Source organism: Prionailurus viverrinus, chromosome X (assembly GCF_022837055.1).
Source record: "Prionailurus viverrinus isolate Anna chromosome X, UM_Priviv_1.0, whole genome shotgun sequence".
NCBI classification, from domain to species: Eukaryota; Metazoa; Chordata; class Mammalia; order Carnivora; family Felidae; genus Prionailurus; species Prionailurus viverrinus.
The window spans coordinates 100102868-100174956 of NC_062579.1; the positions used below are offsets into that span (position 1 = coordinate 100102868).

At 41.5% G+C, this 72089-nt stretch overlaps 1 protein-coding gene across 5 annotated transcripts; it reads left to right on the top strand.

Annotated features, from left to right (window-relative positions):
• The first annotated feature begins 1534 nt into the window (after window positions 1–1534).
• OCRL (OCRL inositol polyphosphate-5-phosphatase) lies at window positions 1535–52152 on the top strand. Of its 5 annotated transcripts, XM_047843998.1 has the most exons (24): window positions 1535–1783; window positions 2045–2124; window positions 6986–7065; window positions 9836–9874; window positions 18324–18434; window positions 18864–18953; window positions 19664–19784; window positions 19872–20033; window positions 21292–21393; window positions 22378–22492; window positions 23661–23777; window positions 23882–24069; window positions 26513–26624; window positions 28207–28316; window positions 29918–30053; window positions 34671–34781; window positions 35442–35607; window positions 35872–36107; window positions 43591–43614; window positions 46396–46512; window positions 47412–47496; window positions 48117–48244; window positions 49362–49473; window positions 49694–52152. In XM_047843998.1, exons 1-24 carry the CDS (start codon window positions 1745–1747, stop codon window positions 49813–49815), a joined length of 2703 nt encoding a protein of 900 aa, XP_047699954.1. In that variant the 5' UTR covers window positions 1535–1744; the 3' UTR covers window positions 49816–52152. The 5 variants fall into 5 exon arrangements, with proteins under 5 accessions (XP_047699954.1, XP_047699951.1, XP_047699952.1 ...); XM_047843995.1 differs by lacking the exon at window positions 1535–1783 and having other exon boundaries at window positions 1858–2124; XM_047843996.1 differs by lacking the exon at window positions 1535–1783 and having other exon boundaries at window positions 1858–2124; window positions 9839–9874.
• Window positions 52153–72089: the final 19937 nt, after the last annotated feature.

The window sequence follows — 72089 nt, forward strand, 5'->3', positions numbered from 1 at the left end:
AGAAGTGTAGAACTTCATAGGTTACCCTTGTCAGTTATATGCATCAAAAATATCTTCTCCCAGTATGTGGCTTGTCTTTTAACATGTTTATGTTGTCTTGAAGCACATACATTTTGAAATTTAATGTAGTTAAATGTATCTATTGATTCCTTTATTGTTTGCACTATCTGGTGTCTTAAAGAGCCATTCTCATTCCCTATTCCCAGCTCATAAAGATATTCTCCTATTTTCTTCGGAAAGCTGTAAAATTTTGCTTTTTCACATTTGGATCTTGAATCAACATGGGATTGAAATTTTCCTCTATGGTATGAGGTAGGGATCTAGTTTTATTATTTTCTATAGTGATGATCAGGAGTCCCAGCATCATTTAGTGAATCCATTCTTCTCCCATTGATTTGAAATGCCACATATGTTGCATATCAACTTTCCATATATGTGTGGGTCTGTTTGGGGCTCTGTATTCTGTTCTATGGGTCTGACCAGCTCCACTCCACACTGTTTTAATTACTATAGATTTAAGATCAGTCTTGCTATGGGGTGCCTGGGTGGCGCAGTCGGTTAAGTGTCCGACTTCAGCCAGGTCACGATTTCGCGGTCCGTGAGTTCGAGCCCCGCATCAGGCTCTGGGCTGATGGCTCAGAGCCTGGAGCCTGTTTCCGATTCTGTGTCTCCCTCTCTTTCTGCCCCTCCCCCGTTCATGCTCTGTCTCTCTCTGTCCCAAAAATAAATAAACGTTGAAAAAAAAAATTAAAAAAAAAAAAAGATCAGTCTGGCTATTTAGTCCAGTGTAGATTCTTGAACAAGTAAAAAATACAATTGAAACATTACTCTGAGAAGAATGTTGTTATGATTATCAACAGAGTAAAATGATCAAAGGAGATATCACAAGAGCTAACAAAGTGAATGGTGGTACAGATGGGGAGAAAACAAGGAATCTGAAAGTAACTCCAAAGAAAATATTAATAACCTTTGTTGACGGATTAGATACAGAGAAATTAGGAGAGAGGAAGAAAGCATATGGCTTCGAAGTTTCAAGCCTGAGTGGCAGTGTGAAATGACGAGTTAGTTTTATCATCCGGTATTAACGATGGGGTGTATTAGGCAAGGGGTCTGAGCTAAGGGAAGTGTATTTGGTCGTTGTCTGCTTAGACATGACCTGGAGGGGGTGCAAAGGAAGAGCAAAGGTCTGAGCTTTGAGGATTTGTCCGACGATTTCGGTGGTGGAAGGAAGAAGAGGAAGGGAAGAACATCTGAGAGGTAGAATTAACCAACACGGCGCGTTCTAACTGTAATAAGGATTTTTTTTACTGGATGATGTGGGTCCTATTGGCCCAACACATTTGAGTTTTCCCACAGGTATGGCTGTGTTTTGTTTCTGTGGCAATCTTCAAAATCCACAGAATAATTCTGGTGTCACAGGCAGCATTTAAAACGCACTCCTCCTTGGACCTGGTAGAGACGCCCGCGTCCGTCGGTCTCTCGCTGCAGTTCCTCAGGTTGGCCGCAGGGGGCGAAATCTGCGGCGGCCTGGAAAACTGACGGGGGCGCAAGGCGCCGCTCTCTCTCGGGTCAGGCTCTCGGTTCTCGGCTCGGCTCCCGGCTCCCGGCTCCCGGCTCCCGACTCCCGGCGCCCGGCGCCCGGTGCCCGGTGCTCTGCGCGGAGTTGTTCCTCAAACAGTGCGCAACCAAGGGCGGTGGGATCCGCCCGCAGTCCGCAGCCCCACTGAGCCCGGAGGCCGCCGGGATGGAGCCGCCGCTCCCGGTCGGAGCCCAGCCCCTTGCCGTATCCACCAGAGGGAAGGGGGAGGGGAGGCCGCGCAGGGCGGGAGGGGCGGGGGTCGGAGGGACTGCGGAACGCGGCAGAGGGGTGGGTGGTCGGTCGGACTCAGAGGCAGAGCCGAGCCGAGGAGGGGGGCCGGCGCGGGAGGCGATGCCTTGGGCACCCAGGAGGGCGGGCAGAGGGGCGGGAGCCTCCCTCCACCCCGCACCGCGCCACCCCTCCCCGGCCGCGCTTCTGGAGGAGACCCTTGACTGTCGCCCACATACTGTTGAGGGTATGGAGATGAAGGGTGCTCTCCGGGAGCCCTGCTTCCTGACGCTAGCCCAAAGGAACGGGCAATATGAGTAAGTAACCACCTGATTCCCACGGAGGAGGGGAGCCTGCCATTACCTCCTAACCCCAAACCGCGATAAGCCGCCCACTCTCCGTCCACTGAGGCAGCGTGGGCAACAGGTTCAGGCCCAGGTGTGAAGTGTGAGTGCTGTAGCCATGGGGCTTTGTCCCCAACTCTCAAGCCGCTAGGTCGCTCCTGGCAGTGTGGCTCAGTGGAAGGACTCAACAGGCGGGCGTTGAAGCAGGAAGCCTGGGTTTTTAGTTCCTGCCTCTGCAACTGGCATGTGTTGTGTAACCTTGGGCAAGTCAACAATGATTTCTGGGCCTTGGTGTCCTCATCGGTCAAATGAAAACATTAACTGCCTTACCTTATAGACTTTGAAAGTTGCAACTGGAGGAATAATAAATAAATGCAAAAGCGGTTTGCAAAAAGTAAAAGTGTTGTAGAAGAGCTGCGTTGTTAACCTTACAGAAGTGCCTTTTCTTAACCCATTCAACTGGTTCTTCCTGTCGCCCTACTCCCTTATTTCACTTGCTTGCAGGCATATTCATTAATTCAGTAATGGTTTAGTGTAAGCCAGTAACTGCCTCACTTATTGACTTGACTGTTAGAAAAAGTAACGAAACGTGTAGAAATATAAACAGCATTTGGCACTGTATCAGTGTGTGTTACTTTCCATTCTGCCTTGCATATATAGGAGCTCAGTAAATACTGTTGACTGGTTGAATAAGTTATTTTGATAAGCTATCACTATAGCTGCTGATCTCACTCCCTTTCCACTAATGCCTCATCTTAAAAGTATCCATGGTGACAATTACATACATAGCATAGGCCCTATTGCTCTGTGCCCAATTCACCTCCCTTGGGTCTTCTGTTGGTTTCTTGACATCGGAGTTTAAAAATCGGTGATTTTTAAATCCTGCTTTCTCCCAACATTGGATTCGGCCAATTTTTCTCGGTCCCTGCTTTTAGATCTTACAGACTCAGTCTGGGTCTATGCTGTCGAATTTACACAGAAGAAATTCCCACTGACCTAGCCTGCCCTTTCTTGAGACTCTTGCTGCCACTAACTGGACAACAGCAGGGCCTATGAAGTGGTTCTTCCTTAGGTCCTGCTTGGTCAGTTCTGTTGATGTGGTAAATTGATGTTATTTTCCCCAGATTTCATCAAATACTGAAAGACCACTTGAATAGTAAATTCAACAGAAAAGTGAATTGAAAAGTGGAATACCACTGCCACTTCCAAAGGCTAGAATGGGGTGGAGAGATGTGACCCTTGAATAAATCAGTAAATTTTTTACATCTTGGTTTCCTCTTCTGTAAAAACAATGTTTTGAGGATTAAATAAAATAGCTACATTGTTGAGATGACCACAGCCTCAGATATGGTTCCTTGGTTTGATAGGGTTGGAACTCTAGTTAGCTAATAGGGGAGTGAGCAGCTGGCCTTGAGATGAATGCCTCATTCTATCTTGCCTCATGTGGTAGGAGAACTGGTAAACTCGGAGTGATAGCTCTATTTGTGTCCTCTCCACAAAGAAATGAAAGTTTTATGTTCCATATCTGTTTGAGTTAAGGGGGTATAGCAACAACTGAGACTTAATTGGCTTGGTGTGTGCCAGGTACTCTTCTGAGCACTTTGTATGAATTAGTTCATTTAACCCTCATGTCAGGGTTACTGTGAAATTGTGATATTATCACCATCACCCCCATTTTCTAGATACAGAAATTGAGGCACAGAGAGATTAAGTCACTTGTTCATAGTTAGGAAGTAGCATACCTGAGATTTGAACACATGTAACATTTCAGAATGACACCGTTTGAGAAGTTTCTTTTGAAATCATTTATTGGAGATACCGACTATTGTCATACCATCTATAATCCTCACATTCTTGTCTCATGGGTACCTTCTCTGACTTGGGCTCTTCTCACAACTTTTTTCCTTTGGTCTTTTTATTCTAGAACTTGAAGTCTGTTTTAGTATTTAGTACTGTAGTTCCTGCTGTCAACCTGCTGTCAATAGGAGAAATTTAGTTGAGAGAGTAAAATTACAATTGAAAATAAGGGTTTTTTTCAAGGAGACTGGATTATGATGCAACCTGTTTCATCTTTAACCTTCCTTGAACAAATCAAAGTATTTCCTAGGATAATGCTGAGTCTGCATTCAAAATTTGTTACTGTTTTCTGTTTGACAACACTCAAGTTCTAATTTCCATTGTTTTGTCATACACCTATTATTTTTCATCTTTCTGTTCTGAAAGTAATGATTACATTTAGGAAGAATTTTTTAAAAAAAATTTTAAGTAGGCTCCATGCCCAATATGGAGCTTGAACTCATGACCCTGAGACCAAGAGTCGTATGCTCTACTGACTGAGCCAGCCATGAACTCCAGAAGAATTTTTATACTTATTCTTAACCCTGTTCTTGCTACAATTTATTTAGTGACTAACACATGGTAGATATTGTGGAATTGACTTAAATTCCAAGTTGATCTTTGTTTTGTGATGGATTTTTTGGGGGGAGGTTGCATTTTTAAATTGAGATATAATTGACATATATTAGTTTCAAGTGCACAACACAATGATTCAATATTTGTATATATTGTGAAATGACCACAGTAAGGCTCCTTAACATCCATCACCATACATAGTTACAGATTTTTTTCTTATGATGAGAACTTTTGAGATCTACTCTCTTAGCACCTTTCAAATATACAGTACAGTATTATTGATTGTAGTCACCATGCTATACATTACATCCCCATGACTTATTTATTTTATAACTGGAAGTTTGAGCCTTTTGACCCCCTCCATCCATTTCACCTACCCCCCACCTCTAACCACCACCTATCCTCTGTATCTATGATTTTGGTTTTTTGGTTTTGTTTTGTTTTTAGATTCTACATATAAGTGAGATCATATGATATTTGTCTTTTTCTACCTTATTTCACTTAGAATAATGCCCTCAAGGTCCATCTATGTTGTCCCTTTTGTGAGGGCTTTTAACAGTACAACCTAGTTCAAGCTTTAACTGCTAATATCAAACACTGTCTTTTTAGTCATTTCTTGGAGATTGTATTGGTTTGTGTTCATTTTCCCCAAAGTAAGCTCTTCCTCCTTCACTCTTGCTTTTTATCTAGTTTCTGATCTCCATCTGGGTTTATAGGACTCTGCTTGACTCATGAATTTTGCACATTGAAAGGAGCCTGCCCCATATTCCTCTAGTCACCTTAAAATATGAACCCCTACAGATTAGGCATGCAGAATCAGAGCAGAAAGACAGCATTAATACTTTTATTTCCCTTAGTTCTATCTGAGCAATTCCTTTCCCCATGTGATCTCCTTTAAAGTTAATACATTTGGGGCACCTGGGTGGCGCAGTCGGTTAAGCGTCCGACTTCAGCCAGGTCACGATCTCGCGGTCCGGGAGTTCGAGCCCCGCGTCAGGCTCTGGGCTGATGGCTCAGAGCCTGGAGCCTGTTTCCGATTCTGTGTCTCCCTCTCTGTCTGCCCCTCCCCCGTTCATGCTCTGTCTCTCTCTGTCGCAAAAATAAATAAACGTTGAAAAAAAAAATAAAGTTAATACATTTGAAAAAAATTCAAAAAGCTAAAACAAGCCCCTGAGAAGACATCAAACTAGAAATAAAGCCCTTCAGAACAATGACATTTTTTAATGTCAGGTTGAACAAATTATATTTAGAAATTTATCTCTGTTTATAGCTTAGTGAAACTGGTTCATTGATTCAACCAATATTTATTGAGCATCTCTTAGGCAGGAGGCAAACTGAATATGATAGGGTCTTTGTTTTCAAGGAGCTCAAATCAATGAAGGAAATAAATATAACTGCAATGAAGGGTGTAAATGCTCTAGTAGAGGGGCAAACAAAGGGGACCAAACAAAGGGGACTGCTTCTGCTTGGGGGAATTAGGAAAAGCTGCAAAGAGGAGGTGATATTTGAGCTGGGTCTCGGAAAGAATAGAAGAGTGTTCCTGGCAAAAAGAACCACCTGAAGACTGCTTGATTTGGGGAAGCTAGGAGATGTTCAGAATGGTCGTTTTACCAGTAGGTCATACCTTGATCCTGGGCCACTAAGGATAAGCAGTAAATGAAAATTAATATTTCAGGAGTACCTAGGAATTTAGAAGTCCTTCATTTCATACTGGGAGGCCAAATCAGTTATATTTACCTAGAAATACCAGCATGAAGTTGGAAACCATAGTAAAACACAAGGAATATAAGGCACTGGTTGTGATATCTGCTGCCTTGGTCACAGGTTATGTTAACTGATCCAGCTGGCTGGGCACCTCTTCTTACTTCTCCATGAACCTGAATAGTCGTTTGAAGAGATAGAGCCATTCTTTGGTAAAAGCCAGAGGAATATAATCTGAAAGCTAATTTATGAAATTTCTAATTCACTTATTCAGCAAACTTGAGTGACTGCTATGTGCCAAGCACTGTGATAGTTGCTAGAAATACTATGGTGAAAATGCAATCATAAGTCTGCCTTCATGGCATTCACACCTAGCTATTCTTTGCTCTAGTATACATACTCTGAAGGTGTATGCACTATAATCCTTGCTTTTGAGATTGTAAGCTGTTTTTAGGACATAGACTATTATATATTCTTTATGGCATAGGACAGTGTGGGTATTCAGATACTGATCGTCACTAACATTCTCTTAGATCTCGAGTGATATCTCACTGTCATGATGCTCAGATCCAGGAAATATATGAGATATAGTAAGTAACATGAGATATAGTAAGTCTAATAAATATGGACCAGATTTGTTTAACAACACAGCAGTATATTTTGTTGTTAAATGTTTGGGTTTTTCAGTAGCCATTCGTTGATGCCTTCTTCTGTTTCCTAGGTTAATAATCCAGTTGCGTGAGAAGGAACAGCATGTTCAAGATATCATTCCTATAAATAGCCACTTTAGATGCGTTCAAGGTACTAGCTTTAATTGCCTAGCTAGTTTTACAGTGTTTTTCCTTAGTCGTTCTTGCATTGTCTAATACCATACATATTTAAATATGTCACTGCACATAAAATGAAATGTATTAGTCTTTGCATAAAGTGATAACATTACTAAGCTACCATTGAGAACATGGTAAATACTTTGTCTATGAGTGCTGAAGGGCTATACTGAAATATGTATAGACTCACCTGCTTCCCTGGCTGGGTGTTAGAGATGTATGTAGTCTCTTACCTATGTAGGTAGTCTTTTATTCTTATGGACTTCTATGTGGATTTAAATGACATTCTTGGTTTAACAAACACACTGCTCATTGTAAAGTATCAAGGTCACTGGATTCACACACATTCAGTACTTTCTCCCCACACTGTTTGAAGTTAAAACATTTGGCAACATGCCTTACCAGATTTTAATACCTTACACTCAATTGTGCTGATTCTCAGACCTTGATGTTGGTGAATCATACTCCAGAGAGGACATATTTGGCTTCGTGCCCTCAAATTTGGGGACAGAGAACAGAAAATCTGTTGTTTCATCTGCTACAATGAGACTCAAAATTTGGGAGCTTTGTGTGGGAAGTGTTGCTTCTGTCGTCTCACATTGCTCTAGAAGGAAAATTGATTACTAGAGAACAAACGCATTATGTTTCCAGTAGGTTCATTGGCTTTGTCAGAAAGAAACATTCTGTATCAGCTGTAGCTTCTTGAAAAACTTGAATCTTACCTTGCATGGATTCTTTTTTAAACTACATTGAACTTTTTTTTATCACAGAAGTAATATGTATACTGTAGAAAGTTTGGAAAGAACAGAAAATAAGTACATTCCCATCCTTCAGGAACAAACACATAACATTTTCCCTTTTTTTTTTTTTTTTACACATGTAACTTTCAGGGTGGGCAGAACTCACACTATATGTAGTTTTTTGTCTGTTCTGCATGCCATCATATTATGAGTGCTTTTCCATGCTATAAATAGGTAGTGTACTATTCCATTTTATGAATAGCCTATAATGTAAGTATTCCCGTGTTTGACATTTGAGTTATTTTTTGCTAGTTTAAATAGTAATGTGATGAATATCTCTGTACATAAATCTTCTTGCACATCTCATATTAGGATTTATTCCTGTAAGTAGAAATACTAAGTGGGTATGACTTTTTAAGACAACATTGTATTGAGAATTAAAAACAACAGTCTCCACATTGTGTAGAAGAGTGAAATAGCCGTTTAGCCTGACCTGTGTGAGAGTTACATGTTGAACAAGGCACTTGCCTGCCATAGTAAGTTGCTGTGGTCACTTTACTTTTCATGGGGTAGTACCCTTTATTACATACCTAGCCCTTTAAGGAGGAGAAAAACTAAAGAACACAACTTTAGGTTTTCGCATCCTATTAGCCCTCTACCTTTTTGTACTACTTCTACAGTCTCTTTAACTCTCTTTCTCTTAGTATTGTTTTTAATAAGAAATATAAGGTAGATTGTTAGGTTGGAATCTAAGAAAATATGTGTGTGCACACATAGTCGTTCCCCATAACAAATCTAGAATGGCTACCTCCTTGAGTTTTCACATCCTTTGTTTCCCAGCCTGTGCATCCATTTTGATAAGTCTATAAATACTTGGGTTTTAAGGAATTAAAGTTACTGAAGAACAGTGGGGAACTTAAAGTACTATGTCCTGATTCACTATTGTCTGTTGATTCATCATGCTAGTAAGGATATTGAGGCTATTTTTTTAATATTAGACTACTTAGTTCCTTACCATAGCTTCTGTAGTAACTGAATAATGCAGCCAAATATACAATCTGGGCTTCTGAAGGAGCTAGAAAAGGCTGAGGCTACTCCATCTGGCCAAGGTAGATCCAGACTAATCCTAAGGAGTCAGTACCCAGAGTTCAACTAGCCAGGAGGGTCTTACAGGTGCTGTTGGCCAAATCCAGGGAAGTCCAAGAGGAAGAGATGGGTTGGATCTAGACACTGGAGCTAAGGAAAGAAGTTCAGGACAGCCGGGGGAGGGGAGAAAACCGAGCTCTGAACTACAGAGACTGTGCTTTGCCCTGTTTTATACTTCCTTGTTGGGTGTGGTAGACCCCACCCAGGTATTAAATTGTAGCCTGAAGGTAAAGAACTGAAGGTATTCTCTGATCCTAAACATGGCAAAGGCTGAAGAAAGGAGATTGCTGGAAGTTTTCGGAGACTAGGTCCAAGTTAAGAAAATAATTCACTTCTGGGCCTTTGGGGTCACTTTCTTGACTTTTTATAAGAATTATCTAGGGACACCTGCCTGGCATAGTTGGTAGAGCATGTGACTCTTGATCTCAGTGTTTTAAATTGAAGCCCCATGTTGGGTGTAGAGATTACTTAAAAATAAAATCTTAAAAAAAAAGAATAAATGACACAGATTATATTAAAGTCAGTATGTTTTGGTTGAGGGGAATTAAACTCCCCTTCACTTGAATTAACATGTTCTTATATTGCCTACTATTGTCATTGCTTGATTTGCTTTGAGTTGTTCCATTCAGTTATTTGTTTAGTTTTCTTTTAGTTGAATTGCCATAATCTTTAGAACCTAGTGCTACCAAAATCCATTTTTAAAAATGCTAAACAAAAAAACAAAGGATTTGTAAAATGTATTGTAAGACCTAGGAGTGGTGATTGAGAGAAGCAGTTATTTACTTAGGCATGTACTTCTTTTAGTTGTAATGAATGGTTTTCCCTTCCCTAATCTTGTTCTTTCTTCTTTTCCCTCAGAAGCAGAAGAAACTCTTTTGATTGATATAGCTTCAAACAGTGAGTATCTTTCTGAGTGGAGTTCATTTTTGTTCAACAAATATTTAATTGAATACCCACTATATTCAAGACACCTTTTTTGGCACATTTTTATTTTACTGTCTTATTCTGTATTCTTCATTTTCTATTTTTTTTAATGTTTATTTATTTGGGGGGGCACACATGAGCCTGAGTGGGGGAGGGGCAGAGAGAGAGAATATCCCAAGCAGGCTCTGCTGTGTCAGCACAGAGCCCACCGAGGGGCTCGATCTCACAAAGTGTGACATCTTGACCTGAGCCGAAATCAAGAGTTGGAAGCTTAACTGACTGAGCCACCCAGGTGCCTCTATTCTTCATTTTCTTAAGGCAGCCATGTGAATTAGCATTGTCCTCCCAAAAACATTTAGGCTAAGCATAAGAAAAAGCAGGTGGCTGGCAAGAATCTTTAAAAAGTTGAAAATATGATCTGCTTGTCTAATGCTGAACTTCTTTGAGCCATCAGTATTTTTGCCATCAGTTAAATCATTACTGTGGAATTAAAAATTCCAGAAAGAGCCAGAAAATGTTTAAAGCACATAAGATTTATGAGTGGTTTTGTTTTTATTTTAACTGCTATTATATTTTTAAAAATTTTCTGACTTGCTTTTTAGTTTTGGATATTAAATCATAATTTTTTCCTTTATTTTATCATTTTGGGAGGCTATAGAGTCACTCTCGTACCAGATACCTTGCTTTTCCCAAGCTACCCTTTTTTCCTTAAAATAATTTTGGTCTTTTATTTAACCTCCATCCCCTCAAGGCATCCCTTTATCAGGAAGAACATGATCTTCCTTCTCACTGTTTCAGTTCTCTCATTTTTATCTGTTTGAAGCAAATCATCTTGACTTTCTGTGCAAGCTTTTCTCTGTTTATCATCTAATTGTACTGTGTTATGGGGAGGAGAAAATGGGCACTTGAATGCTACCTTGACTAGTCTGTGGTTGCTATGGAAAAGAGTTTGTGATCACATAAATGTAAATCAAAGTGGTTGCCTTATCTCCTGGTTGAGTCCTTGGATAGTGGGGCTTAGCCCTTACCTTGGGGCTATGGGTTATACATAACTTTGTTTAGAAACAGTCTCTGTACTTGCCACCATTAATTTGTATTGAACAGTTTAGATAGGCTTTTTCTGGTTTGGGTTTTATTATTCTTTTCATTGGTCATGGATTTTAGAAGTCTTAACGGTTGATTCTGAAAGGCTAAATAAACCCAGCTGCTAACTTCTGCAGGTATCCAAGAGAGCAAATAACTTTCTATCTCTGTCTTACTGTGCTTAGAAAGGAGAAGGCAGAAACAACACTAAAAAAGCAAAATTTGAGCAAAGGCATTTCAGCAGTGACTGGCATTGCTGCTGAAATAAGATGTTGAAATGTCCTGTTCTTGCTGTAGAAATAGATATTTGATCTAAGGCTGAAAAAGTTAAACTGAGCTGTGCTTTTTCTCTCATAAACATTTATGGCATTAGTTGTTTTGGCCTTGCCTACATAGAAATTAGCCATGTGTTGTTCTGTCCAGAGTTCCAGTTACTGGATCACAGCAAGGTAATAGTTCAGTAACCACTTGAATAAAATCCTTTGTTACGTCTGCCGATTTAGTAATATTTGCAGTGAAATAAGATTTTATCATGATTCTTGGGCTTCATACATAAACCTTTAAAGCACACAGTATGTTGCTTGAGGGAGGCCCTGGGTTTGTTTGTAGTCCTGATTTTAACATAAATATGTGTTTTCCCATTATCTGCATGTTGGTATTAAACATTTTAAAATAATTTTTTTCTGATTGTAGAGGAAATAGACATATCTTCATTATAAACAATTTGAAGAATTTAGAAAAGTTTAAAGTACCAAATTAAAATTATGCTTCTGCAACCTAGAGATCAGCACTGTAGTTAATATTGTATCTCCTTCCAGTTTTCTATTTCTACTTTTGTATGATTGGAATCTTTAAACAAAATTTTTTTTAATGTTTATTTATTTTTGAGAGAGAGAGAGACAGAGCATGAGCGGGAGAGGTACAGAGAGGAAGGGAGACACAGAATCCGAAGCAGGCTCCAGGCTCTTAGCTGTCAGCACAGAGCCCGACGTAGGGCTTGAACCCACAGACTGAGATAATGACCTGAGCCAAAGTCGGACGCCCAACCGACTGAGCCACCCAGATGCCCCAATACGATTGGAATCTTTATATGTAGCTTTTATCCTGCATTTTCATTTAATATTTTATTGTAACTTTTTTTCCATGTTATTTAAAATTATTTAAAAACATGATTTTTAAAGACTAATATTTCACCATAGGTATGTGCCAAATTTTATTGAATTAACTCCTTTACAAAATTAAGACACTATCAAGGAACATGGTCTATCATTCTACTTCTTTAGGTCCTCTTTATATTTCTCAGTAACGTTTTATGTTTTCTTCATATATATCATACATTTGTAGGTTAAGGATTTTATGGTACATTTTATTTGTTTGAGTGCTGTTGTCAGTGGAATCTTTTTCTAATTGCTTATTTCTATTATATAGAGAAGTTATTGAGTTTTAGATATTTATTTTTTTATCTAGCCACTTTATAGAAATATATTTTAAATTTTGGGGGTTCTGTTTATTTTGTTTTTTGGTTTTGATAGACGGCCGTGGTCATCTACAAATAATAATTTTGTTTCCTTTTTAGTAGCTACAACTATTAGTTTTGCTTTGTGTCTCATTATACCAATGAGAATTTTAAGACCAATATTAAATAATGATGATAATCCTTGTTTGGCTCCTATTTTCAGTAAGAAAGCCTCAGGTGGTGCTTCATTGTTGAGGACATTATTGCCTGTGGATTTGATAGGGTTTTTTTAAAAAACCATATTAAGAAACTCCATTTCAAGTTTGTGTGGTTTTTAAGATCATGAGTGTATATTGAATTTTATCAGATGTCTTTACACTATTTGTAGTGTAAAGGAATATTGTTATTCCTTATTTGTCCCATCGATGGACTGTATTATATTAATTTCCTAATAATAAATCTTCCCTTATTCATTATTCAACAAATATTTGTTGAGTGCCTTCTGTTTGCCAAGCACTGTTCTAAGTGCTGCAGAATCAGTAGAGAACAACATAGCTAAGATTGCTGCTCCTGCTTTTGTTCTTGCTTCTGTGCTGTTTGGTACTAGTGTCACACAGATACCTATAATCCATCGTATAAAAATATGAATACCTTTTATGTGTCAGGCACTGTGCTGGTCTAAGGATATATCAGAAAGCAGTATAGTCATGGTACTTCATTTAATAGTGCAGGAAACAGACTTTAAACTGATAAGGTATAGATACTTACATAATTGCAGTTTTGATCAATGCTATCAAGGAGAAATACAAAGAGTTTATAAAACGGCTGACTAAATTAGGTGGCATGGTCAGGGAAGGCCTATTTAATAAGTACCATTTAAATTGAGACCAGAGGGGCTAAGTAAGACGGGTAAAAATGGGGGAGAGAAAAGTATGCCAGGTAGAAGGAACCACATGTGTAAAGGTCTCAAATTGGGTAAGTAGCTTGACACCTTTGAAATAAAAGAAGGCCAGGGTGGTTGGAACAAGGCTTAGGCATCAAGTTAGGATGGGGTAAGGCCAGATCCAGTAGTATCTTGTAAGTCATGGTGAGGAATCTGGATTTTTATATTAAAAAAAAAATGGGAAGAATATGAAGGATTTTATCCCAGGGTGTCAATCATTTGCATGGAAATCAGTTAGGAAGCTGTTTCCAGAGTTTAAGCTAGAGACTATGAGTATGGTGGCAGTATAAATGGAGAGAAGTAGACGGATTTGATAAATGTTTTCAGAGGTTAACTCAGCAGAGGTTGGTTTGGGCATGGGGGTAAGTTAGAGAAGTGTCAGAGATGAATCTTGGGTTACTAGCATGAATGTGGATGATGGTACCATTTGCCAAAATAAGAACATTGTGGGAGGAATGAGTTTTCCTTTGAGGGGGTCATGAGTTCAGTTTTAGCTATATTTAGTTTGAAATTTCTTTGAGACATTTGAGTGTAGATTATAAATTGACAGTTGAATGTATGCATCTGAAGCTCTAAAGAAAGGTCTGGGCCACTAGCACACAGATGTATTTGAAACCCTGAGAGATGATATGATTGAAAATAGAGCTGTGCTCTCAGATACGTTAGTTTCTAGCTACATGTGCCTATTTAAATTAATTAGAAATAAAATTAGAAGTTCAGTTCCTCAAAGTAGTCACATTTCAAGTACTCAGTAGCCACATGTGATTATTGGTTACCATATTGGACAATGCTGATACAGAGTGAGAAAAAGGTTTAGGACTGAACGTTAAGGAATTCTGCTTTTTTAAAGGTTAGATAGAGGAGGAGATACCTCAAAGGGCACTAAAAAATTAGTGATCAAAGACAGAGGCAAACTAGATGAGGATGGTATCATAGAATCCTTTGGAAAAGAGTATTCAAGGAGTGGTCAACTATTGATTTCTACTGATAGGTCTGATAAGATGACTGAAGAGGATCCATTGGATTTAGCAATTTGGAGGTTCTTGGTGACCTTAACAAAGCTATTTCAGAGGGGTGGTGGGAGCCAAAGTCATATTGGAATGGATTAAAGAGAGAAATGGGAGGTAAGTAGTGACTGTGTGTTTTTAATAAAGCTTTACTCTGGAGGGGAATGTAGAGATGGACTGGAGTTGGAGGGAAATACAGGGTCCAGGAAGGTTATTGTTTTTCAAATGGGGAGAATTTAGAACACAATTTGTTTCTTTTAATTTTTTAAAGTTCATTTATTTTATCTTGAGAGAGACAGCACGAGTTGGGGAGGGGCAGAGAGAAAGGGAGAGAGAGAATCCCAAGCAGGCTCCGCAGTGTTGGCACAGAGCCTGACATGGAGCTCAGACTCACGAAACTGTGAGATCATGACCTGAGCCGAAACCAAGAATCAGGTACTTAACAGACCGAGTCACCAGGCACAATTTAATTTAATGCTAATGGGAAGGAGCCTGTGAAAGGGGGAGATGAAAGATATTGGGGGGAGGTGTCTAGCGAATGATTGTGAGTGTAAAATTCCTGAGAGAACTAGAGGGGTTATAATTCAAAGAGAAGGTGGTCTTTGATAGGAGGGCTCTTCTTATATCAGAAGGGAAAGGAGAAGATGGGTACAAATACAGGTAGCTTTCCATGTGGTGCCTTCCATTTCCTCTGAAGCATGAGGTGAAGCAATCAGCTTGGAATGAGAGGGTTTGAGAAGAGGGGGATCCACAGATAAATGAGGAGGTGCGAAGTAGGTTTTCCAGATAGTAGTGGGAGACTAGTTGACTATTGAAACTTAACATTACTTCCTATCATAGAGGGCCAGATTGAAGTTAGCAATCAATTTGTAATGTGTGTGTGTGTGTGTGTGTGTGTGTGTGTGTGTGTGTGTGTGTTTACTCCCTCTGGAGTAAGGCAGTTGGATTTCTGAGGGTTGAAAGTTAATCAGGTAGGGGCTGTGGAGGAACAGAGTGGTAAGGCAGTTCTGGGCTTTTGCAACAGAGTTTTTTGGTTTTTTTTTTTTAGTGTTTATTTATTTTTGAGACAGAGAGAGACAGAGCATGAACGGGGGAGGGGCAGAGAGAGAGGGAGACACAGAATTGGAAGCAGGCTCCAGGCTCTGAGCCATCAGCCCAGAGCCCGACGCGGGGCTCGAACTCACGGACCGCGAGATCGTGACCTGAGCTGAAGTCAGACGCTTAACCGACTGAGCCACCCAGGCGCCCCTGCAACAGAGTTTAATGATGACATCTGTTTGATAAAATGGGAAGTGAATGTAGGAGTGTGTGAATGGACACTGAGTAGAAGGCTGGAGGTTCCCATTTGAGCAAGTAAGCTGGAAATAGCAGGTCAGAGTTGGGTATTTTAATTAGAGATTTATGAGGTGATAGTGTTTCTATGATGAAAAATTTCAGGGTATAACTGAGGGAGTCCCCATAGGGACTGAGGGAGTAGGTGGCTGAGATGGTGGGGCAAGGTCATTGCATGAGCAAGTTGAAGATGTTTGCTGTGTTTTCTGTGTTAATTTGGAAGGGACTCAAATTTAAGCCAAGAGTTTGAGTGGAGAGGAAGTCATATGAGTCAGGTATTGAATCCTGGATTCAGAAGTTTTGGGAAGGATGGCACATGATCTCATGGGGGAGGGAAGGGAAGAAGCTGGTATAGCCCAGTGGGTGAACCTCGAAGGAGAAAGGATTTGTCCTGAGGGAGGAGAAGAGGGAATGGTCTACAGTTGGCGTTAGGACAAAAAAGGACACCAGTCTTAAATTCCATAGGGTGTGAGAGACCATAAACAACATCCAGGGATAAGCCACTTTGCAGATGACTCTTTGGTTTTTAATCTGGATGCACATGAATCACTTGGGGAGTATTTTAAAAACTACCAGTGCCTGGGCTTCACCCCCTGACATTCTGCTTTATTGGCCTGGGATGGGATGCAAATGTCTGTTTTCTAAAAATGCCTCTGGTAATTCTAATGCATTTTGTTGAGAGTTACTGAGAGACATAGGGAATGTTCAGAGAAGTTTGAGGATATAGGAGTGCCTGCTGGTCACACAAAGAGGCCAGGGGGTTTTGGAAGGAAGAGTAGTAGAAGGTTGGGTCATGGGATAATTTGTCCTCTTTCCCATACAACATGGTGAGAGAACATCCAATGTTATTTTGTAAGCAATTTCTGGAATTTTCTGTTAAATGAGTCAGTGTATTTTTTGTGTTTGCTAAAATATATCTTTCAAGGATTGTGGGAGAGAGAGAAAATGTATTATTGTTTAAGTTTTATCAGATAGAGACTGATCTTTTCATTTCTTTTCTACTTTTAATATAAATTATCTGAGAAAGGGAGGACTACTTGTGCCCTGAAGGTTTTCCCTGTATCTTCAAGGCTGCGATAACTGACAGCCTTTATTCATGCCCTTCATTTTTTTCTTCTCCTTACATTAACACCCTCAGTAATTTTCTTATCTGTGGTCTGCTTGGGTGCCTCCTTTCTCAGTATTTTTACCTCTTTTCTTCTAATCACTAAATCTGTGAAGATAGAAACTTACAGAAATACAAAGGAAAAAGAGTCAGAGGTTCACAAGTGGATTTCCAACATAAGAAACTAGGATTTTCATTTCATTTTCTCATCTCTTTGTCATTTACAAGTATGAAAGAGGTTCAATAGTCATTGATTAAATGCCTTCTGTCTGTGAAGTCTGACATTCATTGTCACCAGTAAAGAAACCAACCATCCTGGTTTGCCTGAGACTTTCCCAGTGTTCGCTTTGAAAGTCCTGAGTCCTGGGGCGCCTGGGTGGCGCAGTCGGTTAAGCGTCCGACTTCAGCCAGGTCACGATCTCGCGGTCCGTGAGTTCGAGCCCCGCGTCGGGCTCTGGGCTGATGGCTCAGAGCCTGGAGCCTGTTTCCGATTCTGTGTCTCCCTCTCTCTCTGCCCCTCCCCCGTTCATGCTCTGTCTCTCTCTGTCCCAAAAATAAATAAAACGTTGAAAAAAAGAAAGTCCTGAGTCCTGAGAAGCCCCTCCATCCCAGACAGTCTGGGAGCTCCTCGGAAGTGTTGTGTTGGATAACTTGTATGTGTAGCCCACTTCTTGCTCTCAAGGAGCTTATGGTTTCCAGGAGCATGAGAAAGCAATATATGTAGTAAGTCAGTTAAATAAGAATATAAACAAGTACATAGGTTTCCTGGATCACCATATCCAGACCATTGATATGGATGAGAACTAGGGCATCAGAAAAAGGGAGACAGTATATTAGACACATAAGAAACTAAAGTCCTAGATAACTTTACTATTAATTATACTGTTTTCCAGTTGGCTGTGCTTGAACCAGGCCACTCCTAGTCATAGGTCATTATATTGCTTTCATATGTTTATTCAAGATATGCATTGTTTACTTGAGGTAATGAGATCTAGATGCTTCTTTCCGGAATAATTCAAACCAATTCCACTACTCTTTTCTTTTTTAATTAGTTTGTAAATTCAATTGTCTAGGTACAATGTGTACCTAGGAGCAAACCATCTTATTTTCTTTATTCCCTTTATGCTTTAGATACTCTTACTATATGATCTGTATTTGAAATGGTAGGAATCTACGGCTGGAAGATGGGAGGAGGGTGGTTGGGGAATTGATCTTTTGTTAGAATTTGGTCCCTACGTTGACAATGGAGACTATGATTTCAATATCACTGTACTGGGCTGCTCATTGACACAGTTCATCGGCCCCTTAGATTTCCCTGTCTGTATTACACCCCCACCACAACAAATCCCCTGATCCTGTAGATATGCTTCCTACATTAGAAGTCTTAGAATATGTGTGATCTGGACCTTCTCTTGTTAAACTAATAAGTTGAGAATCTGACCCCAAGAAAGCACATATTCCATAGCTGTATGTGTATGGATTTCACTTCTTTTTAGGTGGCTGCAAAATTCGGATTCAGGGAGACTGGACCAGGGAGCGCCGCTTTGAAATCCCTGATGAGGAACATTGTTTGAAGTTCCTCTCAGAGGTCCTTGCTGCTCAGGAAGGTAACTCAAGACTCAGCAGTTTTCTTTCTACTTGTTTGAATGGCAGTGACATTCTGGCATGCAGATGCAGAGGCAAGCAGCCGTTAGCAAAGTACCTCACCCCTTGAGTCTTCATAGCTGATTTTTCTTCCTTCAGGAATGAACCAGGGTTAGGCTAGAGAACAGGTGTATTCAGCTATAAGGAAGGACACTGAGCCATTTTCCAGAATCTTCAGTGTCACAGCATGGACAGGTTACTGAAGACAGTAATCCTCCTTCTGTTCCCAGATCATCCCAGAGCTGCCCTTATTCTCTTAGTCTCTTCCTTTACATGCAAGAATGCTTCTGGTCCCTGCATTTGAGGAGTGCTGAATGAATGGCTTTTGGTTATGGTAAAATTCACTCAGTGAAGGGCTCCCCTGTTTCTGACCATGACTCTTATCTCTCTAGCTCAGTCACAGCTTCTTGTTCAAGAGCCAAAGGACTCATCTAGCTGGTACCAGAAATTAGACACTAAGGACAAACCTTCTGCTTTTTCAGGTACTGAAAAGATTCTCTTTTGCCTGGTTGCTATGATCATTGCAGAGTCAATAGATTTTATCTGGACAGATAAGATAGTGTGGATTAATGTCAATCTCAGACACCTTCTCCTATGGAGTGGTTTTATTGAGTTCATGCCCACTGACTGATGTTCATTCCTGATATTTTCTGTGGCATGTTAGCTCCTCAGGAGCCAGCTTAGCAGTGTGGTAAAGATTGGCGTGCTCCAGGGCCAAACTGCTTGGGTTTAAATTCCAATTCTACGACTTGCTAGTTACATATGACCTTGGTCAAGTTACTCAACAATGCTGAGTTTCCATTTCTTTTTCTGTAACATGGGAAGATTTTTAACACTACTGGCCATATGGGGTCTTTGTGATGATCAAAAGAGATAATAATATAATCCCTTACTATCAACCAGGCATTATGCTAAGTCTTCAATAAATGTTAGCTGTTATTATTCAGGTTCCAAATTAATGTAACTTGCTGTTGTTCTAGTTAATATGTCAAGTCCTTCAGGGACAGATGTGTTTCTTCCCCCAGTCTAACTTATCACTCTCCTTGTGATACCTTTCTGTTTGGTAATGCCATTGAGCAAATAGTGATCAAATCAAAACCACTGTGATGAAGGCAAAAAGCTCTGTCTGTCCTGGATAATTTGGATGTTATCTTTATTTTCCCCCTTTGATTCTGGATTCTGTGTACTTCAGGGCTTCTTGGATTTGAGGATAATTTTTCATCTATGAATTTGGACAAGAAAATTAATTCACAAAATCATCCTACAGGGATTCATCGGGAACCCCCACCTCCACCCCCTTCTGTGAATAGAATGTAAGTCCTATGTCATAATGTATTTCTCATTTAGGAACTTTTATATTTTAGGCAGTTTCACTTTTGAATTTCTCATTTATTTCCTAGGCTTCCACGTGACAAAGAAGCTCCTAATAAGGAACAGCCCAAAGTGACCAACACCATGCGGAAGCTCTTTGTACCAAATACCCAGTCTGGGCAGCGAGAAGGTCTCATCAAACATATCCTGGCAAAGCGAGAGAAAGAATATGTCAATATTCAGAATTTCAGGTTAGTCTCTCCTCTACTTACTGAGGTATGGCATAAAATGTCCTTTTGTTACTTAAGGTATTAGTTTAATTAGCTTAAGAATCAAAGCATAATAAAAAGGAATGGTCAGCCAGTTCAAGCCCCTATCTCTATATTAGTCAGTGACATACATATACAAACATATATATATATACAAAACTGTAGCAAATGCTACAGTTTCCCTTGGATTTTCTAACTACTAATGATACCGTATCTACTAATGCTTCTGTCTACTCAGAACCAAATCAAACTCACATGTACTGGAGAATTATCCCTTAGCACATTCCCTAAGCAAATGTGTTTATCTTTCTGGACTGCTGAGTTTTTTCTCACCAATATTAGAAGATTAAAGTCTCCCATTACCACTGGTTTAACTTGCTTACTTTGGTAAGTTAACTAAAGAACATTTCATCCAGTCCTCTTGATTGAGAGGTCTGCCTTGGATTCTTTCTTCTTTTCTCTGTATCATATTTTTCATTTCACCTTTGCTTGTCAATCTCTTCTTCTCTGGACCTAGTGTGAGTGGTATCTGATGTGGCGTGGTGTATATCCCAACCTGCAAAGCAGCAACAGTTTTCTTTGTTGTTTGTGAACAGCACATGCCCTTAATAGTCTAAGATTCCAGTCCCATCTATCCCATTAAGCCTCATTTGTTATAATTCAATTATAACTGTATCCCTACGCCAAAATCTATAGTTCCTCATATTCCCCATGATGCTTATTTTTGTATGTAAACAGTTAAGACAGTTATGAGTGTTTCCTTCTGCTTTCCCCCTTAGTACTATATCTGCCTCAACAGAATTTCCTACACAGATGTCCTTGTAATCCTTTGGGAAGTGAGTTTTTGGATTCAACTATAGCTCCTTATGGAACAGTTATCCACATCAGACGTATTTACAGCATGAAGATACCTTTTTTCCCCATCTACAAGCTCTCCCTTCAAGTATAAGTTTGGATGGAGTTTAATTGAAAGGAAATGTGGTGGAGCAATTAACTTTATGTTTTTTAAGTAGAGACTTGGTTTCCCTTTGTGGATTCACCTAATATAAAATTTAGAGAATGAGCCTACTGCCTTTGTGTTCTACATGCAAGAGGTTTTTCTTATATGTGTATAGCAAAACATTTTGAGAAATTATGTTGGCTTATTGTGAATATACCCTTGTATAAAGAGTGATGAGAGAACTTTCATTGCTTCATACTTGACCTTTGTTTTCAAGTAATTTTTCATATTATGTATTAGATTTTTTGTTGGAACGTGGAACGTGAATGGCCAGTCTCCAGATAGTGAGCTGGAACCTTGGCTGAACTGTGATTCGAATCCTCCTGATATCTACTGCATTGGGTAAAGAACACATCTGGAATTTCCTTTTGGCTATATGTTTGGTATTAGTTTACATGACATTTTGCCCTCCTTTTTCTAATGATTTGGTAAAAACCTACTATAGACTATATGTGAGAATTATCTTGTGGGTCAAATTTGTGAGATAAGAAAGGAATGATACCTGAAATGGTGAAAGGAAACATCTAGTCATCTCAAAATGCAAATAAAACTATATTCTTTTTTTTTTTGAATCTTTATTTATTTTTGAGAGAGAGAGAGAAAGAGCACAAGCAGGGGAGGGGCAGAAAGACAGGAAGACACAGAATCTGAAGCAGGCTCCAGGCTCTGAGCTGTCAGCACAGAGCCCGACATGGGGCTCAAACCCACAAACCGTGAGATAATGACCTGAGCCGAAGTCGAGTGCTTAACCGACTGAGCCACCCAGGTGCCCCCAAATAAAACTATATATATATTTTTTAATGCTTATTTTATTTTTGAGAGAGACAGACAGAATGCAAGTGGGTTAGGGGCAGAGAGAGAGGGAGACACAGAATCCGAAGCAGACTCCAGGCTCTGAGCTGTCAGCACAGAGCCCGATATGGGGCTCAAACCCACGAGCTGTGAGATCATGACCTGAGCCGAAGTCAGACGCTCAACCAACTGAGCCACCCAGGTGCCCCTAAAACTATATTCTTAACAGCAACTGAGACTTGAGGTCATTTCCAACAGTGACTATTCCTAGGATATATAAGCAAAGCTCCACTGTTATCCCTTGTGGAGGTTTTTGTTTGTTTATGTTTTGCATAACCTGTGCATATACTTATAAAGAGTCTTTTGAAACAAAGTTGCTTGTCCTTACTGATCACCTGGGTCAGTGGACCAGTTCTATAAAGTTTCTCTCTTTCCCCATTCCCTTTCCACCTAATGTCTCAGAAAATGGGATGGGAGGTAGTCAGAGATAATTATGGGATATGTATAGATCTCATGTCTTCGTGTTTTTTTCAGATTCCAAGAGCTGGACTTGAGCACAGAAGCCTTTTTCTACTTTGAATCTGTGAAGGAACAAGAGTGGTCCATGGCTGTAGAGAGGGGTTTGCATTCCAAAGCCAAGTATAAGAAAGTAAGCTGCATTTCATTATTAGTATACAACTAAATAGAACTCACTAGAAGTTATTCTGTTATCTATAACTTGTTCCAAAAGAATGGCTTAATTGAATTCTTCTCTGTGTGTAATACTGCAATAGGGCAGAATAGTCCTTTACACCTATTTTCTAAAAATAATTTTTTTCCTAAGCTTTCTGACCCTATATTTTCATTGCTTAGGTAGCTTTTAGGAGAAAAAAAAGAATTTTATTCTCAGAATGATAATTAGCTTATGATAATTACTTACAGAGCAACAGTAAGAGTTTAAGATCAAAATTGTTCACTGACCTGGTCAGAACCAGATACTTTACAGAAAAGCAGTTTGAAGCATGTGGGTGCATAGGGTATGGTGTGGAATCAGGAAGAAGTATTGTGGAATTTAAATGAGTTCTAAACCTTGTAAATCAAAAGTAGAGTTGACTTTAGCAAGGTGGGCTAATTTCTTGGTCTTTGGAAGGCATGTGGTAGAGGCTACCAGAAGAGTTATTTTAATTACATGGTTACCATAGTAACCCCTTTAAAAGGAGTCCTCTGAATATTTTTCATCCACTCCTTCCAACAGTTGATATAGGTAATAAAAATCCTGAAGGTGTTATTCCTCTCACATAGATCCCTGACTAACACATATTTCAGACATATTTCTAGCTCTAGTTTACATACTTAAAAAAAGATTGCTATTTTAGAAATTTTAATTTCTTAAGAAATTGGAAATCAGAAACTAGGAAGGAGAGGCAAAAGAAATAAGCTGGGATAGGGGTTTTAGATTTGATTTTTTAATGCTAACTACTCCTGGTAAGTTTAAAAGTGATTAAAATAGATACATAGGTAGGTAGATAGATAGATACATACATATGTACGTACATACATACATACATACATACATAGATTTGATTAAAATAATGTATCCTAGAGCTGAGTATACTTGATGTCCCCAAAGATTTTTATCTCCAACTGATCAGAGCTGGATTAGAGTTTCCCCAGAGAAATTTTGTTTCCTTTGTATGGGGTCCACTGGGAAATTAGAGGGTTTGGATTCAGATTTGAACATCATTAATATCTTCTTGGTGGAAAATTAGTTGTGGGATTAGATGTGTGGCAAAGAGTGTATTAACATGAACCTTTTTCTAACTCCCTGGAACTCGTAGGTTCAGCTAGTCCGCCTTGTTGGGATGATGCTCCTCATATTTGCCAGAAAGGACCAGTGGCAATATATCCGTGATGTTGCTACAGAAACAGTTGGAACTGGAATCATGGGGAAAATGGTGAGTTACTTTGGAAATGAGCTTGATTATTATTTATGTCCATGTGAAATTCACCTGCCAGTTCTGTCTTTGTACTAATTGTGAATAATTACTCTTGCTAACAGGGAAACAAAGGTGGGGTAGCTGTGAGATTTGTATTTCACAACACTACCTTTTGCATTGTCAATTCTCACCTGGCTGCCCATGTGGAGGACTTTGAGAGAAGGAACCAAGATTATAAGGACATCTGTGCACGAATGAGTTTTGTGGTCCCAAATCAGACACTCCCACAGCTGAACATCATGAAACATGAGTGAGTGGTTAAATCTCCTTTGTCCTTTGAATAGTGGGGCTGAAACGAGATTAAACTGGTAGGAAACTATGGAACTGTGAAGAGTGAATGAATACTATTTAGGGATTGGAGTTGCAAAGAAGAGTGGGTTTTTGAGGAATTCACTGAGGCAGATTCACTGAGGAGATTCACTGAGACAGAGAAATCAGATTTGCTATCAGAGGTTCTATTAGTGGGCATGTAAGAGTAATGCTGGAGGGGTGTGTCAATTGGAGTCAGTTTTTATTATTTAAAAAATTTTTTTAAGTTTATTTTGAGAGAGTGAGTGAGCATGGGTGGGGGAGGGGTAAAGAGAGAGAGAGAGAGAGAGAGAGAGAGAGAGAGAGAGAGAGAAAGAGACACAGTCTCAAACAGGCTCTGCACTGCCAGTGTGGAGCCTGATGTGGAGTTTGAACCCACAAACCGTGAACTCATGACCTGAATGGAAATCATGAGTCAGGTGCTTAACTGACTGAGTCACCAGGCACCCCTTTATTGTTTTTTATTATAAAATAGAAATGTTTATTATGAATGTAATAAAAGATAAAAGTAGAAATCACTTTGCTGTCCCCTAGCCAGTTTCTATCTTCAAAGGAAAGTGCTATTAATAGTTTGGTGTGTATCCTGGAACTGTGCTGTCCAATGTGATAGCTAGTAGCCATAGGTGGCTATTGGACACTTAAAAGTAGCTAGTCCAAATTGAGATGTATTGTAAGCGTAAACTATACACTGGATTTTCAGAGACTTAGTAAGAAAAATGTAAAATATCTCCATTTTTCAATATTGATTACATGTCGAAATGATAATTTGGATATATTGAGTTAAATGAAATATATTGTTAAAGTTATATTCACTTGTTTCTTTTCATTTTTAAATGCAGCTACTAAAAAATTTAAAATTACATCTCTGACATGCATCTTATTTCCTTTGAATAGTGCTGTTCTAGACCTTTCTGTATATACAAACACATGCACTCTCATTATAGAGGACTGTATTGTCTTATTGTGGGTCTCATTCCAAGCCAGTGTGTGTATGTATTATATTAATTTATGCATTATATATATATTGTATTATATCTATATTATTTTTTTAATGGCTGTGAATCATTAAGAATTGGGGCACTGGAGATGTAGACAACAATGGATCAACAGGATAATATGAGAAAAGTTTGTGAAGAATGGGACTTAATAAGAATACAAGCAGAAATCAGTTGAGGGATGGACTGGGTAGTACAAAATGATTAGTCTTCAAGAAATTAATATTGGTAATTGAAATTCTGAAAGGGTGGTGTGATTTGGAATAAGTGATTTGAGATGGGAATTAGGAAAACAAAAGATAATTTAACATATTAGGAGCAGCACAGAGTAGGGTATTTGGGAAAATAGGGAAGAGTAGTGATATTGGCCTGAATCCATAATGTCTCAATAATTAGGATCCTATAGAATTCTTTTTTTTTAATTTTTTTATGTTTATTTTTGAGAGAGAGGGAGAGACAGAGCGTGAGCAGGAGAGGGGCAGAGAGAGAGGAAGACACAGAATCCGAAGCAGGCTCCAGGCTCTGAGCATTCAGCACAGAGCCCGACGCGGGGCTCGAACTCACAAACCGAGAGATCATGACCTGAGCTGAAGTCGGACGCTCAGCTGACTGAGCCACCCAGGTGCCCCGAGGATCCTATAGAATTCTGCTTCATGGTAGTAAAGTCAAGGCCTTGACGTTAATGGTCATGAGGTTGTCCTGAAATGCCTTAAATTTATTTCCTCAGGATTCCAGACATTTCATGTTGCATTTAAGATTGGCAAAGAGACCCATTCAGGACTTGAGATAGCTCACAGGAGAATCCTTTTTAGTGTGGTAATTTCTGGGTCTTCCCTGTGGGGGGACTCTCAGCTCATCTAGGGGCCTGTGGCAAGCCAGTCTCCTTCCTGCCTGAGACTTGGACTGTTCATCTGGGGCAGGAGTAGGCAAATTGGCTATGGTGCATAGCTGGTCAGACTACGCAGACCTTAGTTAAGAGTCTGCAGAATGTCAGGGCTCAGAGAGGCAGAAAATGTTCAGATTCTCTTCCCCTGGAAGAGGGGCAGGAAGCCAGACAAAATTTTGGAGCTAGTCCAGCAAATAAACTACATGCTTCTTTTAGGCAGTTAACTCCTTAGCTTCTGAATTCCACACATATACTGTATTTCCCTCTCTTTGTTCTTCATGTATGGAGTGCCTATCTTCCCACCAATTTGGTAATCCCTAGTCCTTCTCAGGTGTTGGTAGTACTTGCCCCCAGAGGATAAGTTACAGCTTAAACTCCTTGTGTCAGGTAGTGATAAATGAATCCTTATCAACAATCTACTAGTTTTCTTATTTCCGTTCTTCTCTGATTGACTTGTTATGGTAATTCTTGCTACTTCTGTTCCTGTATTTCTTGATCTTCAGTGTTGTCATCTGGTTGGGAGATTTGAACTATAGGCTTTGCATGCCTGATGCCAATGAAGTGAAGAGTCTTATAAACAAGAATGACCTTCAGAGACTCTTGAAGTTTGACCAGGTAAGTAAATTTTCGTTTTATGGGTATGTTCCTAGATGGCAGATAAAATTCTTCGCTTTATGAGATATATGTGTGGGAGGTGTGTCTTACTCTAGGAATAGATGGAAAGGTCTCATTGTCTTGGGAAAACAGTGTGACTAGCGATGCAGCGAATGAACACAGGTTTGTAGTGCTTTTATTGAGCGCTTGCATAGGAGAAGGGGAGATAAAAAGTAAATATAACATTTGTTCATTGTCTTTATCAAGAAGAGATTTTAGAGATTTATATAAAATAAGTTGGATAATGGGTGGGGTTAATTGGAGACCACTTCCTGGAGGAAGTGGGCCTTCAGCTATGTTGATGCAGTTTGGCAGATGGGACAGGGAATGTTGCTCTATGATTACTTGGCAGTCTTAGAAACAGCATAGAAGTAAAAGAGGGAGGCCCTGTGAGGGGATTGGGAAGAACAGAAGTTTGGGATAAATAGCACAGACTGTGGTCTAATGGGAACTGATTGAGAAGTTGGGCCTGGCTGGCTTATAGATGTTAAAACCTGTGGGAAAAGCATTGATTTGGTAACATTTATATAAAACTTGGTATTCAGGAACCTAGTTTTCTGTAAATTTGCCTTGGAACCTGGCACATGACTTGAATTTTTACTTCAGCTTATGGATACTGGTTGCTAAAAGTGAACACTTCTTATAGAGGGAAGAAAATGTTTCGACTTGATTTTAATGTCTTTAAATCCTTATGAAAGCCTTTTTGACCTTTAGACATAGTAAAAATGTAGGAGTTTTGCAGTAGAATGTTTTTTTTTTTTATATATAGTGAGTCTTTTTGGGCTCTTTCTTCATATTGAGGTTGACTGACTAATTTCTTTGCATTTCTTCCTCTGTCATGTTTCCAAAGGGGGTACAGTTGGAATAAATTCTGAGTCTTATGTAATTCTGGTAGAGTATTTGAGTGAGGATAACTTTCAAAACGATCCATAACTATTCACTGAATTTGGCTTTTGGAATTATCCATTCAACATCTGTGTGCTTTTTTAAAAAATTAAAATTGCGCTAGATGATTCCTGTCCAGCTTCAGAGAAAGATTATTCTTATTTCATTTTTCCATTTTACTCAACCACTATTTTTAAAATTAGAAAAAAAAAATTTTTAACATTTATTTATTATTGAGAGACAGAGACAGAGCATGAGCATGGGAGGGTTAGAGAGAGGGAGAGACACAGAATCTGAAGCAGGCTCCAGGCTCTGAGCTGTTAGCACAGAGCCTGATGCAGGGCTGGAACTTCCCAATGACAAGATCATGACCTGAGCCGAAGTCAGACACTTAACTGAGCGACCCAGGTGCCCCACCCAACCACTATTAGCAATAAAAAATTAGTGATCTGCACATAATGAGCATTCTATCTGTGGGTGAGTTTAGATGTCATGGGAATGGCAAGATTTAATTCATAAGGTACAGAAATTTTATTTATGCACCCTGACAGTTGCAAAAGCAATGAAACTTGATAGTTAGAAATCGTTGATCAACCTGATGATCACCTGTATTAAGATGGTGTTACCCTGCTTATGTGATGCTTTTTTCTATCTCTAGCTAAATATTCAGCGCACACAGAAAAAAGCTTTTGCTGACTTCACTGAAGGAGAAATCAAGTTTATCCCCACTTATAAGTATGACTCTAAAACAGACCGATGGGATTCCAGGTAAAGTGACAAGAACCTTGTCACAGAATAGGTTCAGGCCTGGTATTATTTCTGTCCCTACAGATTGGTGAACGGCTAGGAATTTTTAGGTCATGCCAGATGCAGATATAAAGACCTAATGGTTCAGTGCTGTTACAGAAGAGTTTTTAATGCATGTGTACTCACAGGTGAATTTATCTTAAAGTATTACTTTTGTTGAAATTTTATGGGCTGTCTGCAGTGCCTTATTTCTATCATCTCAACAGACTTGCTGAGATTTTTACCTTTCTGACCCCCTCCCATTTCCTTATCTATTGTCCTGTTCTTATTGTTTTATCCAAATTGTTTCTCAACTCTTCAGCTGTGAACACCAGAAATTGAGTCACAAAAGGCTCTTCCAGCACAATGGTTCTCAGTCCTGATCACACATTAGAATCTATTGGGGGACTTTTAAAAATACTGATGCCTGCAAGCTCACTGCTGTCAGTGCAGAGTTGGCTTCAGATCCTCTGTCCCCTGCCCCCTCTGCCCCTCCCCTGCTCACATGCTCTCTGTCCTCTCTGTCTCTCAAAAGTAAATAAAACATTTAAAAAATACTGATGCCTGGGCCTGACCTCTGCAACTGCCAGAGAAAGCTGAGAACCATTGCCCAGGGGGCCCTTTGATTTCCTGATAATCCCCAGTTAAGTACCTCTGTCAGTATGTTCCTGCTAACTATTTGCCTTCTACCTACTGTCTCTTTGTTCCCTATGGTGTACTAGCTGGCTGAGCCCAGAAGCTTGATTAAACTTCTTTAGACTCAGAGAGCACTAGGATGGGGTGGAGAGGGGTCTGCATTCCTGTGCTCTGAGCGAGCTGGTCAGCAAGTGAAAAGTGACACTCAAAGATCTTGTACACCTCACCTTGTTTCTTCCACTCACCTGACTTGAGAGTCAATTGAAGAGCTACTGATAAGAACTTATGTGTGTCACCTTGTGGCTTAGGTGTACAAGGTGTTACTTATTTTAATTGAATGATGACTAGGCTTTTTCCCTACCCTTGGTATTCTATGGGCTGTTATATGTTCAGACTTGCATGCTTAGATGTTAGTTCATCTCTATTTGAAGAAGCTAGTCATGAAAGTCCAGGTTGAAAAGGAGAAATCTCTAGTTATTTCCAGAGATCAAGCCCAGTCTAGGAATATAGCATTGGATTTTTAGATTCTTACCAGTTGTCTATCTGTTGTGAAATGTCATTGCAAAATGTCATAGAGTAAAGTATTCTGAGTATAATCCTGACCTTCTGAGGATATTTTAAGAAGATGCTATTATATTTTCCTCTGGGGCAGTGTTGTTAAAGATGTAATGCTAATTTGGGGAGCACTGTTTATTCATTCATTACATAACTAATCACTGAGCACCTACTTTGCACAAGACACTGTCCTAGGGGTTGGAGATTCAGTGGCAAACAAGCAGACACAGACCCTTTACAGAGTTTGCAGTATAGTAGGGAATATTATAGTTGGGATCATTAGGGAAGGAGAGGCATTTAACAAGACGGCCTAACCCTGGTCTAAACCAGTGTGGTAGGTATTACATTCTTGTGTGGTATGTTCCCTTCATAATTCCTTTCTTTATTTGCAGTGGGAAATGTCGGGTTCCAGCCTGGTGTGATCGGATTCTTTGGAGAGGAACAAATGTTAATCAGCTTCATTACCGGAGTCATATGGAACTAAAAACCAGTGACCACAAGCCTGTTAGCGCCCTCTTCCATATTGGGGTAAACACTTGTTTGTTCATTTATTTGTTTGTAGGTTAAGTATATATTCTTAGAGCATCATTTAGCCTCAAAACAGATCAGTAGTTCAGTGAGCCATAAATGTTACCATAACCAAATAATTATTTGCAACTTTGAGAAATTAGTGCCCCCAACCGTCCTAAATGCTGTCCATATGGTTCTTAATGAGCTTGGCCTTTTAGTGACACAGATGTTTCTCATGCTGCAGAGTGTCTGGGTGGTAACCTTAGCCTCCTAAAGTTGTTATTCATAAAGAAGAGTTAGAAGCTAGGTTTTAAAGAGTGAGTAGATAGATAGATAGTAAGAAGGGAAAGGCCTAAGAGAGAGGTTCCAGGTGGAGGGGCTGGGAACAGCAAGAACAAAGGCATAGACTGATCAGCATACAACCAAATCTGTATATTAGCTTAAAAGGCATATAGTCAGCTGTACTATTAGTGAAACTTTCCTGTTCAGGAGCACATGTTTTAAATTTTTCTTTAACTCTGTTGCATCCTAGGCTGGATTAATGGCCAGTTAATTTTTTTTGTCTCTGTTGTGAGTAGTTTTTGCTTTCACATTGTATTTTCTAGCTGTGTGTATACGTAGGTTATATCTTGGGATCTTGTTGATTTAATTTATTACAGCTAGTACATTAAAAGAAATTTTTTAATCTTTATTTATTTTTGAGAAAGAGAGAGACAGAGTGCGAGCAGGGGAGGGGCAGAGAGAGAGGAAGACACAGAATCCGAAGCAGGCTCCAGGCTCTGGACTGTCAGCACAGAGGTGGATGCAGGGCTTGAACTCACAGACTGTGAGATCATGACCTGAGCCGAAGTCAGATGCCCAACTGACTGAGCCACCCAGACACCCCATGACAGCTAGTACATTTAGATTATTTCTTGTAGATTTCCCAGACATACAGTCATGTAATCTGTCAGAATCTATATAGTTCAGTGCTTGATAGGGTGGGCTTTATAGACTGCTTAGATTTGCATCCTTGTTCAACTACTTCCTGACCATGTAACCATGAAAATTTATGTAACAGCCCTATGCCTCAGTTTCCTCCACTATAAAATGGGGATAACAGTGGTACTACTTATGGGGATTAATGAGTTAAGACATGCAAAGAGCATAATAGGGTAGATTTCTTTCCTCTGTGTATATGTTGATTCTTTTTGCTTCTGAGATAGATTATCCCCAACATGTCTTATCCTTCTGTCTTAAAGGGGAATTTTGGGGGTATTTCCTTTATTTACAAAGTTACTTCTTGGTCTTAGAATAATTTGAAGCAATTGTGACTTGACTTTTATCCATTTTGAAATTTTAAAATAATAATAAATAATAGTTTTTCTCAAATAGTAGCTATGTGTGCTGGGGACTGGGATGGGCAGTTTAGACATATCTCATTTACTCCTCACAACAGTACTATGAGTTAAATATTTCTCATTTAACAGGTGAGCAAATGGAGAACTAATGAGTTAAAATAACTTCCTTAAGAGCATTCAACCAGAAGGAGAGCTAAGATTTTAATCTTGTCTGTTTAACTCCCAAGCCTATTGATGTTCTTTCCACTAACCCCACAATGCCTCTATAGTTACAAAGAACTTACAGACTACATAAACCTTTAGATACTATTTCTAGCCCACCTAATTTCTATTTTGTACTTGTGAGCTGCTCTGTTTTCTTCATTTGAATTCTCTTAATTCATTTTTAAAAGGATGTCTTTCCCCAGACACTAACCTTTTTGGTTTAATCAGCTGTGCTTGGCTTTTTTGTCTGTATTTCTTTTCAGAACCTTGGAATATTTGTAATATTCCACACATATTAATCCAGAGCTCCCAGCAGGATAGTTAAAAATTTTCCATACTACCTGTGTATTTTTGTGTATCTTTAATAAATGTCTACCTTTCTAATTTTTAATACTACTTAAATTATGCAGGAAATCAAAAGTGCTTTCTCTTTAAAATTAAAAAAAAAAAACGTTTTAAGCAAAATTTACAGATAAGGCTGAAGTTCTTCAATCCCTGTTCTACTCCCACCTTTGTCCCAAACCCCCACTTTCCAGCCAGGCCAACTACCATTATGAATGTATATCTTTCTAGACCAGTATAGTCCAATAGGTCTTTCTGTGATGATGGAAATGTTATAGATCTATCCTGTCCAGTACAAAAGCTACTAGCTTCAGGTAGCTATTGATCACTTGAAGTGTGGGTAGTGAGACTAAGAGAGCTGAATTTTCAATTTTATTTAATTTGAAGTAATGTAAATTAAAAAAAAATTAATGTTTATTTTAGAGAGAGAGAGACAGAGTGCAAGCAGGAGAGGGGCAGAGAGAGAGGGAGACACAGAACCAGAAGCAGGCTCCAGGCTGTGAGGTGTTAGCACAGAGCCCCACGCAGGGCTCAAACCCACTAACTGTGAGATCATGACCTGAGCCAAAGGCAGCCACTTAACCAACTGAGCATCCCAGACGCCCCTGAAGTAATGTAAATTTAAATATCCATATGTGGCTACTGGCTATTATCTTGAACAACACACTTCTAGACTTTTGCATATGCTTTTCAGTGTTTACCCATATACAATAGAGTATTGTTTTGTATATTGGTACATATATCATAAATGGTCTCATACCGTATTTGTTGGTCTGCAGCTTGCTTTTTAAAAAAAAAATTCAGTGGTGTGTCTTGGAGAGCTACCCATGTTACTACGTAAATATCTAGCTCATTAATCATCTAACTCATTCTTAATTCCTAATTTTGTTGGTAATTTCCTTTTCTAAAGTGGGTGTATCAGGTGGTGACATTCTTATGGTGGTTTTCCCCTTCATTATCCTTGATATGCCATTAAGGGGTATGATCATGATAACCCACTGAGAAAAGTTTTGAGTTTATTGAGTTAACCACCCCATATTTTGGTCTCTTGGGCATGCTTGGGCATGATTAGAGGCTTTAAGAAACCACATTATATTTTTACCACCATTGTCATCAATGACTGTTAATAAAGGGACCAAGTGCTCAATGGCCAGTTAATTAACTTCAGAAGACTTGCTGTGGGCTAGCTGACATATGGTTTTCACCCCTGTACTTGGTAATGGGATCTGTTGCATTGGTTCTCAGACTTTGGTGGACAGAGAAATTGCCTAGAGATCTTTTTAAAAAATGCAGTAGGCCAAGGCATCTGCATTTTTTAAGACCTACGTGAATTAATCCTGTTGCGTACCTGGTATTTTGGAAAGGATCTTACACTAGAGGTCCAGATACAACAATTGGATACAATTGTGGATACAACTGTGGCAGTGAGCAATTTAGCTGATCTTTTTGTATCTTGATATTCTCAAGGATCAGAAGAATAATCCTTCCTTTGGTAGCCTGGCTGGTTGTTGTGAAAAGATGACACACATAAAATACTTTATGAAATAAGAAGTTGCAAAATTTTATAAAAATATTAAAAATATATAAAATTTCTCTTAACACTATACTATGGACCCTGGTGACACTAGCGATTGCTTGGGCCTCAGTTCTCTAAGAGTTATGGCTTAGACATGTAAAAACCTTCCCAGTCGTTGAGATCTTTGGCTCAGCTTTGATGCTTTTATTTTCCATATTTGATTTACAACCTCTGCTACATGCATCAGTCCTTTTTTTCCCTCAACATGGAATCTGTGAAGTTTTCTTTCTAAAAAGAAGCTGCAACCTCAATAAGTTAAAATGCTATGTTAATTATGTTCATTTTTGGCATTGATTTGTATGAAGTTTAATAGTGAAAAAAACCCGAAGCTATTTCAGGAAGCTGAAAGCGCTGTGTCAGATGGGAAAATTTTTTGATCTATTAGTCAAGATGATTTGTTTGTCATGCTTTTTTTACCCTAATCTAGGGCATTTTCTATTGGCTCTTCTCTAAAATAACCATAGGATCTGTTTACTAATGTACCTTTATCATTATATAATGATATAATGCACTGACATTATGATTCTTGGCATTGCGCATAGCAGCTAATAGAATTAAATGCTTTAATCATTTTTCTGCTGTTTCAGTGCTTTGTGATCATTGTTAGAAACAGTAGTAGGTATGTTTTGACACTTAATTTGTGCAATGCAGGAAATAATTTTTACCATAATTGTCACATTTCCCCCAACACCAAATAACTTAACAATGGAGCAAGAAAATATTCTTCCCAAATATTACTGCCAAGCTTTTTATTTATTTATTTGTTTGTTTATTTATTTATTTATTTATTTATTATTTTTTTTTTACTGCCAAGCTTTTTAGCACAGAGGTTTAACTTTTCCAGGAAGTTAACCAATTAACCTTACCTTTACCATAAAGTGTGTAGTGCTGAAATGCTTAGTTTAATTTATATTTGTTTTAGTGATGTTTAAAAAATTGTTAGACTCTTAGAGATTCAAGCTGAAAGCACACAAGACTAAAATAAGGATCTGTTTTCTTTGAGGTAAAAGTTGTGGATGGAGTGATATTTCAGAAAGTGTTTGAAGATGTTGTTTGCACCACATTTTATTTTAAATGATTGCTGTAACAACGCCTTTTAAATTGTTAGGTAATCTCAAAAGAAGATGAGCTAGGAGCATGTAAGACTGAAAAAGAGGGTTTACTTTCTTTCAGGTGAAGGTTGTAGATGAACGGAGGTATCGGAAAGTATTTGAAGATATTGTACGCATCATGGACAGAATGGAAAATGACTTCCTTCCTTCCTTGGAGCTCAGCAGGAGGGAGGTGAGCAAAAATACATGGCTTCCCCATGCACTGCCCATCGTGGTCAGTGCAGGGGAAAGCATGTTTGTTAGAGAAGGCAACACAACAAAGTGGTGAAAACCATGTGTGTTGAAGTCAAACTGCCTCCATGCTGATTCCAGCACTGTCATTTAGTAGATGTATGACCAGAGGCGCATGTCTAACTCTCTCAGAGCCACACTTTCCTTTTCTGGTTAAAGGGGTGGTTGTGAGGATTACATGAGTTAGTACATGTGAAGCTCTTAAAACTGTGCCCAGCACAAAGTAAGCCCTCAGATGTTAGCTTTTCTTACTTAGTATTTCAGAGCTGCTGGTTAATTCATATCTCAGGAACCAGGATTTGGTCATGGGATGAATGTCCTGACCCAAGGTTGGGTTATCCTCTTAGGATCTCAGGAATAATCAGAGTAGTCCAGAGAAGTAGCAAGAGCTGCCTAATTCCTCTTCTGCTGGTGTGAGTAGAATAACAAATGAGAGGACGTGGCATACAGCCAGCTCAGTCAGTGAAGGCGTACAGACAATAGTTGTACACCTGGTCAATAATAATTACCTTATTCTTTATTCATATTCCCTATGGAATAATCCAACTGACTGACTTCCCCTACTAGTGATGCATGTTTGTGTCTGTCTGTTATTCCCCAGTTTGTGTTTGAGAATGTGAAGTTTCGGCAACTACAAAAGGAGAAGTTCCAGATCAGCAACAATGGACAGGTTCCCTGCCATTTTTCTTTCATCCCTAAACTTAATGACAGCCAGTACTGCAAACCATGGCTTCGGGCTGAACCTTTTGAGGGCTACTTGGAGCCAAGTGAGTTGTCCCTTTACCATTGTCTCTGCTTGCAATGCATCCTCTCCCCCTGGTTTCCACCCCCTCCCTCTGTTTAACTTCATGTTTTCTAACCACATGTCTCTTACCTTTACTGTCATTATATTGGGGAGATCTCTTTTGTGTGTCTAGTCTCTCCTTCATCACCTGATGACTTTTTAGAGGACGCTTCTTCTGTTGGTTTTCATCTCCTTTCACTTTTCCACCATAAGTTTCTGTTACCATGTGTCATTTCTTATATTTCAGATGAGACCGTGGACATTTCCCTTGATGTGTATGTCAGCAAAGACTCTGTGACCATTCTGAACTCAGGGGAAGATAAGATTGAAGATATTCTAGTCCTTCACCTGGATCGAGGCAAAGATTACTTCTTGACCATTAGTGGAAATTACCTCCCAAGTTGCTTTGGTACATCCTTAGAGGCTTTGTGCCGAATGAAAAGACCAATCCGAGAAGTGCCTGTAACCAAACTCATAGACTTGGTAAGAAACATCCTAAGACACAGAACCTCCTCTAGATATAATTTTCACAATACTTAAGTGATGTCCTCATTGTCGCTAGGCTTTCTCTTTTGCTGGGGTTGGGGGAATTGTCAAGTGATAATGTCACTTTAGCACTACTTTCATTAGATTAAGTCTCAAAAAAGAGAGAGTAATCTGTAATTGGCTCTTGTCAGGAATATATAATACTGTGTTCACTGAATTAGATTAAAAACTCCCTTCTTAAAGATCTAATGCTTATTTGTTATGCTCTTCATAATTTAAGTTACTTTTGTATAAATTAGCATGTGTGTGAGGTCCAGTAAGTTGGGGGGGGGGCAGTATTATCATTAAACACATGAGAAAACTGAGGCATGAGACAATAACTTTCCCAAAGTGGAATAAGTTAGCAACGAATCTGTCCCCCAGACTTTCTCATTCCCAGTTTGGTAATTCCTTACTTGTATCATCATATCTAATCCCAAACTTGGCTGCATGTTGCAGCCCAGACCTGTAAATGAACCTCAGAATCCCTGGGGGTCCTTGAACAAGTACAGATTCTTCCCTCCGTTCACCTCTGGCAATGGAAGGACAGTCTCGGTGTGCAGGGCTTAGGAACCTACATTTTATCAGCATCCCACATGATTATAATGTACACTGAAGTTTGCTGCATGTTTAATGGGACTCAAGAAAGGGAAGCAGTAGGATTTCCCTTCCCTGACACCAAACTATAATAGCAGTGTTCTTATATAGGAAATGCTTACTACCTTCCATAATGTAAATTGATGTAGTAACAAGTTCATCCTGTTAAGAACTTTTCTTCTAAATAAAAATATTGCCGGATTTGTGTGCAGACCTCTTTGGGCTGTAAAAGCATGCTTTTGGTCTTTTACCAAGAAAAATGAGGTGATGTGGCAGCCATACTTTATCACTACTATTAGTATTCATGTTGATGTTCTTTAGCCTCACCAGAGCAGTGATGTTATCATCTAGCAAGGAGGGCTAGACCAGCGGGCAGACTGCTGGCCTGTGTGATCTGTTCTGTTGCCATGGAATTGTTTTAGCTATGACTCAGATGGCAGATTAAAACACTTGAGTCCAGTCCCAGCATTCTTTCTTGGAATTATACTTGTTTCCCTAGAGCCCTCATAACTGGGTGTATTACCTCTGTTTGAGAGAGAACCATTTTCTTCAGAAATTTACGTCCTTACATTCTCTTATTTTTTTATGATATTGTTTTTTTCTTTTTACCACCATATTCTGTCTTTCCAATTTCGTATTTTATTGTTTAGGATATATTCTAAATGAAGTTTCCCATTTTTTCCCTGCCCCCTTCCTTCCATCCTAAATATCATTTCCCAGCTTTCTTTTTCCCAACGTTTAATTATGAAAGTGGCAGATGTACAGAAAAATGGGAAGGACAGTACAATGAACCCCCACATGCCTTACATAAAATAGGCATTTTTTTTGTTTTTTGTTTTTTTGTTCTTGTTTTTTTTTTTTGCTGTAACATCTGAAATTAAGTAGTGATATGTCACTTCACTGGTGAACACCTTACTCTGCCTCTCTTTTTTGAAAAATTTTTAAAAATGTTTATTTATTTTTGAGAGAGAGAGAGCATGAGCAGGGGAGGGGCAGAGAGCGAGGGAGACACAGAATCCAATGTAGTCTCCAGGCTCTGAGTCTCCAGGAGCACGAAACATGAGATCATGACCTGAGCTGAAGTCTAAAATTATCTGTACCCCATTTGTAATATCTTCCCACTGTATTTTGATTTGATTTTGACCTTCTGCAATGCTTTCTTGTATTTGTTTATATTTGTTCCAAGACAAACATGATATTTCACATCCTATCAGATGATGCTATTAATAATGATACCCATTATCTTCTATTGTATTATTTACTCTAAAATTTTGGTGAAACCAGAAATGAGTTCAGTGCCTATGTTGAGTTTCCTTGTACTGTTTCAGAAAGATTCTTGTGCCATACCCTCTTCCCACCAAATGTGGAATGAAATACTGGCATAAACCCTTTTCATTCTTCTTGCCCTTCTCAATGATAGTGAATTTGCCACTACTAGAATAGTTGGAATTAGCACAAATGACAGACAGAGGAAAATTTGTTTGTAATTATCTTTATTCTTTTCCAGAATAAAGATAAAATTTTCTAGTTTATTAACTAGCATATAATCATCAATATTTATTCATTACACATTGAATACAAAATATTATGGAGTCTATGTAGGTTCCTGAAATTTAGTGGTGATGAAAGTTTACTTATATATACAATATGGCTAAATTATAAATCAAGGTTAATAGGGAATTTGGTTAGAGATACTCTAAACATTAGCTACTTTTACTGGTTAATGTCCAGTGTATTTGGTAAGTCAATATTTTGGAAAGGCATTTGTAATGAGACTTGTGGAGCTTGTAATTTGTATTAACAATAGATTCCTTTCCTGTGCTGTTTGCTCAAGCCTTATATGTTATAAAAGCTTATTGATTAACCAGCTAATTTCTATAAAAATCAATCTCAGAACCAGCTTATTTTGGCTTTAATGCGTATTTGATTCATGTAACATTAACATAACTAGAAACAAGTTCAGCACATAAGAATAAAATTGACTAGAAAAGTGATTTGGGGTTCATGATACAAGTATTTTGAGTTAAGTCCAAGTATTCAAGAAATATGTATTAACATTATTGGGTGAGCATGTCTCCCAGATGTAAGGGACATCATGGATAAATGCTAGAAGGTAAAAGCAGAGGCACCTAGGTGGCTCAGTCAGTTAAGCATCCAACTCATGATCTCAGCTCAGGTCTTGATCTCAGGGTCATGGGTTCAAGCCCCATGTTGGGCTCCATGCAGAGCATTGAGCCTACTTTTAAAAAAAGGTGAAAGCAAAAAGACCACATATGAAAAATTATAAGATTTCCCTGGGAAGGGGCACCTGGGTGGCTCAATAAGGTAATCATCCAACTCTTGATTTCAGCTTAGGTCATGATCTCACAGTTGGTGAGGTCAAGCCCTGAGTTAGGCTCTGTGCTGACAGTACAGAGCCTGCTTGGGATTCTCTCTCTCTGCCCTTCCTGCATTTGTGCATGTGTATGCTCGCTCTCTCTCTCTCTCTCTCTCTCTCTCTCTCTCTCTCTCTTTCTCTCTCAAAATGATAAATAAACTTAAAAAAAAGAGATATCCCTGGGAAGAGTGAAGATTAAAGAAAAGAGTATGTGAGGCTGGTTAGGTAGGTTGGGAGCAGGGAATAGAAAGTCTTGAAGTCAACAGATGAGTTTATGCTGGAGCAGAGGGCATCTACAACTATCACAAGACTTTTATGGGTAGTATGAGGTTGTAAATTGACATATTTGGAGGAACAGCTTGGTCTTGCTTATAGAGTGGGCTAATGGACAGACCAGGTTTGAACTTGCCAGATATGGTTAAAGGTTTTCTCGTAGATACGGAGACAAAAAATGTTGAAGGATGAATGGACAGACTATATTTTCTTGGGGACATGTTTATTAGAACAATATCAAAGTTGAAATAATAAGAATAATGGTTTGGTGATTAGTTCATCCCCAGTGATCTTTTCATTAGGTGTTTACTTCGTCTTACTGATCAACCACTCATTTCTTATCCTGTTAGGTGTATGGTTTGTGTTTCTCCTTTTTATATTTCATTTTAATTAATCCTTTCTAGAACTTCGATATACATTCAGTTTTCTGCTTTTTATTTTCTTTTCTTTTTTATTGTTAAAGTTTATTTTTGAGAGAACGCATAAGCAAGGGAGGGGCAGAGAGAGGGAGAGCGAGAATCCCAAGTAGGGTCTGTGCTGTCAGTGCAGAGCACGACGTAGGGCTTGAACTCATGAACCATGAGATGATGACCTGAACTGAAATCAAAAGTCGGGCGCTTAATGGACTGAGCCACCCAGGCACCCATTTGCTATTTATTTTTAAATTTGAATCTGCCTCTAAATGACTCTTTAACATTATCTTAGCTACATTTACTACTGGCAAAATTCCTCTAGGGATGAGTGTTGGAGTGAAGAATGATTTGCAGTGCATTTGTAGCATGCCAATGTTGCCCCACTAGGGAATCTGAATTAGGTTTCCTTTTTAAATGTAATCAATGCAGGGGCACCTAGGTGGCTGTCTGACTTCAGCTCAGGTCGTGATCTTACTGCTCATGAGTTTGAGCCCCACGTCGGTCTCTGTGCTGATAGCTCAGAGCCTGGAGCCTGCTTCGGATTTTGTGTCTCTCTCTCCCTCTCTGCCCCTCCCCCACTCATTCTCATTCTCTCTTTCTCTCAATCAAAAATGAATAAACATTAAAACATTTTAAATGTAATCAATGCATAGCCTTTTGTAGAGAGAGGACAGGTCAGTTGAACTAAGTGATTATAAGCAACCTTAGAACTACCTTAGGAGTATGCTGTTTATCAGTGGAGGCTAAGTAGTGTTTCTGTTTGCAGAATTGAGCCTAGTGTTGAAATAAGTTATTTACATCTACTATATGCCTGTAGCCAGAGAGGTAAACTCTCAGTATAAATGTGCTGCCCCACCAATATCTAATCAAAGTCCTTTTGATTCTTCTTTCAGAATTTTCTCTTTTGTCTATTTATTTAAAAAAAAATATATAGTTTTCCCATAATTAAAGTGTTTACTCGCTCCTTTTTGATCTACCTTGATAACCTCTTAACAATCCCTTTTGCCTCTATCGCCGCTCATTCATTTTTCCTCTTCAGGGCTGTCAGACTAATCTTTCTATAATACAGCTTTGGGGCCTATCACTTCCTTGCTTAAAGGTAGTCCGTGGCCTGCCCATGCCTACTAAATACAATCCAAATTGCTTTACCTGTCATTCAAGTTCACCAAAAGTCTGACTTTAACATTCCTTTTCATACTTATTTCCCACTATTTTTCTCAACATCCTCCCATGCTGTCTGCAGAACAGATGACCAACTTTTCCCTACACCCACCTTGGGATTTACCTTCTCTGAATCTTTGCTTATTTTTGCCCCTTCCACTTGTAGTGTCCTCACCCCATCTCTACTCTTTAAAATCCTATGAATCTTGGGGCGCCTGGGTGGCGCAGTCGGTTAAGCGTCCGACTTCAGCCAGGTCACGATCTCACGGTCCGTGAGTTCGAGCCCCGTGTCGGGCTCTGGGCTGATGGCTCAGAGCCTGGAGCCTGTTTCCGATTCTGTGTCTCCCTCTCTGTCTGCCCCTCCCCCGTTCATGCTCTGTCTCTCTCTGTCCCAAAAATAAATAAACGTTGAAAAAAATGTAAATAAAATCCTATGAATCTTTTAAGGGCTAGTTAGGTCCCATCTCCATTGTGAAAAGTCCCCTGACAGCCCCAGCCTAAAGCCATCTCCTTCTTTTGAACCCCTTTGCTTGTTTTTCATATTAACCGTTTATTGAGAACTCCTATCTGTGAATTATAACAATATCAGGCTATACATTCTGGGATTTCTTACCCCAAATCAATTGCATACCCAAATCAGGGACCATGTCATTCCCTTCTGTGTAGCCTCCTTTCTCATCCACCCCCCACTGCACCCCCCAAAGGCATGCCTTGCACTGCTCAAAGAAAACTGCTTTGAGGACCTGGTTTGACAGGTTAGTGTATAAAAACTCTGCCTAGTTTTACTTATCGTATCATGTGGCATGTATTCATGGGAGGAAAAATAGAGAAGTCTGTTAGGCTAGTTCTACTATTTCTTAATAAGTAGTCCTAAATTTAAAGAAAGGTTGTGCTCCAAAATTGTGTTAAATTAGATGTTTGGCATTCAGAATTTAACTTTTAAATTAAAAAAATAAAGTAATTACAATACTATTAATACTGCATACTTCATAAGACAATATTACTGTGATTATTTTTAGCTCGATTTATATGTGGTATTTAAAAGTCTAGGTAAACCTATAAGAGCCTGTTTAATCCATAATGTATCTGATAATACTAAAAAACCTATCCACCATATATATAAAAGTCATTTGGGGGAAATGTATTTAGCATTCTATTTGGAACATCACGGAGCACACACTCCCCCACCTCCAGCCTCCTGCACATCTCTCGTAGTAAGATCGGGACTCCCCCTTTTACTATCAGACAAGAGACGTGTGATTTATACTCAGGTTCTTGGTGGCCTGTGGCAGCGTTGGCAGGATTCTAGCTGGGAGTTGGTGGGGAGGTGCTGGCATACTGCACCAGCAGTGTCCCAACATGCCTGGATTTTAGGCTGTTTCCTTGTCCTACAAAGTAAATATCATTATCCCTGTTTTGGAGATGAAGAAACTGAGGCTTTATAAAGTTTAGTAACTTGCCTAAGGTCTGTACAAAATTAATAGGAGGCAGAACAAAGATTTTACCCATGACTGTCTACCACTAGTTTCTGTACTGTCTCCACTAACCATGGTGCTTTGTTTCTCACTTTTTCACAGCCTTGCCCTGCCTTGCCTCTCTGCCCAGAAAGCAGCTAGATTGTATTTTTTGAGTTGTCTAGGGGACAATAGTGGTAATGACTGTAGAGTCAGTCAGACCTGAGTTCTAATCCTGTACCTGCCACTTAATACCTAATAGTATGACCTTGGGCAAATAATTTAACCTGGTAGAGCCTCAGTTTCCCCATCTGTAAAATGGGAATAATATCTACTGTGCACACTTGTGCAGACTAAATGACATTGTATACAAGTACTTTACAGTTTCCAGTACATGGCAGGTGCTCCCTAAGTGGTGGCAGTAGTTATTGTTGCTCTTGTTATTGGATTATAATAAGAGCACAGAAGACAGAGCCAATTAACCTTCTTCCCTCTCCCTTGCTTCTCTTTTTTCTCTTATATCATACAAGAAATCACAATAGGGATAATTATGGGTCTTCTGGTCCACAAAGGTCTGAAATGAAATAAATTTACATTTCAGAGGGACCTCCATATTTGGGGAGTTTAGGGGCCTTTGAGGAGGGGAGTAGGTACATGGCGAGGGAAAAGAGTGTGGGATACTGCTTAGGGTGAAAGGAATGGCAGGGAGAGGGGAGAAGCCAATTGTCTCCTTCTGAATGGCCACTGTCAGACTCACAACCAAATTCGTGCATCGAGTGGCATTAGGATGACTTAGGAAGCCGCATAGTATAGCAGCAGGGCCTGCCTTCAGGCAGCATGTGGAAAGGAGCCATCACTGGGCATTTGGCCAGGTCAGCTGGAAGCTGCCAAAGGACACAAAAGTCTAGAACTGCACATGTATGTTTCTTGAGTGATAATCTCAATAAACCACATGAACGTTTAATATGTATAATAGAGAACTTTGCATGTAGAGAGAACATAACTCCATTTTCAACAATAATGATTTATTTGAAAAATTTAAAGCTGTTTAAAGTATATACATCTAGCAAGATAGTGAGTTCTAATAATACTGATCTGTTTCTAATTCTGTAAATTAATTCTGATTTCTGTCTGTCAATGACTATCTTTTCCTGCTCTGCTCTCAGGAAGAAGACAGCTTCCTAGAAAAGGTAATACAATCCATTGGTGGTTATGTGCTTCCTGTGCTTAATTAACACTTAACTGTGGTCCCTGGAATTTGTCCCTAATCTTTCCCATATCAGAGACCTCTGATTCCATGAGAATCCACCAAAGTCCTGCCAGCTGTTTTTAAGTGTGTCTGAAGTATAGAAAAGATATTTACTGCACTGGTGGTCGTTGAGACCCAGTACATAAAAGCAATAGGAGTCAAGTTTCCAAATTTGTATTTTTAAAATGAGAAGTAACTAAAGAGCTGTCTTGATATATGTGAAAGCTCATGAGGTGGAGCAGGGTACCATTCAGCTGTCCTCCATTTCCAATGATAATAAAAACAGAAGTGGATTTGTGTTGTATTAAGAGTGATTTGTGGTTGGTGACAGTAGTCATTAATTACCGAAAGAATGCAGTTATATGGTTAAGAAAGAGTGTAGAATAGAATTATAGAGCTGAACAAGACCATGAGGGATCATCTGGTGTAGCTCTCTGCCTTCAGACAGGGTACTTTTCCCCATTCTAATAGATAAGACAACCAAGGCCCAAGGTTGAAAAACTCACTAAAGTCATACTGCTCCTGGTATCAGGGGTATGGGGCAGAGGGCACTAGAACCCACATCTCCTGAATACTCAGTCAAGGAACCTAGTAAAGGGCTCCTGTAGTGCTTTGCCACTTCTATCTTCAAGCTGGAGGTTGTCTGGCTCCACACAGGGCTATCACATAGAGAAATGTGGGCTTGAAAACCATTCTTAAAGCGGTGTCACACAGCATCTAACACCATCTCCCCATTTGATGGATTTTAATGCATTTTGATGGTGGAAATGGTGTACTGTTTTTCTGCATTAATTATTAGCGCTAAGGTTTCAAAGTGTGCTTTATTTCCCTTTGAAAATTAAAGTTATCAGGATAATTTGTGGACTTTTGAGAAAGTACTATTTCTTGTGCATGATCTTTCTCTAGACTTCAGAGACACACGTCTGACATTTCATGTTATCACGCATGAATTTGAAAATGGATAGTGGATGATGTATATAACCTACTGACATTTTATTAACCTTTTTAAACCACTAAGGGTTGAGACAGTTCTGCTTCCCGGCCTTTCCTTGTTAATAGCAGGCCATGTTGTCTTTTCATCGCGGACAGTGCCTTGTGTCGCCTTAATGCCTTAGTACAGGAAAAGCACCAGTTGGATGTCAGATTTTTTAAAAAGTACATGAATCAGTGCTGAATAATTTATATATGGTAAGTTTGGAGGCATCTGCTAAATCTGTACATGTGTTGCATTTGGTTCAGAAAATGAGCAGAGTGCATTATGGACAGTGTTTTGATTCAGATACCATGTGGATACCTGGATTTAATACTTGCAACTAGAAAGAAGTTAGTGGATGAGCCCCTGATAAAGTTGTGGCAGCCACAGGGAGCATGAACATCAAGTGATAGACTCCCAGGGAGGGAGGGAGGGAGGGAGGGAAGGAAGGAAGGAAGGAAGGAAGGAAGGAAGGAAGGAAAGAGAGAGAGAGAAGAAAGAAAGAAAGAAAGAAAGAAAGAAAGAAGGCAAAATGGATGTGAAGAAAATAGATTTTAAATGGTAACCAACTGTCATGCTCTTTTCTCTTCCTCATTCTCTTAGAAAGGTAAAACAGCTTTAAAACGTCAGCAGTGCTGGTTGAAGAACATAGTGTTAAGCAGAGCCCTCATCTCTGCTCTAGTGTATGCAGTCTTTGGAAGTCGTAAAATGCTTTTCTTTCCCATAAAGCAACATGGCTGGGGTTGGGCTAGAATTTACAGAATTTCCTAAAGTTGAAAGTACACAATTTATAACCTCAAGCTGGAGAAGGGGGGAAGATGCAAAGAATTGGTTACTGTTTTCTCCACTAGAATTTTTCTGAAGGCTGCCCTCAAGGACTTAATCTATTTCAAACACCTTTTTGATATAATTTATATTTGACTATATAAACACAAGATAACTGAGTTTATGTCCCCAGCCATTTCCAAGTTCAGGTTTAGTTGTCACTTTTGGGTTTTTCTCTTAGATTCTTTCAGGAGAATCTAATAGAAAGTAGAAAAGTGAAAGGGGTCACAGCCTTGAGAAATCTGCTGAGTTATTAGTATAAAGAATAACTTCTGGACTCAAACCTGGAACTTTTCACAGTATTTTTGGCTCTTGGTATGCTGTATTCGGTTTACTATTTTTGAGCTATGAGTTTAGTGCCTTAAGATTAGACCTTCTATTGAGGCTGAAATATTCATGAATGTAGGTGTAATGTGGAGAATTGTCTTTAATTTCTGTGGACCAGAGAGCCTCATTTAAATCAGCAATGAAAACTGTAATTTTGTGGTAAGACCTGAAAGAATCAGAAGTTAAGTCACCAAAAACCTAAGTAGATGCTGCTCTTCCAAAGTACTGTGTTGACCATTGTAATTTAATGGCCCACAAGTCTCAGTTGGTATGTGCACTCTGCCATGACTGTACTGCTACAGCGCTGGCTCTCCGTGTCACCCTTGAGAGGATTTACCACACACAGTGCATCCAGTGATAAACATAATGAACCCAAATGGAATGCTTACCTGTTAAGCATCTAGAAAACGAGATTCTTTAACTGTGGGAATCAGTATCAAGTGCCTTCTGACCAGGAGTGACCCCAGTGAGAAAAAATGAAAAATCTTAAGAGATGAAGATGAAATTGTACTTACATAAGCAGAATCTGGAGGACATCAAGTTACATACATGTTTTTATTGAGACCGCTTTGATTCTCTTCCTTTTTCATCTATTAGGAGAAATCCCTTCTGCAGATGGTTCCCTTGGATGAAGGTGCCAGTGAGAGACCCCTTCAGGTCCCCAAGGAGATCTGGCTTCTGGTAGATCACTTGTTCAAATATGCCTGCCACCAGGTAAGTGACTATGGGCCTACCCTACAACTTTGGAAGGTGTGTGATACCTCCTGTTGGTATTGTGCTTGTAACTTTTGCAAGCTACCTTCACAGAATAGCACTGTCAGATCGTCTGGGCAGATGGAAGTATCCGTATTTACAGATATGACAATGGAAGCATACAAACTAAGTGATTTAGTTAAGACCACAGTGTAAGTGTAATGGTGGAGCCAGGCCCAAACTGAGCATGCCTGTCTCCTGGCTACACACAATTTCCCCTGGACCACTGTGTACCTCGGTCTATAATGCATGTTTCCCATCTCACATAGGCATTGCAGATTTTAAAGTCCAAAGCCCATTTCTATACTTCTAATATTTCAAGCCCATTTCTTGAATTTGATTTTCATTTTTTAACCCTATCTAAAATATTAGCTACCCCCAAGCCAACCACCCAAAAAGAAAAATTTCTTGGGACTAAATTGAAGGAAAACATTTTTTTTTACCTACTGAAGTGTAATAGAACTCAAAAGCAAGGTTTGGTATGGGCATGCCATTTACTGCTGCCCTAGCATTCCCTAAGTTCAGTATTTAACTGTGGTTCAGCTGTTTGGACTCTGCCTTCTACTTGTCAGGAAGCTAGAAGTGGAAACATCTGGTCTCCCACTGTAGCCATCTAGTCCTCTGCCATATCAGGTATAAGCTAAAACCTGTGGAGATCATTTTCTGGTTTGAAGTAAAATTTCACACGGATTATACAGATGATAAAGGGAAAAGATGCCATTGTCACACCTCCATTCCTAATCACGAGTATGCACATTACACTTCCATTTGCATTGTCACTCTCTTGATCCCTGGATGGACTTCAGATCCTTAGGGCTGATTATCTTGCCTTGTTCCATTTATTGTCATGTCTTTGGTAGGAGGATCTGTTCCAAACCCCTGGAATGCAGGAGGAGTTACAGCAGATCATTGATTGTCTGGATACTAGCATTCCCGAGACAATCCGTATCCTTTTTGACAAAGGCTTAGGAAGCTGGATGAATTCTTGACCAAACTTTTCTTCCCTCCTACATTTGATTTTTGTGTTTCCATCTGTACTTTCTCTCTGTCATCTATTATAAGGTAATCATCAAGTCTGCAGTTGTTTTTCAATTCCTTTCAGGAACTTTTGACTTCTCTCTGTATCAGACTCTTACTGAAAGGAATAAAGGGGTAGGTAACAACAACTTTTAATAAACATGGAGCATAAGACCCACAGCACTGGTACTGTTCTGCTTCAGGCTTTTGATCACTCCTGCCACTATGTATGTTGTCACTAGGACATAAAAGAGAATGGGAAACACTGGGACTAGTTTCAAGGACTGATCAAGTGTGAACATCATTCTGCATGCCACATTCCCCTGACTCTCAAGTTGAGCCAAACCTCCCAAGAGTCTTTGATCAATTCTGTAACAACTCAGCTGCAGCATACCTGGACCAATAAAATATCAAACCCCAGTTAGGATCAATGTGCCCTGAATAACAGGAAGGAAACTGTCCCTGAGGGGATTGGAGGAAGGAAGCAAATCAGGTCTCTGTGTGGCCTTTTTCCTAGAGCCTCTTTCCCTTGACTTAAGTTGATACAGCTGGCAGTAATCACTCTGTGGCTGAAGCACTGCTCATTTTCCTGGAGGCCCTGCCAGAACCCGTCATCTGTTATGAGCTGTATCAGCGATGCCTTGACTCTGCTCAGGATCCCCAAAACTGTCGACAGGTGAGTTTTACTGCTCTGAGGATGTGCCTGGGGTAAGTTCCCCCATGGAGAAATCAATCTAGCAAAGCCAGGCATGTAGCTAGCTATGTGGTAAGATAGGTCTGGATCTGTTATTCATGGCAGAACACCAGCTTCAAGAGTTGGGACTTATTTATTTATGAGCGGGGGAGGGGCAGAGAGAGAGGGAGACACAGAATCGAAGCAGGCTCTGGGCTCTGAGCTGTCAGCACAGAGCCCGACACAGGGCTTGAACTCATGAACTGTGAGATCATGACCTGAGCTTAAGTCGGACACTTAACCAACTGCGCCACCCAGGTGCCCCGAGAGTTAGGACTCTTAAATTTTAGGTTGTATTATTTCCTATTATAGTTGCCACACTTTTCTAGTTGGCCTACTGAGTAGGGTGGATACCTCTACGTTGGCAGAAGATTGTTTATGAAGCTGAATTCTGGCTGACATTACCAGGAATGGTCGGTGATACTTGTGAGCCTTTCTTCTTTTTGTCTTCTTGGTGTTTTTTTTAAGATTTTATTTTTAAGTCGTCTCTGTAGACAGTGTGGGGCTACACACAACGTGGGGCTCAAACCCACAATCCTGAGATCAAGAGTCACACACTCTGCCAACTGAGCCAGCCAGGCACCCCCTTGGTGTTTGTTTTTAATCTTGAAATAATTTTGATGCACAGTAGCTGAGAATACTTCTCAATCAGGCTAGTGAGTATTGGGAGGAGCTCCCATCCATGCTAAATGACATTACAGAGAAAACCATTCAGCTTGGCAGATGCCATGGATGCGTGTCTGAGGAGATGGGAGAAGACCAGATTAATACCAACCTTCTTGTGAGGTGGGGTGTGCGTGTGACTGTGTGATGACCACGTAGCCTGGTCATTGAGTGTATACACAGGCCAAACAGGATGACCTTTCTGACTTGGAAGTTATTATTTGCAGGTACTCTGTTAGTCATGAGTGAATAAAGGAAAGTTGTGACAGATGAATGGGGTTCTGTATAGGTTGGATTATAAACTACTTCTGTGGCAGCTGTAAGCTCTTCTTACTCCCTTCCTTCACCTGTTCTCACTGCCCACCCTTCCCCCCCCCTTTTTTTTAAAAAAAAACAGGTGATTTCCCAGCTTCCAAGATGCCATAGAAATGTTTTCCATTACTTGATGGCATTCCTTCGAGAACTCTTAAAATTCTCTAAATACAACAATGTCAGCGAAAACATGATCGGTAAGAGTGCTTCATAAGAATGGCAACGTGAGTGGGGGTAGGCTGGTCGGGACAGTCTGTGTATGGTGTACACAGTGTGTTCCTTCCTTCACGTCCAGGCACATAGCAGTTACTTCCCTCCCATTGCCCTTGTCCCCTGGCCCCCCACTTCCTGTCTCTGAGGCTTTGCTTAGGTTGTGTCTGACAAAGGGTTTTACCTTCCCTTTCTCTCACCCTCTAGCTACTCTCTTCACTAGTCTTCTCCTAAGGCCTCCACCCAACCTCATGGCAAGACAGACTCCAAGTGACCGTCAACGTGCTATCCAGTTCCTTCTGGGGTTTCTTGAGAGCGATGAAGACTAATAAGCCTTTACCTCTTACTACTCTCCAAGGTTCTAGAGGCGGAAGGTCTCGGGCACTAAGTATTTCAGAATGGTTTGAAAAGTCATGCCACAGGAAGGGGCAGTTGCAGAATTTTGAGGCTGTTGGCATGAAAAAGTTGTTTCTAGTGCAAAAGGAAAAGAGTTTCCTAATCCCTCCCTTACCATATCCTGCACAGCAAAATACTTTTAGACTCACATTGCCAAGCCAAAGGTACCATATTTTGGTGTTTTTGTGTTCTCTCTTTATAAGGCAAGAGATCTATATCTACACTCCTTTATCTGGGATGTGTTTGTTGCCCTCCTGCCAGCTATCATGATTGTCCTTAGCACCCTAGGCCTAGATTCTGAAATGTTCCCATTCTAGGTCTGCAAGTACTACGTGCTCTAGCTCAGACTAGTCTGTAGTCCTTCGTCTAAAGCACTTTTGCCCAGCCCCCTCCCATATCACCTCTTTGCACTCCACTCCACTAGTACTATTACGTCAAAGGAAGTCTGGGTAAAGCTAGTGACTCCTCGGGTGTCCCCAACAGTGAGTTAACTGTCTACATGTGGTTGTGACATGCATTTGTGCATTTCTACTACAGTGGCATCTGTATGTCTCTGTAACATTGTCCTTGTCATGGATCAACACTAGGTGGAACCGTATTCTCTTGTCTCCAACCACATTGAGTAGCAGAACTTTAGGGACTGTCAGAGATGCCATCCCATTGATGTGAGAGAATCACAATCAGAGTGGAAGCACTTTGAGCGTTTCAAGAGTGAGAATATTCATGTTTGACAGGTCCTGCTTTCTACCATCCCTTTTCTGTTTTTATTCAAATTGTACATGAGCACTCATCCTGGTTTGTCTGTGGGACCTGTTCCCCACTTACACATCCATCTCCAGAGCAATGCTTGCATCACAGTCAAAAAGGCAGTCTGCATCTCAGGTGGGCCTCTCCAGCGATACTGCTCCTTCCTTCAGCAAGGCTGTTGTGGATAACCCTTAGAACCCCCTCTCTGGTCTTCTGAAATACCAGGGAGTAGATGTTGCCCCCTCTCCCGTCAAGGCTGGTTCTGGGCTCTATGACCAGCTCCCCATGGTTTCTAGTCACCTTATCCAGTGTTATGTAAAAGAGACTATGCAGTGGGACCAATGAAGCCCCTTTCTCTCCCACCCAAGACAACCCTCTGAGCATTTCATTCACTCAAGCTCTGTGGGGAGCATTGTTGTTGTTGTTGTTGTTTAATTATTCTGTGTTGGTTGGCAAACCAGCCATCAGCCACTAACTGCAAAACTACCTGATGCAGTTGGCTTCTTCCTGGTTTTCTTTGATTAAAACCACCCTGAGTTAACTCATTCTTGGCTGTTAACATTAAATCCAAGGAGCCTAATGTATAGGCTTTGTGTCTGGTCTTGGGCATTGACTCCTGACTCTTCTAGCACATTGAAGGAGAGAGCCAGGGGAAACACCACTGCTGAATGGTTCTTCAGTTCCCCCCATCTCTTGTAAGTTGAGTTCTGTGGGGAAGAAAAGGTATGTATCCTGTGATATACTGGTTAAATCCTTTCTTGATAGGGAGTTATAGAACTAGGAGTTAAGTTCTCTGTGCCAAACAGCTGCAGATCTGATAGGTCGGAGGCTAGGTATTGAACTTAGTTAATAGAAGATTATAGGCAGAATGCTTTTGCCATCTCCACTAGGCCAGAAGGTGATCATAGAGGCAGATTATAGAATCTGGGGCAAGGTCGTTACACAAAGACAGGACACATTGTCTAGTATATTGCCAACCTGGGACCTTTGGGTGATCAAGGATGTGGTTGGTGGGGGGTGTAGGCAGCATCCTAACTCTTTCCTCATAAGGCAGGCAGATGCACTAAATTTGTTTAGTGCCTCTACGTTTTTCCAGCTCTGGCCCTGGGATGTACACTGCATTAAGTGTTTGAGACAATCTCTAGGTAGGGGAGACAGAAATAGAGTAGACGGAAGAAATCTGCCTCCCTACTGTGCCTACTCCAGCACGCCAACCTCTGATTCCTAAGTAACTCTAATGTGCTATTTATTTCATAGCTCCTGAAGTAAGGAGTTCAGATTCAACTGGTAGAGAAGGACTCCACCTCTATTGTTTTAGGGAAGAAATGGCTCGAACCTATATGGTGACATTGCATTAGTTTCCCTTTCACTGTTTTCTGATTCTTATTCTGTAATTGTTATATTTCTCAAAAATGTCTTGGTCACTAAGCAAAGCTGCTAGTGGGATTCTGTATTTTGTGTCATCTTTTTTATTATAATTTATTGCAAATGTTTTTCTGAATAAATATATGTTGTGTGAAAAATCAGTGTGATCTTGGTAAACGGGGGCTTATGGTCACTGGATCCTACTTGACTGCAGTCCTCACAGCTATGACTGTACTGTTATTTCCTGTCTTACACAGAAATAGAAGAATGCTCGGTATGTTTGCCCCTGGAGGGGAGAAGAAGCCACGTTATTTTCTGAGGCTAATAAAGTCACAGTGCTTCCAGAGGCCAGCCCAGGATTCTTATTTTAACTCCAGGGATTCAGGCAACAAAATAACACAATTACCAAAAAGGATGTTCATTGTTTATGCATGTAAATATCACACTGGGTCAGATCCATGATCACTCCAGCCCCAGAAATCTGACAAACCCCAACATACACATTTTGGGAGAACCCAGTTGTCCTTGCCAAAATAACCTCAGCGGTTTAGACATGTTCCTACAAAGAGCCTGTTTTCACAAAAGTCATTTTGCAACTTTTGAAAACCCATTTTGAAGCTTTATTACCTCTCGGGGGGGATGAAGTCCATAAATTAAGTACTTCTGAGGGAGCTCTACTCTGAACTCTAATACTTTAGGAGGAAACCCCTAATTTGATCATGCTGCCTTTTATTCCCCTGCCGATCTCCATTATGACTTTGCCCATTCTGGTTCCATTCCCTTTGAGGCTGAAGAGGCCTCAGCTGGAGCTTTCATAACCAGGGCCCTCTTCCAGTTCCCTTTGACTATGAGCTTGACGCTGATGAATGTGCTGATTCAGTGTTGTCACGAACAGTTTTCTTAGCCCCACCCAAAGCCTTGGCAGAAGAAGATGTTTCCTTTTGAGAGTGATTTCCCCCCAGTGGATGGAGACTGACACCCAGCAGTGTTGACACAGCAGCAGGCGATATGGCCGAGCGCACACCTCTTTCCCGAGGTTACAAACTGCATCCCTGGATGCTGTTACAGGAGAACCATTAGGCTCTTTCAGACCACAGGACAAGCTGGTGACCTGGCTCTTGGTGTAGCCTAATGATTTAAAGCTAGACACTGCCACAGCGGGATTACTGAGTATTAGGGAGAGAACCTTAATGGTGATCTAACCCAGTCTCATTGTTACAACGGGCAGAATCAGGCTCAGAGGGGACAATGAGGGAATCAGGGTTACTTAGATTAGTGACACAGTAATGCATAGTGGGTAAAAAAGAGTTTAAGCTTTGATGTTAGACCTAGTTCTTTTTGTTTCACTTTATTTATTTTGAGAGAGAGCACAAACAGGAGAGGGGCAAAGAGAGGGGGAGAGACAGAATCCCAAGCAGGCTCTGCGCTGTCAATGAGGATCCCAATGGGCTCAAACTCATGAACCATGAGATCATGACCTGAGCTGAAATCAAGAGTCAGATGCTTAACTGACTGAGCCACCCAGGCACCCCAGACCTCTTTTTTTCCCCCAACTTTTTATTACAAAATCTTTCAGACATACAGAAAAGTCAAAAGGATACAATGAATACCCTATACCCTTAACTCATCACCTGTTAACATTTTGTCACATTGCTTTATCTCAGAGAGGCCTGATCTTTAATCTAGATTCAGACACTTCCTCATGTGACCCCAGACTGGCTAACCTGTAGTTTCCTGGCCTATAAAATGGAACAGGTGTAGTACTGATCTTTGACGACCTAACTACATCTCCTCACTTCTCTCTTAAAAACTTCAGTGACTTCGCAGTCTAATTAGAAGAAAGTCCAAACTTTACATGGCCTACCAGGCCCTGCGTTATTAAATGAGAAAGAAAGTGGCAACCACGGTACCTGGCGTGCAGCAGGTGTTGTGTAGATGTCAACTTATGTCCTGCTCCCCTAGCTCTCCACTATATTTCACTGACTCTACCGCACTGCCAAAGGCTTTATGGCTTTCATTTGATGTTAACCTTGTCAACTAGGTATAATCAGACCCCATGTCAGCCTACTCCGTTGCCCTCCTCCCCCCACCCACCACAGACACACCACGGTGCCACCTTCTATACGTCTGTATTTAAGCCTTTTGCTGCAGATTTTTTGGGAGTAGGGGTGAGGTGTAAATGAAAGGATGAATAACAAGCTGCGGAGCTGCGGTCACCAGCATATACACCTGGCTGTTGTTGAGCCTCAGGAGCCACACCTACTGTTCTGCCCTTCCCCCCATTAGCCTCCTTTTGCTCTTTCCTATGCTGCCGTTCCCTGCCCTGGGTGCCTGGTTCCTAGCCCTTCTTTCTCTTCCTTCTGCTTTGTGGATAAATCCCCCCACCTCTAGTTTGTACCTTTGCTGCTCTTACCTACATTGATTCTTACCCAGTCAGTGCTACCTACCTTCTCCCTCATTTCTGTCTTGTGGAAGCTACTCCCATCCCCTAGCTCCTGTGTGGAGAAGAGGGGCTTTCCTCTTCCTCCATCACACTTTGAAGCCATGGTTTTGTGCCATTCAACTCCCCATCTTCAATTTAGATGCATGGTTCTCAACCCTGGCTGCTCATTAGAATCATCTAGGGCATGTTTCTCAAAGTGTAGTCCCCAAATGAGTGTCACCTGGAAGCTGGTCTAAATCAGTGGTTCTCAACCCTGGCCACATAACCTAGGGTTTTTACAAAATACTAGTACCTACACCCCACCTTACAATGTTTGAATGCTCACCAGTAACCCTCCCCTGTCCCCACCACTGTGCTCTGACACTGACTACCCCCAATTAGCTAAGCTCTTTTCCACCTCAGGGCCTTTGCACATGCTGTTTTCTCCTACTCAGAAACCACCTCTCTTGTGCACTTTAGGATAGCTCAGTTTCTACCTTTACCATGCCTAACTCAAAGTTACCACCACCCCATACACCTCCATCCCATTCATGGTTTTTTGGGGGGGGGGGTTGGTTTTTTGTTTGTTTGCTCCCATTCCTGGGCTTCCTGGCATAGCATTGGCTGACTGCTCCTAGGCCTGCCATATATCATTTATTCCACAGTCCTCCTCTTCATCTCTTACAGACCCTTCCTAGACTTGGTGCTTCAGGAACTAAGAGGCAGGAGATTGCTTTGGTTCTTTGCATAGGCTCCAACAGCTACATTGCCTGGTTCAAATCCTAGCTCTGCCACTTCTAGATGTCTGATCTTGGGCAAAAGTTCACTGACCTCTCTGGGCCTCAGTTACCACATCTTAAAATGGAAGTAATAATAGTATCTTCCCTCATAGGATCATCATGAGATGGCATTGGCTAGTATGTTTCAAGGGCTGGGAGCAGTGCCTCAGGCATAAGCACTAAATAATTGGCAACTAGTATAATTCTAAAACCTTCCACTGGCCTCAAGGCCCAGACCTCTCTTCCTCAGCCCTTCAGCTCTCAGCAGGTGGCCACATCCTTTACTTTATGCAAATGTCAAAGCAGTTAGCTGAAGCAGCCATCTCAGAGCCCTGCTCTGCAAATCAAAATGTCTATAGCATATCCCTCCCCCTTCCCACCTGTCAGAAATAAGTGGTCTTCCTCCTTGCCTAGGCTAACTTCCACTGTGCTTTGAGCCCTTCTCTTTCCACCCTGATTGGGCTTGTTCCCATCATTCATCACCACCCTCCTCGCGTCTTCAATATTGATCAACCATTCATTCAATATGTATTTATTGAGGCCTCCTGCATGCCAGGTGCCTCTCAAGGTGCTGAGGCTATAGAAACCACGGTGCTTTCACTAGGAGGGTGGGGCGGGATGGGGAAAGCAGACATAGAAATAGTGCACAAGGTAATTAGTATGACAGATGCTCTGCAGAGAATAAAGGATGATGTGCCAGAGGGCATGGCAAGTGGACTTGGTCAGGGAAGGTTGCTTTGAGGAGGTGATGTCTGCTAAGACCTAAATTTCAGGAAGACAAAAGATCCCAAATCCTGATTTGAATGATGATTATACAGTATATATGTCCCCCCCCTTCCAAAAAAAAAAAAAAAGCCAGCCATACAATATCTGGCAAAGAACATTCCAGGGGAAGAAAAGAGCAAATGCAAAGGCCTTAAGGCAGCAAAGCAGCTTGCTGTGTTCAGGGGACAGGCAGGGAGAACACAGTGGGGTGGTGATGGGGGTGCTGGACAGGAAGTGGTCAGGGCCTGTGGAGCCTGGAGAAGGAGGCTGCCTTTTATTCTGTGTGTGCAACAGGAAGCTATGAATGGCTTTACTTGGTAATGACATGATTTATGCTCCCTCTGACTTTAGTAACAGTGATAGTCACTAACAACTACAGCTATCATTTACCCCAGGTGCTGTACTAATACATTTAACCTCACATTCACCCTTGATAACCACTTTATTAAGTACTACTTTATCCCCCTTTCATAGGTGGATAAAACAGGCTCAGAGAGACTACTTGGTACTGGGCTAGTGGCAGACCAGAATATGACCCCAGACCATAATTGGTGCTCTTAAATATAGCCACTATCTCCCCAGCTGGAGTGTGAATGAAAGTGGGATGTTCCTTGAAATCTCTCTTCAAGCTACATCCCAAAATTTCAAGTCAGCTGGATGACCTTCCAGAAGCTCAAATTAACCTGACTTTGAGCAGCTTCTCCTGGCATCCTACTCTCTCCCATCAGCCAGGCTTAAAGCTTTGGTTATTTTTGGCCCCTGTCCCACTTCGAATTAGTCACCAACTGCAATTCAACAAATATTTACAGAGCACTTGCTAAGTGTAGGCCACTATGCAAGGTTCTAAAGGAAACCAAAATGAGCAAAACTGGTCATGGTAAGACATACATAATATTTTTCAAGAAGAAGTAGGAAAAAAAGAAGAAAGAAAAAGAAGAGGGAGGGAAAGAGAAAAGAGGGAAGGAAGGAAGAAGAGGGAGAGGAGGGGAGAAAAGGTGTGATGGGATAGTTTCGGAAGGGAGTCCAAGGTCAGGTTGTTCATAGTCTTGTCCATCTGGCCCCTCCTTTCCTCTGCGCACTTCCCACATCCCACCAGCAAATTCAAACCCTCATTACTTCTGGCCTGGTGTATCCTGTTTAATCCCTTTCTAACTGATTTTTCAGCTCCCTTTCAGTCTATTCTGCACACATCACTGCCAGACTAATCTTCCCAGTGCATTACTTTGATGACACTCCCCTAATCAAAACCCCTCATAGTCCCAAGCCTCCACTTACTGCAGAGTCCCAGTTCTTCAGCCCGGTATTAAAGCTCTCTTTCGTCTCTCCTGCCGACCTCTCTGGCCAAACCTCCCACTCTTGACCTTGTCATGCCCTTGCCTTCCCTAAACTCACATACACTCCACTTTGGCTCAGTCTGTGTAAGCCACCTGGAACTCTTTGGCCACTACCACTCCACCTGTCCAAACCCTATCAAACCCAAATGTCACTGGCTCCAGAAAGCTTTTCCTCACAACTCTTGCTTCCTGTGAACTCTTAGAACCTTCCCCTTGTTCCACTATATTAACACACCACACACAAAAAAGTGTTGTTGCCAACCTGGGACTCAAAGTATCATGAGAGTGGGAACCAAGCTAGGCATATTTTGGATTTTCCCACAATGCCTTGCTGAGAGAAGTGCTCAATGATATTTGGTTAGTAAATATTGTTCTTCAGATCACTTAAAGACACAAGTCTGTATACAATAGGTGTTTTTAAAAGGTGAATACATTTAATTATTCATACTGAGCTCTATTAACTTTAGAGGAGTTCACTTGTGGGTGTGTGTGTACTTAGTAAATTATATTAATGTAGTCCAAAAAGTTAATAGCTTTTAGCAGCCATCCAGTACTATTTTCTATTGTTTTTGTGGGCAACAAGATCAGCCTTGCTGAATTTGCTTTTTAAAAGTGGTTCTCAAGGTTCCTCAAAAAATTAAAAATAGAACTACCATATGATCTCCCATCCAAGTACTAACCAGGCCCGACCCTGCTTAGCTTCCGAGATCAGATGAGATTGGGCACGTTCAGGGTGGTATGGCCATAGACTACCATGTGATCCGTCAATCGCACTTCTGGGTATAGATCCAAAAGAATTGAAAACAGGGACTTGAACAGGTATTTGCACACACGTTCATAGCAGCATTATTCACAATAACTAAAATGTGCAAGCAGTCCAAGTATCCATTGATGGATGAGCAGAGAAACAAAGTGTGGTATCTGCATGCAGTGAAATATTGTTCAGCCTTAAAAATGAAGGAAATTCTGACACAATGTTCTAGCATGGAAGAAGCTTGAGGACATTATGCTAAGTGAAATAAGCCAGTGGCAAAAAGACAAGTACTATATGACCCCACGTACCTAGCAAATTTATAGACAGAAAGTAGATGGTGACTGCCAGGGTCTGGGGGGAGGGAGAAATAGGAAGTTGTTGTTCAATGGGTTTAGAGTTTCAGTTTTACAAGATGGAAACATTTTGGGGATCTATTGCACAACAATATGAATATATTTCACACTACTGAATCATACACTTAAAAATGGCTACAGTGGTATTTTTTTTTATTTGTACCACAATTAAAAAACATTTTTTAAAGTGATTCTCGAAAGGCAGATGTAATCGCATCACCCCTCTGTTTAGAGCCATTTAGTGGCTTCCCAAAACCGGGGCCCACAAGGCAGCAGGTCTGAGTGCCACTGACTCCAGCCTCCTCCCACATCCTGCTACTCCCATGGTCTCTGCTTCAGCTATACAGACTTCTTCCTTGACTGCTCTCTGCTTCCTCTCACCACAGAGCCAGCTCTTCCCATGCTGCGCTCCCGCCCCCCTCCCCCCACCGCCACAGCATCATCACAGTCTGTACTTACACGGTCATTATTGGGTCAGGCCATTCTCCCACCAGGTCAGGAACTGCAGAGGCTGAGACCATGTTCTTTTTTTTTCCTTACTGTGCTAACCCCAGGACGTAGCCCAATATCTGGCACCCAATAATCTGTGTCATCTATAACTCTAGAGGCACAGGTGAGGGAAAACATGTGTGTCTACTCTTGTCAAAGGCAAATGAGTGTCACCTCTCTAGAAATGATATGGTCATAGGTATCAAGAGCCTAGAGACATTCATAGTAGCAGTTCCGCTTCTAGGAAATGTGCCAAGAGGAGCACAAAGGGGCAAGTCCAGAGAGGTTCATCTTAGTGTTAGTAGAACGAAAACCTGGCAACAATCAGAACCAGAAGATGGGTACACATGTTATATATTTTATGGATAAAACATTATGCAGCCTTTACAAGTAATGTTGCTGAGGGATGAGCAGAAAAGCAGGCTCTAAGTAGGTATGTACCAAGTGTTCCTAAATTTTAAAAATCAGTTATAAAGATAATACATAAAGATAAAACATGTGATGTAGAACATGGTGAATACAGTCAATAATACTGTATTGTTTATTTGAAAGCTGCTAAAAGAGTAGATCTTAAAAGTTCTCCTCACAAGAAAAAATTGTGTAACTCTGTGGTGGTGGATGGTAACTAGACTGTGATCATTTCACAATATACACAAATATTAAATTATTATGTCATACACCTGAAACTAATATCGTGTTATATATCAATTATATCTCAACAAAAAGTAAAATTTACAAAAGATAATACATAGACACAAAAATAGTGAAAGTCAATGTTCCATTCAGTCAATAGCAGTCACCCCGCGGTGGTGGCATTGTGGGCTACAGTGGCTCCAGAATGTCTGTTAAAGGAAGGTTTAGAAGCCATTCAAAGGGAGGCTAGTGACTGTCTGGAAACTGCAAGCCGTATTTGCATAGCAAGTGGAGTTTTTCCTTACATTGCGTGTATATTTAGAACGACTTTGGGAGTGCTAATGGAGATTACGGTAAAGCCCCCCAAGCCACCCTCTGTGCCAACCTAAATTATTTTGTTATTTTTATATTTCTCTGCTTCTCTAAATGTCTTACAATGACCACCCATTACTTTTTATATCAGAAAAAGATTAAAGAAAACATTATTTCATAAAAGAAAGAAACGTCTGTATGTTGGAATGAACGGGCGCAGTGTCCTGCTCAGGCTTGTAGGAGGCTGGAGAGGGCCTCTCGGGCATGGAGCCCAGCCCCACACCGCTCCCTCACATCCCTGGCCTGCTCCGTCCCTAGCGTCTGCAAGCTTCTCTTCCCTAACTTCTGGCCCAGCACACCAGCACACCAGCAGGCAACCATGGGGCTCTCCAGCCAGCCTGGCAGCTCCCTGGGGCATGATATTCTAAGCCATGTCCTGGCACAAAGCACAGTTGCAAGTGCCATCTGGTGACCATGGGCCACTCTACCTTTAATGGTGGCCCTGGCTCCGCGCAGCAAGGATCTTTTTTACTGATTGTAGCTGTGGCCAGTAGGTGGCAGAGGAGCGTGTTCCCAGATGTAAAGCTGGTATATAAAGCTGCAGTCACTTCTCTGGTTTTCTGATCATTTCTTTGTATTTTGAGGAATTTCATTGACAATTTTCCTTATAATCTCTCACTTATGGCCTTTGAAGTCAACAACAACAAAAACAATGTTTCAGGACTAGACTGAGATTATGTAATGGCCATGGAGGTTTCAGCACCATCTCGCTGAAAACAGGCCAAATGAAATATCATTTTCCTCTCTTGCTTCCTTCACCATCACTCAATGCTGCAAGTTATTTAGAAAGTTTCAACAAGGGTGGGGAGGTCATTTTGCTGCATAAAAATGATGCATTAGATCTTCTCTGGAGAGGGGTCAGGAGGGATGGAGGCCTGGAGACAGCTGGAGGAGGGGGAGGCACAGATGTGAATGGGAAGGAATAGAATAATTCCTGACCATACAACCAGACAGGAAGTGGAAAGAAGGGAGACCAAAAGGCTTGTTATAGGTTGAATTGTGCACCACCTGCCCCCATGAAAATCCATCTGTTAGAGCCCTAACCTCCAGTACTGTGATTGTGACCTTATTTGGAAATAACATCACTGCAGATGTAATTAGTTAAGTAAAATGAGGTTATTTTGGAGTAGATGGGCCCTAATCCAGTATGACTGGTATCCTTAGAAAAAGGGGAAATTTGGACATGGACGCACACACAGGGAGAAGGTCATGTGAAGATGAAGGTAGAGATCTGGGTGATGCACGTACAAATGAAGGAATGCCAAAGACTTCCAGCAAATGACCAGAAGCCAGGGCAGAGGCCTGGAATAGAGTCTCCCTTGCCACCCTAAGAAAGAACCAACTGTGCCAACCTGGATCTTGAGCTTCTGGCTTCTATAACTATGAGAGAATAAATGCCTTTTGCTTAAGTCTGTGGTACTTTGTCATGGCAGCCCTCTTCGAAAACTAGACTCTTTGGGCCAAGGTTCTAGGAAAAATGAGATGGTGGCAGAAAATGAATGGAATTCCTTTGCTCATCCCCAGGACTATACATGCTGGTATGAGGAGTGATGGCTGATGGAGAGAAGCCTTCCTGTTCTACCAATCTGTCCCCCACAGCCACACTTATTAAAAGAGTTATCTCCACTTGCCACCCCCACTTTCTCACCTCCACTCACCCCTTGACCCTCTCTGGTCCATCCTTCTGATACCACTCCCACCAAGGTCACCAGCAACCTCCATGTTTCCAAAGCCAAAGGTTGTTTCTTAGCCCTTACCTTCTCCAACCTCTCAGTAGCACTTCACTACTTCTTCTGGAACACTCCCTCCACCAGGCCACCAGGACTCAAACTCCTCCCGGTTTCTTTCCCACTTCACCCACCATTTGGTCTCAGGCTCCATTGTAGGCTCATCTTCCTCCCTGACCCTATTGCTAAATGATAGCATATCCTAGGTCCTAGGCATCGGACTTGAGCCACTTGTCTTCTTATTCTATATTCTTGCTCCGGAAACCCCACTCACTCTTCTGTCTGCTGTTGCCACCTATGTGCACATGGACCCCAAAACTCTGAAACGGTGTCCTTCCCCACCACCTTGTACTTCAGACACATTTACGGTGTCATCACACCCCATTCAGCATACACTCTACAGTCAAGTACTTCAGGCAAAAATTGAATATACACAGAAAAAAACCTTAAATACCCCAAAAGAGAAATAATGCTCCCAGGAAGCATGTCACGCACACATGTGTGCACATGCACACACCATAAAACAACAGCTTTATTTTTTTTGCATTTTTAAATCCAACTTAGTTAACATATAGTGTAACAATGGTTTCAAGAGTAGAACCCAGTGATTCATCACTTACATATGACACCCAGTGCCCTCCTTGATGCCCATCACTTATTTAGCCCATCCCTGCCACCACCTCCCTCCAGCAACCCTTAGTTTGTTCTCTGTATTTAAGAGTCTCTTATGGTTTGCCTCTCTCTCTGTTTTTATCTGATTTTTCCTTTCCATCCTCTGTGTTCATCTGTTTTGTTTCTTAAATTCCACATATATGTGAAATCATATATTTGTCTCTCTCTGACTGACATATTTTGCTTAGCATAACACACTCTAGTTCCAGCCTCGTTGTTTCAAATGGCAAGATTTCATTCTTTTTGATCACCAAGTAATATTCTCATATATATATATATATACATACACACACACACACACACACACACACACACACTCACCACATCTTCTGTATCCATTCATCTGTCGATGGACATTGGGGCTCTTTCCATAATTTGGTTATTGTTGATAGAGCAGCTTTATTTTTTTTAAAAAAAGATTTTATTCTTAAGTAATCTCTCCACCCAACATGGTGCTCAAACTTACAGCAAGATTCAGAGTCACATGCTCTAATGATCAAGCCAGCCAGGCTCCCCACAATAGCAGTTTTAAATACATGACCCGTATCAGCCCAGAGAGATGATCCTACCGTGACAGGCATGGAAGAACTGAGACTCAATGAAGGAGCGACAGACCCACTTCTTTGTCTTACATTAATTGAAGAGTCCATGCTTACTTGGCCAAAGGGCAGGTGGAATCACTAGAATACTTGGCATCGTCATCTTTTTCTTTGGCAGCATGAGTAGACTTGAATTCAGGTAAATCAAATGCTTGTGTGAAACCACCTGCTGGGTATCTCCACTTGAATGTCCCACAGCCATCTTAAACTCAACATATTACACAGCAAACTCACTATACCCCCATAAACCTCCTTCTCTTCCTGTGTTTTCAATGAATGGCAGCACCATCCCACCCTGGCAATATTCATGTCTCTTCTCTCCTTAGACAGGCAGAGCAAGGGGTGGCCCAGGATTGGCTGGTGGTGTGCTTGGAATCAGCCAGTGAGCTAACATAAATGGCTTGCTGCAGTCAAGGAACTGATACCTATGTGTAATGGCCCTAGTTGAGGTTTGGATTTAATCCAGTGATAGTCTAGGATACCCAGAATGCCAGGAGGTCCTGCTCTGTGAGGGTGGGCACAGGACAGTTGAGGGACATAAGCCAGATGCCCTGCCCACCTAGACAGCCAGAAAGGCTCCATTTAAGATGTCCATGAAGATTCTCTATGACCCTATATTTGATTTGGCACTCTCTTGCGTAACTGATGTGTAATTTGCCTCTGGACAGGTCTTATAAAATTAGGTCTCAGTTGCTCTCAGAGGTTGACAAACTATGGCCCACCATCTGTTTTTGTAAATAAAGTTTATTGGAACAGAGTCATGCTTATTTCTTTACATGTTGTCTATGGTTGCTTTTGTCTGACAAAAGCAGCATTGAGTGGTTGCAACAGAGACTATATGGCCTGCAAAGTCTAGTATATTTACTATCTGGACATTTACAGAGAAAGTTTGCTGACTCCTGCTCTAGACTGTTGTGATATTAGCCTTCCATCACTGGAGCCTGGGGCTCCTTAAAGAGCACACACAAACCTGGAGGTTGGCCTTGATATGAAGTACATGTCATGTAGCATTTAACTTTTAGGAATTTATATATATATGCTCAGAACAAAAAAAGAGATAAAATGATTTATGCAAGGGATTTCAGTCTGCTACCACTCAACAAGCACATACCTTAAAAGGGCACGAGATACATGGGGACTGTGAATCTGCTGTTCCCTCAGTCACCGTCCCTACATGCTTTTCCCTGCGTGAGCATCTTACCATACTGGGTGTGATTCTAGTGTGTACTCTTCAACAAGCCATGTTGGGACAACTGGGTAGTCATTCGGAAGAAAATACAACTGGATCCACAGCTCACATCTAAACAAGTCCCACAATCAGGGACTGAGAAACTCCTCCCCTGCCCGAGGAGGCCACTGGCAGGATGGTCAGGTTGGAGACATGAAAGGTGATTGGTGCCTTGTGGGACTCAGAGACTGCAAGGGATTTGGGTTTCATGGAGCTGGTCTGCAACAGGTGGAGCCCTTGGTTGGACAGAAGGCACCTACGTTGGGCTTCTCAAATGTATATCTCTCAAAACCAGCCAGGAGGTGGGGCTAAAGCTGATGGTCTAGGATGGAATAGGCCAGTGGCTCACATAAGGTGAAGCCTGAGGAGCATATCTTGATGTCCTAAGAAGACCACAGCCTGTCAGCCCAGGAGGTCAGGCAAACTGTTGTTCATTAGTTACTGAAAGATTGCTGGGGCACTGTACAACTTAATGTCCGTGACAAATTTTCTCCCCCCAACCCAACCTGCCCTGACCTACAGAACCTCCAGAGGTCCTCATTCTGGAAGACTCACTGCCCATGCAAAAGATGAAGGACTTCCTATTTCAAGTCAACAACCAGAGACCCTGATGGGAAGGGAAAGGGAGAAAGTGTGAGGCACTTGGACCTAACTGGTGTCTATATCCTTGCAGGGGCTCAATCTCAGACCCTTAGAAGTATTAATTATAACAAACAGCAAAACACTTTATGTATATTAACTCATGTGGCCTGGGTGGCCACCCTATGGAGTATTATTATTCCTATTTTGCAGATGACACATGATAAATTATAGATTTCTCCAAAGTCTTAGGCACAGGAAAATAGGGTCCAGGGCTCCCAGGGGCCATGAAAAAGGCTGATGGCTAAAACCTGCTACGAGGAAATGGCATTCATCGGGAATGGCTTACCATCTCCAGCCAGATGGTGTGGGAGACATCAGCTGTGGATCAGTGATCACCTCAGCCTCAGTGACACAGCCTGGGTGTCCCCAGGCCCTCATGGCAAGTTCCTAGAGGGGAAGGGAGGGAGCTGCATTTCCTGAGGCAGTCTCCTTAGAAAACCTTTTCAATAACTCCAGATCAGCTTTGTGCTACAACCCACAGGGTCATCTGAGGCCTGATGTCTTTCAGATCCCCAGCTTGGGGCATAGAATGTTGGCTCTGGCCACATACTCACAAGCTCTGGTGTGGAGGGGAGAGAGGGTGGGGCACCTGGTAGGTTCTTTCTGACTGGCTATAACCCCAGAGAAGATGGTGGCATGCTGGACAGTGGCCAGGCCTGCTGTTTGTCTGGCAACATGCCCACCATGGGGAACCCGATTGTGAGACCCACTCTGCACTTCCAGTTTTCTGGGCTGGAATGTCCCACAAGCAGGTGTGGGAGGGACCGCAAACACAGCTATTTTTAGATAGATACCAGGCTGGTATTGATCAAATATGGAAGGCTGGGAAGTTTGAAGGCTATGAGCAGTTCAACCTGGAGGCCAGCTTCCTGAATCCTGTCAAGAACAGAGACCTCAAGGCCTAGTTGTTCAGTTCTTTGGATGCCATCTTGGGCCACCTCTCTACCAGCAAGTCCACCAAATGGATGTGTTGTTCAGATTCGTAAGAGCTGAGGAGCGTCAACCGCACTCCTGATGGATGGCCACCAGCAGAGGCAGGCTTCCTGTGCCCTGCCAGGGGAGAGATAGGAATGTAAAGCTCTCTCCATGGTCTGCAAACCAGTCTCCCATCTCGCCTCAGCCTGCAGTCTGCCGTGTGACCACTAAGTGGCACTGTTGGGTCACAAGAAGCTCTGAGAAGCCAGGACACTCTTCTAGCCTCAGCGTTCTGGGGGGTGAGAAAGCCCCTAGGGAAACCTGTGGTGTTCTGGGAATGTTTGGAATTTTCCTCCTTGGCAGGAAGGATCTGTTCTAGTCAGTCATGGAGGCCTGGCCTGGGCACCTCATGCCAGCCGTTGGGGAGAGTGGTGCAGAGAGGCAAAGAACGAAGCCTAAAGGGATCCTAGCTTGATTCTAGGCACCAGATCCTGGCCAATTAGCTGGACCAAAGTGCAGAAGCAAGCAGGTGTGAAATCGAAAGGAGCCAGGCAGGAGACTGGCCAGAACAGGGGAGGACAAGGGTCCGGAGGCTGTCTTGGTTTCTGGGTTGGTAGGTTCTCTGGGATGTTTTAGGAAGGACCTTTGACCTCAAGATATGTGGTAATTGCGGTGAGGTGCGGTTAGAGGACCCAACACAGAGCAAGCAGCCCAAACAGGAGATTGGGTCTTATGTTTTTTGTTTTTTGTTTTTTTTTTTAATTTTTTTTTCAACGTTTATTTATTTTTTGGGACAGAGACAGAGCATGAACGGGGGAGGGGCAGAGAGAGAGGGAGACACAGAGTCGGAAACAGGCTCCAGGCTCTGAGCCATCAGCCCAGAGCCCGACGCGGGGCTTGAACTCACGGACCGCGAGATCGTGACCTGGCTGAAGTCGGACGCTTAACCGACTGCGCCACCCAGGCGCCCCAATTGGGTCTTATGTTTGACACCATTCTTCTCACTTTTTCTCATCCATGTCATCCCCAAGTTCTTTCATTTCTATCTCCTGAATACCCCTTGAATTTTTCCACTTCTATCCAACTTCACTACGTCTACCCTAGTCCAAGCCTCCAGCATATCCTTGATGTCTCTAAGATAAGGTTGCCAGATAAGATATGGGATGCCCAGTTAAACTTGAATTTCAAATACATGAATAATTAATTTTAGTATATCCCATGCAATATTTGGGATAGACTTATACTAAAATTTGTCTATCTGAAGTGCCAAATTCAGTAGGCATCATGTTTTCTTTTCTTCTGTTTTATTTTGTTTCTACATTTGGCAACCCTCTCAAGAGCCTCCCCAGCCTTACACTTCTACAACCCATTCTCTATAAAGCAGCCAGAATAAACTCAAAAATTCAAATCCAACAATGTCACTATCCTGCTCAAACCTTTTCAGGGATTACTGATCACCTAGGGATCAGGTCTAAGCCTTCCGTGTAGCACACAAGGCCCTCCAAGCCCTGACCATCAGCCAGCTTTTAACTTTATCTCTCACTGTCCCTCTCAATGTGCACTACAGGCCCAGCATATGAAACATTCTGTTGTCCCTTACATGTGCCTCTATGCCTTCACACATACCTATCTCTGTCAGAAGGCCTTTCCCTCAGCCACCTAAAGAACTCAAAGTCAGGGAGCCAGGGTGGCTCAGTCAATTAAGTATCTGACTCTTGATTTTGGCTCAGGTCATGATCTCATAGTTTGTGAGTTTGAGTCCTGCATCAGGCTCTGCTCTGACAGAGGGGAGCCTGCTTGGGATTCTCTCTCTCTCTCTCTCTCTCTCTCTCTGTCTCTCTCCTTCCCCCACTCGTGCTCTCTCTCAAAATAAATAAGTAAACATTTAAAAAAAACCTCAAAGTCAGTCATCAAACTCAACCAAGCTCTTCCTGACGTGTCCCCTGCTTCCGCTAAGCCAAGCAGGCCTTCTTTGTGCCACATAATGACCTTTAACAGAGCAGTTACTTAAATGCTTCAAAATGATCTTTGTGTGTATATCTGCTCCACTAGACTACAGCACCCTTCAAGGAGGGGAGGTCTCTGTATTATTCATCTTTGTACCCACAGTGTACGGCACAGCACTTGGCCCAGGGTGGGGCACTCAATACTCGTGTGAGGCACGAATGAATGGTTAGTAAGTGATTCTAAATCTCCTGAAACTTAGAGGGACCTCTGGCAGTGACTGCAGTGACAGAAGTGGACACCAGGGGGAAGAATTACCTCAGTTTTGTTTGGCTTGTTGGCGAATGGCACAGAAAGCTGCCTCCCTGAATCTTGACACTCCCCCACCCCACTCCCCTGTGGGAAAACCTGTCTGTTCTGGGTGCGCCCGGCTCAGTCAAAGTTGGCCACTGTGCTAGCCGCACATCCCTGGATCCTCATCAACCAAGCCTAGAATGTCCTTGTAGACCTGAAAGACTCCGTGAATCACAGGAAACCACTGGGCCTTGGCCCAGGCCCTGTGGCAGCTACAAATAGGACTGGGGGAAGGTGAGGCAGGTGAGGTGCCCAGGGTGCAAAATTTAGGGGGGGTGCTCTCATCCACTGCAAGGCCAAGCAAGTTCAGGGTCAGCACCTGACAGTGAGCACCTCCTGACAATTTGTGCCCTAGGCACCTCACCCGTGCCCTGGCCCCAGGCACAGCATTGAAATCTGAGACCTTGTTCTCCATCCAGCTGCCAGGCCAGCCTAACCTCAGAGGGTCCACAAAGAGGCAGGGGCCACCAGAGCTCTTTGAAGGAAGGTCAGATGGATGGCAGGTATTCAGGGATAGTGTTTCACACTGTGTAACTGGTTCATTGTAGTCTTAACTCAATGGGGTACAGACATACAATGATTTTCTTTTTCTTCACTCACTATCTTCAGTTTGAGAGGGGTCTGGAAGCCTCCCCACTTCAGAGTTTCCTGATGTGGAAGAAGCTATTCAGCCACTACTTCTTCCAACTAAGCCCCCTGCCCTCATGCCCACACTTACATACAGATGCTGCCAGCAGTATCCTCAAAGGCCTTTGCTCCCAGGGTCCCCTCACCCAGTGGCCAGTCCTCTTGGGTAGTATAAGGTAAAACAGCTCAAACCTCACTACCTTCTGAAGCATCCACTTGACCTGAGGAAAGTGCCACGAGTCTGCCATGCAAGCAGATGTCCAACCAGGAATGAGAGGCCATTCTACTCTCCTCACAGGTCCCCCAGTCTTGATGGCATTCTCTTGGAACCCCCTAACCTGGCTGGGGGCCTGGGAGGGGGGAGAAGTTACAGCACTAGTCCAAAGCTTCCTGATCCCAATGATGACCCCCCCCCCCTTTTCTGCTTGTATAGACAGTGTGGGAGGGGATTTGGAGCAGTAGAGCCTGTTCGGTAGGCTCTTTTTAAAATTTATTTTGAGGGGCGCCTGGGTGGCGCAGTCGGTTGAGCGTCCGACTTCAGCCAGGTCACGATCTCGCGGTCCGGGAGTTCAAGCCCCGCGTCGGGCTCTGGGCTGATGGCTCAGAGCCTGGAGCCTGTTTCCGATTCTGTGTCTCCCTCTCTCTCTGCCCCTCCCCTGTTCATGCTCTGTCTCTCTCTGTCCCAAAAATAAATAAACGTTGAAAAAAAAAATTTTAAAAAATAAAATTTATTTTGAGAGAGAGAGAGAGGGAGAGTCAGAGAGAGGTAGAGAAGGAGAGAGATGATCCCAAGCAGGCTCCACACTCCCAGCATGGAGACTGATGCGGGACTTGAACTCACAAACCATGAGATCACGGCCTGAGTTGAAGTCAAGAGTCAGACGCTTCACTGAGCCACCCATTTGCCCCTAGTAGGCTCTTGATAAACTCCACAGAAAGTGCTGCCCCCCCCCCATTGTTGGAAGTCCCTTGGCAGTTCTCATGTGACATTTGACCTCAGCTTTAGGCCCTAGTTACCGGTTCTGGAACTACAAAACTCCCATTCACATCTTGTTGAATGTCAACTGCATAAGTCTGTATGCCTCTATTCCAACTCCTAAGGATCAGAAATAAAATGAGTGCCCTTAATTGACCTCAGCTATTTTCAATTGGGCAAAAAATGAGGCTTAGGACACCATGGTGCCAGGAGAGGAGGAAGGGATTACCTGGTGGCCAGTTTACAAGTGAGAGGCACCTTGGGATAGCAAAAAGAGCAGCTCATTGTCATTCATTGGGTGTGTGCCTTGTGCAACTCACGGACCTCTCCAAACCTCTGTTTCCTCATCTGTAAACTGAGGATGACACAGATGTCTTAGAAGGCAGTAAAGATCAGATGACACCAAGTATGTAGAAGCCCTATAGAAACTGGAAAGTGCTGGCCAAAAGAGAAAGGCTAATTATTAACCAATTAAAAGAAACTGTCCCTATCCTCAAAGAACTTACAGTGATTGAGGAGCAACTCAAAACATATGATAACGGAGGCTGACCTGTCAGGAGCAGAAGAGAGTACTGGTTATAGCAGGAGGTCTTAGAATCTGATAGGCTTGGGTTCCAGCTTTGCCACGTATGAGCTTTGGGATCCTGGGTAGGTCACTTCCCCTCTCTGAACCTCAGTTTCCCTGGGTGTAAAATAGGGATGATAACACCTCCCTTAGAATGTAGGAGGATCAGATAAGATAGCATACAAGAAATATGAGCTACTGAAAGGCTTAGTGGTGCATAGTGGTATACAATAAATGTTGGCTATAGTTATTATTAAAAGATCAGGAGGCAGGGTGCCTGGGTGGCTCAGTTAGTTAAGGGTCTTACTGTTGATCTGGACTCAGGTCGTAATCTCACAGTTCATGGGATCAAGCCCCGTGTTGGGCTCTGTGCTGACAGTGCAGAGTCTGCTTAGGATTCTCTCCCTCTCTCTCTGCCCCTCCCCTACTTGCTCACTCTCTCTCTAAAAGAAATAAGAAAGGAAGGAAGGAAGGAAGGAAGGAAGGAAGGAAGGAAGGAAGAAAAAAATTGGTAGGCATTACAGTGGGAATGGGGAGCCAGGGAAGGTTTCATAGGAGAGATCAGGCTTGAACTTGGGCTTGAAAAAGAATATTTTGGGAGGTCAGATGGGAGAATATGCTTGTAGATAAGTCTTGCCAAGCATTTAAACAAAAAACCAAAGCTCCAAAGTTCACTTTGATTCTCTCTCATGGGTGATTTACATAGACAGTCATAGAGGTAGCCTGGACTGAGAGAGGTATGGCAGTGAGAAGCCACAGGGAAACTGGAGTGATGAAATGACCCTCCTGCTTCCGATGAAATTCAAATCCTTTGGTGGGCAGAGGAAGGAGAGACAACCCTGGGCCAAACTGTGTAGTCTGCCTCCAGTTTGTGATCCAGAGTGGACCTGAGCCCCTGGGCCTATCCCTCAACCCCTCTCCTGAGAAATCAGTCCTTAAGAAAGTGCTTCCTCCTTTTTCCCACAAAGATGGTGCCAAAGGCAAAGATGGAAGCACCGGCCCCTCCTAAAGCCAAAGCCAAAGCCAAAGCAAAGGCTTTGAAGACCAAGAAAGCATGCTTAAAGGCGTCCACAGTCATACGCAAAAAAAGATCTGCCCATCGCCTATCTTTTGACGGCCCAAGACACTGCGTCTCTGAAGGCAACCCAAATATCCTCAAAAGAGTGCCCTCAGGAGAAACCAGCTTGACCACTCTGCCATCATCAAGTTCCCGAGTCCCGAGTCAGACATGAAGAAGACAGAAGACAATGCACTTATGTCCATTGTACATGTCAAGGCCAACAAACACCAGATCAAATAGGTTGTGAAGAAGCTCTATGACATTGACGTGGCCAAGGTCAACACCTTGATCAAGCGGATGGAGAAAAGAAGGCATGTGTTCGACTGGCTCTTGACTATGATGCTTTGGATGTTGCCAACAAAATTGGGATCATCTCAACTGAGTCCAGTTGGCTAAATCTAAATACAAATTTGTTCATAAGAAGAAAGAGAAAGAAAGAAAGAAAGAAAGAAAGAAAGAAAGAGAAAGAGAAAGAAAGGAAAGGAAAGAAAAGAAAAGAAAAGAAAAGAAAAGAAAAGAAAAAGACAGTGCCACCTGGTTGTCATAGGTTAAATGAGTGAGTCCTTCCAGGGAACTTGTATGCATTTCACTAGGGCTTTCTGGAGATAATGCCTTATCGCTCAGGTTTCCCAATGTTTAGCAGCTGGAGCTCTTGTTTTCTTATGTGAAACCACAACGGATTCCTTGGGCTGTTTACATCTTCACTGTTGGCTGAATCCCAGGACCCAGGAAACACAGTTTGCATTTGTCTGAATACCAAGGACTCACTAGTGCTGGTGGCACTCATCTGCTTTTGCCCTTGTTTGGACAAACGTGGTATATATGTCATGTCCTTTTCTCTGCCAGTGTGCATTGGTCAAGATGGGTTAGGTTATGTTGCAGTAA

Coding starts and splice junctions, on each gene's coding strand:
- OCRL (XM_047843995.1), top strand. CDS start 1,931: ATGCCTTGGGCACCCAGGAGGGCGGGCAGAGGGGCGGGAGCCTCCCTC. Junction 9,875..18,323: donor GATTGATATAGCTTCAAACA/GTGAGTATCTTT, acceptor ACTTCTTTTTAG/GTGGCTGCAAAATTCGGATT. Junction 22,493..23,660: donor CCAAAGCCAAGTATAAGAAA/GTAAGCTGCATT, acceptor TGGAACTCGTAG/GTTCAGCTAGTCCGCCTTGT.